The 72089-nt window shown below is 39.9% G+C and overlaps 2 protein-coding genes across 3 annotated transcripts; one reads left to right on the plus strand and one right to left on the minus strand.

The window, feature by feature from the left end:
* Positions 1-6064: 6064 nt before the first annotated feature.
* On the plus strand, positions 6065-37505 carry LOC131299502 (MAP3K epsilon protein kinase 1-like). 2 transcript variants are annotated; one of them, XM_058325084.1, is made up of 24 exons: positions 6065-6386; positions 7736-7870; positions 9986-10006; positions 10447-10520; positions 10627-10717; positions 10835-10918; positions 14019-14120; positions 21391-21522; positions 21784-21855; positions 22410-22513; positions 23278-23383; positions 23542-23949; positions 27091-27420; positions 27506-27550; positions 29429-29608; positions 29723-29806; positions 30619-30710; positions 30803-30886; positions 31402-32264; positions 33630-34018; positions 34156-34290; positions 35404-35810; positions 36786-36900; positions 37069-37505. In XM_058325084.1, the coding sequence occupies exons 1-24, from the start codon at positions 6327-6329 to the stop codon at positions 37243-37245; spliced, it is 4290 nt and encodes a 1429-aa protein (XP_058181067.1). In that variant the 5' UTR covers positions 6065-6326; the 3' UTR covers positions 37246-37505. The 2 variants fall into 2 exon arrangements, with proteins under 2 accessions (XP_058181067.1, XP_058181069.1); XM_058325086.1 differs by having other exon boundaries at positions 23278-23368.
* A 3282-nt stretch (positions 37506-40787) lies between these two features.
* Positions 40788-49208, minus strand: LOC131300776 (eukaryotic initiation factor 4A-3). The gene is made up of 8 exons (XM_058326760.1): positions 48563-49208; positions 46453-46693; positions 46222-46302; positions 45562-45669; positions 45345-45464; positions 43995-44162; positions 42645-42731; positions 40788-41220 (listed from the first exon to the last, which is right to left on the minus strand). Exons 1-8 carry the CDS (start codon positions 48892-48894, stop codon positions 41107-41109), a joined length of 1251 nt encoding a protein of 416 aa, XP_058182743.1. The 5' UTR covers positions 48895-49208; the 3' UTR covers positions 40788-41106.
* Between the last annotated feature and the right edge of the window lie 22881 nt (positions 49209-72089).

A 72089-nucleotide genomic window follows, 5' to 3' on the forward strand; every position in this document is an offset into this window, starting at 1 on the left:
GTAGGTGGCGAATGAGTGATGTGCAGAAATGAAATGACAGTACAACAACAGTCTGTTTCAATCACAAACAACGCCACATGGTGCACCAAGATACCTAGCACGGTTTTTCGGTACACCACACGGTGTACCTTTTCATTGACAACCCACTACTGTTACTCAGAACCTCGCACGGTATACTTGACTACATCGTACGTTGTTCCTCAAAACATCATATGGAGTAGCTTCAAGCATATTTCAGAACAGTTACGTATTTTCAGGATAAAGCAAAACATTGATCCAAATAGATTTCTTATTATTTTTATTGGTTTTTGTTTTTCATAAAACAGTTTGCAAACCCTTTTGATGCACTTGATCAATGAAAATGATCATGAAAATCTCTTTTAGAAAATAAAAGACATGGTTTTTAGACGAAACTTCATTCTGAAACGTACCTGCAACAATCTCTCAGTAACATTAGCGTAGCCACAATGGATATATGTGATCAAGACAAACAACACAAATGAATGATGAACAACATAACACCATATGTCGTATTCCACTACATCGTGCGGTGTATCACAACATTGCATGATGTAGTGTTTCCAGTACAGTCACTGATTTTTGTTTTGTTTTACTTCTGAAAATGGTTTTTAAGTCAACAATTAACACAAACAAGTTAAATGCGACTGCAAAAAGCTTCCCTTAGTGTTAAGACTAGGTTTAGCTCAATGAAAGTTACTTTTATACCTTCGGCTTTGAGCTTGGATGAGGATGGATGAGTATAAGTTTGAAATTCGGAGTGGTGGAGTTCTAAAACCAGTAGTGTGCTGAGATTTGGAGGGGAAGAATAATATAATTTTTGTAGAGATAGAAAGAATGTCAAGAGAATGTCAGAGTAACTTTCTCAAGACTTTGAGAGGTGTCTTTCATATACAATGAGGGGTGTATTTATAGGCAAAAGCCAAGGAATACCAATGCAAATGGGGGAGGTGGCTTCTAGGCCGGCTAGAAGTTATATTTCCTGCTAAACTGTTTTTCAATTATGGCTCCAACAAGCGTAGCTGACAACTTTTTGAGCCAGTCAGAACTTTTCCTAGAAACACTGTGCGGTATAACTCAGGACCACGTGCGGTGTAGTAAAATTTACTACACCGTACGGTTTAGTAAGTATCTCGTGTGGTGTTCCAAGTCCAGTTTTGGGCTTTGGCTGGCTTTTTGGGCTTTTCTGATTTTTTTGGGCTATAGGAGTCCACATTCAAGCTCTCAAAGGTATTGTACATTTATTTCATCATCGGGGAATTTAAAGAACCTTCAGGGTCTGAATTGGGGTGTTTACAATAGGCCCATTTTGGATGATTGAAATCTTCAGTAGGAATAGGAATGTGATTATTATGAATCAAATTCTTTTATTGAGTGGGAATAGGAATATGATTACTTGGAATAAAATTCATAGGATTATAATGCCTAAAGTAATTTCATTCCAGTATTTGGATTAATTTAGTAATCTTATGCACGAATCAATAATTTTGAAATGTAACGACTCTGATTTTCAGTAAATAAAAATTTCGTTAAATATTCGAATTTCATTTTTATTTACTTGGATTGCTTTTAAAATTCTTTTAAAATTCTAATAATCCGTCATAATTAGATTTGAGATGTTTAAAATTTAAAACTCTTACCCTCGGACAATCTAGTCATTTTTCAAGGACAAATATGCTTGAAAAAAGGCACTTGTATATTTTCCTAGTGAGTAACTAATTCTTGAAAATTATATTTCTTGATTAGAAATCCTATTTGGCAAGTAGAATTAGCTTTCAACCAATTAGTTAGAGAAACCTAACTACCACATCACCTAGTTACATTTCTCTAATCTTAGATGAATCTTTTTGACCATTTTTGAGCCTTGTGAACCCCTCTAACCCTTATGGAACCATTAGACCATTAGAAGTAATCACTTTGCTTCCAAAAAAAGCAAACTTAGTCTTACCATGTATGCAAACATAAAACTAATAGTCTTGAACCTAATAAGTCACCCTCCAAGGCTTACTTTCCTAAATTTTCTCTCTCTCTCTCTCTCTCTCTAGTACTATGTATATCTTATACATATATATATATACACATAAATACATACATATATGCACAAAACTTCTTATAAGGGCGCCCTTACCGTATTACGGTAAGGACGTCCCTTTCCCGACCAATTTGCGATGATCTGAGCCGCTCAATGTGTTCAGAACGTGATTTTAAGGGTACCCGCGAGAAATCAACAAAAAAAAAAGACCAGGAAGGGCTTGATCCGAGCAGTTTTTGTTTGTATTTTATCGAACGGTTCAAATAAAAACTGCTCAAATCAAGCCCTTCCCGGTCTTTTTTTTTGTTGATTTCTCGCGGGTACCCTTAAAATCACGTTTTGAACACATTGAGCGGCTCGGATCATCAAAATTTGATTGGGAAAAGGGAGAAAAGGGGAAGCCCTTACCGTAATACGGTAAGGGCGCCCTTATAAGAAGTGGACTGTATATATATGTATGTATAAGATATACATAGTACAGAGAAAGCCGAGAGGGAGAGAGGAGAGAGAGGCCGAGAGAGAATGAGGGGGAGAGAGAGTGAGTGTGTGCATGTGTTTGTACACTCTAGCAAGTTATCTCTTTTAGCCAACCTCACACTCAATCTAAGTACAATTTGACAACCCATTTCTAGGCTTCTTTAAACATAAACCTAGCCAATCATTTTCTTATTCCTTGCAAGTAAACCCTCCTAGGACAAGATAAGGCCAAAACCCTTCATGATAACCTAGATTTTGAACCTAAATTGGATTGACAAGTCATGACATGCTTGAAAGGCTTGATTGGACAAGACCATGGAGCAAAAAAATGAGAGAAAGAGAGGGAGAGGGAGGCCAGCTATGAGAGGGAGAGAGAGAGAGAGAGCGCCAAATTTTGCTATAAATAGGATCCCTCACTTGCCATTCAACTCACACCTTCATCCTTCAACATCTCTCTCTAGAAATCCTTGTGTTTGTTCTTTGTTCTTTTTTGTTCTTGGTGTTCTTGAGTTTCTTCTTAAAGTTCTTCAAGAAACTCATCATAAGCCGCCACTAAACCACCACTTGACCACCCTCTCGATTCAAAAAGTTTAGTAGTTTAGCAAGAACTAGTTTCGAGAAAAACCTTTCTCTTTCGAAGCTTACCGTAGGTAGTCACTCCATCCGATAGTCGACTTACTTTCTGTAGCCGCCCTGCCGCCAAGAAGAACAGTAGAATGCCTCTACTCATTTACTCTAAGTATATATAAAAGTGTGTATATTGTTTGAGTGATTAAAATACATGAGAATTTGAAAAGTGTTTACTAATGTTTTGAAAAGAAAAGAGAGTATGTTGAATATATTGACTTTATTTTTCAGAAAAACATATATTGTTTTGAACTTTCCTAAAAGAAAGAAAGAACGGATTTTCGAAATATAAACTTGATGGCAAAGTATTCGCATTTTGATCTTAGGATGGTTATGAGCGTGTATACGTGTTTACTAGGATTTCTTGTTTTAATGTGCGACAAAGCATAAGTGGTTTCCATTCCAAAGGTGTCCGTTCATGTGACACTATGCTTTAAGAATGTGGTAATTGTTTGAATGTGATTCCGTAAATATGAGCATGATAAAGTAATATAGAGTTAGATGATCTTGCTAGTTTAGTTTCAAGATTACAATGAATGATTTATATTATAGTGTACAAAGGTCCTACCGCGGAGTCTTTGCATGAAAACAAGACACAGAAATCGAGAAAGTAGAAACATGACACTAGGGTGTGGTTAATGCAAAGATGTGATTTGAAAAAGAGAAATGGTTTAAAAACCACAATGTGGCCGGACATGGTAGCCCATTGTGTGGTGTGTGTGCGTGCGCGCCAATGGGAATCTGGGACGGCGGAACCATTGTGAGGATACTCGGAAGAACGAAACGGTAGAATCGAGGTTGGGTGTGTAACTTGGTTATCCGCGGAGATGAGTCAATTCAAAGTTTTGTGTGCCAATGAGAACCCAGGACAGTGGAACCATTGTGAGGATATTCACGAGACCGGAACGGTGGAACCGAGGTTGGGTGTGTTAAAAATGATTTTGAAAATGTTGATTTGGTAAATGAAAGGTGAAACCAGTGACACAGTCTACGAAATATCGAGTAGGAGAAACTCATAAAATCATGGATACCAACGTTAGTTTAGATAGTGAATGTGGATGTGTCATTGTTAACTATTTTGTCAAATATGCATGTATTATGTGGAAATCGTTAGTTTTTTTGTCTATTGTTTGTAAGTTAATGGTTAGTGGGTATAGATTATTCTATTGAGCTTTTGTAACTCATGATGTTACCTTTGGTGACCCCGACATATTATATTGATGGCGAAGCTGGTATAATGAGTCAGACCTTGTAGATGAACAGGGTGAACTCTGCACCTTAGAAGCTTTCGGAGCCGAGGAGCTGGCTAGGATGGAGGAACAGACGAGGCAGTAGATAGAAACCCTAGTTTTCCTTCCGTGTTTTAATAAAAGAACTCTTGTGAGAGTTATGATGTAATAATGAGCCAGACTCTATTTAAGTTTCCAATGAAAATGTTTATTTAACGTTCTCAAAATTAGAGGCGTTACATGAAAATTTATCAAAGTCAATATATATATATATATTTATTGATTGAGCTAGGAATCCAAGATTCTCTAAGGAAGAAATCAGATTCTCACTCAATCTGGTAATGTGATTCCTAGTCGGATGCGTCGTCGGTAATTACAATCATATTCTTGTCTCTCCCATACGAACATGGGAATTTTGAGAATGTGACATCACATTCCTATTCCTTCCAAACGTCAGAATCATGAAAGTATGATGTCACATTCCCATTCTTCCTCAAGAGCATCCCTATTGTAATAAGCAATTGAGTGTGGATAAATAAATTTAACAACAATGTTAAAAAAATACATCATATTGTAATAAGCAAAGTTACAAGTCTTTTAGTAAATAATCAAATTTTACTTATTCATAATAAAACTTAACAATTTTTACCAATAACCAAAACTCAATAACCAAACTCAAAACTCAATAACTCAAAAGCACCTCACATTAGAATCGTCTAAACGAAACGAATAATTTGATGTGGTCGGGTGCATGATTAGAACTCGTTTGCGATTGGACAAATGTACATTGTGTATTGTGTGTTGTGGAGATTTCTTTGGTTAGAAATGTAAAAATAACCAATGTGGAGGTAGAGGTTGTTAATTTTAATAATGAACTAAATGGGTAATCAAATGCTAATGTGACACATTTTGATTATTACCATTGCGAATGCTCTTCGACTATCCACAGTGGTAGAATCAAAAGCCAATTATTTTTAAAGTTGACAATATTAGTGTAAAAGATGACTCATAATGGTATAATCAAATTTAGCAATATTCTTAGAAATAATCAAATTTTGGGTATTGGATAACCAAAATTAGCAACCTTTTTCAATAATCAAAATTTGTGAACTCCACACCATAAAAGTTAACTAGTTCCAAATTTTGTATACACGCGTGTTTCAATTGGTATTTTTTTCTTCTCTTATTCGCCTACTTTATATCTTATTTACTTTACATATAAACTATTTCTCTTTCTTTCTCTCAAAAAGTGAAACTCATATTTTTCCATCATCTACAATTCAACGTATCATTTTCAGATTAAGATATTTCACACTTCTTTCTCGTTTCTATTTTTTTCCCCAAAAAATTCATAACAGGAGGGAAGAAAGTCACCGATTTTTCCTTAAAATTAAGAAAAAGAATCGATATATTTTTGCTAAAAAAATCCCGTAAATGGAGAGAAGTGAATAACAAAAATAGAAGGGGAGAAAGAGTGAAATTGTAATAGACCCCTATTTTGATTATGAACTTGAAGTGACCATCGTAAAATTCAATATTATTGAGTTTAATAACCTCTTAAGTGAATAATTAAAAATTAAAATATCAATTTTTGATCATCTTTTTTAATTATATCCCTGTGGACGGGCTTAGGTGTGTTTTTTTTGTAAATTAACTACTTGCTGAGGTTGGTGTGATTAACCATACTTCTTGTATCTCCTGAAAAAAGGAAAGAACTTTTAGAACTCCACCAATCGGAGTTTCCGTTGCTGCCCGTGTTTCCTCTCTCTTTCTATCAACGTCGGAGGTTCGTCCTCCGATCAACTGAATTCCTCGCCCCCTGCTCTCCCATACGGCAATGGAAAATGGCACTCGCCATTTGTGAAAACCATCCTCCAAAGAAACCTGAGGAGAAAGTTTAGAAGAACAAGAGGAAGAAGAAGAAGGAAATCGAAGGAGGCACAATGTCCCGGCAGCCGGCGACGTCCGCCTTCCACAAATCCAAGACTCTCGACAACAAATACGTAAGATTTGTTCTCTATTCATCTCTAGGGTTTTTGATCTCTCAATTTCCTAGGGTTTTTCTCTCGCACCTTCTGCTTGCTTTCCGAGAGAATTGAGGAGAAAATGGAAAAATCAGGTGGGAATTATGAGAATTGCGTGCTTCTGTGTGCTATATTTTCGGAAATGTGTATTCGATGTTTGTTTAAAGCTTTACACTTGAATCCCCTTACTTAGTGACCAAAACTATCAGCCCAACTCGGCATACTGCATTCATCGATTTCAGTTCATTTTCGTAAAACAGTGAAAAAGAGACAGCTGACCAATAACAACAGGATATTTCTTCTTTTTGCGGGGAACACTGAAATATTGTTTTCTCAAAGGTCATACATTTCGTAGTTTTGGAACCGGAACTTATGTGGAAGAAAAGCAAAAATCGACCAATTTTCGACAAATTGTTCCAAGTCTTATATTCCTTTTCAAGATCCACTTGGTGGTGGATAAGGCTACAAACGAGCCGAGCTTTAGAATGATCAGGTTCATTTGTTAAGTTTTTAAACTAATTTGTTTCGAGCTTGAGCTCAATGAAAATTTGACAAGCCGAGCTTACCTAGGTTTGACTCGAATTTGAACTTGTTCACGAACCTTAAACGAGTCAAACATATTAGATATTTATATTCTTATACAGGTCTAGAACTGCAAATAATTTTTTTTATTTTGTACATAAACAAGCTCATACATATATAAAATTTATAAAAACATATTGAAATTTAAAGTTTATAGTACTTTCAAAAGTTTATATATCTACAAGTTATAAAATTTTCCTTATTTACATGTAAAATGTTTTCAATGTTATATGTGAAATTCGTATGAGATATATACCTATACACTAGGTTCGCGAGCCTAATTGAGTCGAATACTGTCAGGTTCGGCTCATTTATTAAACGAGCCTGAAATTGAGGCTCACGTTTAGTTAGTTTAGCACCCGAATCAAACTCAAACGAACCTTTATGGAGTCGAGCCCCGAACAGTTCACGAATGGCTCGATTCATATGCAGCCCTAGTACTGGTGGAGAAGTATCAAGACTTGGACATGTGGATTTTTGGGTCGAAGTAGAACTTGATTCGATCCTGTAAGAATAATGTAAAGTAATATTTTTTAAGGATATCTCTGCGCATTACTTGAAATACGAACCACTTTAAAGCAGAAAAATGAAGTTATTCTTGCTTGTCTCTCCAGTGATTGCGCAATCTGGTGCCACCTACCGGATATTTTTTAAAATCTCTTGAGATGAACTCACACTTACCTTACACTCACTAGTTACCATTTAATCATGTTGTTTTCGAATTATTGGCATCGTGATTGTTGTAGATGCTTGGAGATGAGATTGGTAAAGGAGCTTATGGTCGAGTTTACAAGGGTTTGGATTTGGAGAATGGAGACTTTGTTGCGATTAAACAGGTGTCTTTGGAAAACATTGCTCAGGAGGATCTCAATGTTATAATGGTATGATCCCTCTCTATATAAGTAGGTGCCAGTGTATTCTCATTTATCTTATTTGCCAATTTTGTTAAGCTGGTAGGTTTTTAAAGCGTAAATCTGAGGTCATTATGATCCCTCAAGCTCTTTTTGTATGATCCCTCAAGCTCTTTTTGTATGGCTAAGTGACATGTTTGAATGTCAGCTTATGACCCCTAGTGCTCAACCTGATGGCTTAAGACCTTCTGTCGATTTCCCCAATAGAGTCATGCTTGTGTCTTCTTACCTATTAGAAATTTGAAAGTCTTAATGTTGTCTTGTGATCTTTTTGGAACTTAGACGTTGTTTGATGACAAACTTAGGCTCTTAGAGAACTCCAGCCTTTACTCGTACTTAACTGAATTTGAGCAAAAGCTTCATTTGATACGTATGATGCGAGTACCTAGGGGTTATCCGTATCTGATACGGAACAATACCGATACAATTCCCTTCTAGAAGCACCCGTGCTTTATACTCGCTTCTGGCAGTGTATTTGGGTTTGCCGTTGGGAGCCTCTTTCAAATCAAAGCCTGTTTGGGATTCTGTTGTGGAAAGATTTCAGAAAAGATTAGCGAGTCGGAAGTGTCAGTACATCCCTAAAGGAGGACGATTGACCTTCATCAAAAGTACGCTTTCTAGTTTGCCTACGTATTTCATGTCCCTGTTTGCTATTCCGGTTTCGGTAGCGAGGAGGCTTGAGAAAATGCAAAGGGACTTTCTATGGGGTGGCGTGGGGGATGAGTTCAAATATCATTGAGTGGACTGGGATACAGTTTGTACTCCTATTAGAAGGGGTGGTTTGGGAGTGAGGAGATTGAAGTTGTTTAATCAAGCTCTATTGGGTAAGTGGTTGTGGAGATTTGCATGTGAAAGGAAAAGATGGTGGAGAAAGGTTGTGGTAGCTAAGTATGGATGTGGATAGGGAGATTGGTTCTCTCGTAATACTAGCGTGCCTTATGGGGTGGGGCTTTGGAAAGGTATTATGAATGGGTGGGATGTTTTGCTAATAATATTCGTTTGGCGGTTGGAGACGGGAGAAGGGTAAAGTTCTGGAAGCATGTGTGTGTGGTGCGGAGATGTGAGCTTTCGGGATGCTTTTCCGAGTATCTATTCGTTGGCTAGTGACAGGGATACTCCCGTTTCTGCGTGTTTTCACCTATATGAAGGAGCGATAGTATGGGATATTCGTCTTCGTAGGGAGGTGCAAGATTGGGAGGAGGAGGAGTTGATGGTCTTGCTTGCTACTGTATATAGTATCCATGGGATAGGAGAAGGGGGTGATGAGCTACGCTGGGCTCTATCTAAATCAGGCTCCTTCTAGGTGAAATCATTTTACCAAGTGCTAAGTGGGGGTGGTGATTCTTCTTTTCCATGGCGGGGGATTTGGAAAACTAAGGCGCCGTTGAAGGTGACTCTTTTTGTGTGGTGTGTGGCCCAAGGAAAAATTCTTACAATTGACAATTTGATTAGAAGGCGGAAAATCATTGTCAATTGGTGTTGTATGTGCAAATGAGATGCGGAGACGGTTGATCATCTGCTCATTCATTGTCCGGTAGCTTGGGAGCTTTGGACTTTGGTGCTTTCTTGGTTTGGGATGCATTGGATTGTGTCGAGAAATGTCATGGAACTTCTTATTGCTTGGAAGGGTGCTAGTTTGGGTAGGAGAAGGAAGAATTTGTGGGCTATGATCCCGCTTTGTTTGATGTGGGTCTTATGGCGCAACAGAAATTCGGGAGTTTTTGTTGGGGTGGAAAAACCTCTAGTTAGGATAAAATCTTTCTTGGTGAATAGCTTGTACAGTTGGGACAAGGGAGATTGTTTTCCATCCCTAGACCAATTTTTAGACTGGTTTGAGCTTTTCCTTTCTGGTAGTAATGTATAGGGCCTTTTTGTTTTGTGGCCTTCTTTTGTATAAGGACGGCATTCCCTTAATGCCTTTTCTCTAATATAATTATTTACTTATCAAAAAAAAAAAAACATTGTTCATGATATGCTTTTATCTATAATGCATGATTTATTGGTTTATTCTATTTCTTTTGTCTAACAAGAATTTGCTTTCATTTTGCATAATATGTCGTTGGTTGGATGCTTTTATTGTCTCAGCAAGAGATTGATTTGCTCAAGGTATTTTTTTCCTTTTTGAATGAACATAAAGTATAGCTCGTTCTGGGTTTTTTGCTAATAAGTTGGTTTGGAGTGGAAACTATGCATGTGTCACTGGTGATGCACATGCTCCATGCTTGTAGTCAACTATTAAACTTGTTGCTTCTTTTAGATATGCTAAAATTTCTTTACATAACGTGTTGATTGTGGCCCTTCCCCTTCTCAGCATTACAAAAGAGTGTGAGTGGTTGATTCTTTTTCCAAAACTAAAGGTATCAGAGACCTTATGCATTGGATTTTTGGAAAATCAAATATTGGTCTCGCAACCTTCCTGTACTCAAGTGTATGTATATGTTGTGATGGCCATTTGTGCAAATGATTATCTACCTCACTTAAGCTAGACCAAAATTGTATTTGAATTGCATTACAACATGGTTCATGGGGAGTTTCTGTTGTGTCAGAATTTGAACCACAAGAATATTGTCAAATATCTTGGATCCTTAAAGACAAAGACTCATCTCCACATAATTCTGGAGTAAGTATAGTCGAATTTTCATCTATTTTAACTGATTGATTGCTGACCTTTTAGGGCTAACTGTGTAAAAAACATTGCAATCATGTGTTGAATTTTGTTTGAATAGGTATGTGGAGAATGGCTCACTGGCAAACATTATTAAGCCAAATAAATTTGGACCATTTCCTGAATCGTTGGTAGCTGTTTATATTGCCCAGGTATGACTGTTATCTCCGAATTTATTTCCTTTGGTCTGGGTTTGATTTGGATGGCTTCATGCTTGTTTTTGTTTAGTTTTTTTTTTTTTTGAAATGGGGTGTCTTGCTCATTACCAGGTATTGGAAGGCTTGGTTTATCTACATGAACAGGGTGTTATTCATCGGGATATCAAGGGTGCCAACATATTGACAACCAAAGAGGTGCAGTCCAATTCCTTTAAATATTAGGTTTATTAGGTTTTGCAAAGCTTGGTCAAATGTTTATGGGTTACACATGCTCTGGCCCAAACTGTACCACCAACCTACCTGTTCCTCCCAAGACGAACGAAGGTGGGATTCAATTCCACGTCATTGTCATTTCCATTAAGCGACTTGTCTGGTTGCTTAGTTGGCACCATTCTTTGGTTGCTATTTTAGACTTAGTCAGGTAAAGGTCATTTCACATTACTTCCTCCTCCTCCCTCTCTCTCTGATATACTATTTTGTGATTCCATCTGACCTTCTCCTCTGTCAAAAGTTATTGTTTTTGTATCAGCTCCAATTTTTTTTTTTTTGTGTGTGTGTTTGCAAAAAGTTGTATGAAAGGTTCGGCCATCAGTTTTACTCATCCTACTTTTATATCCCGATCTTAACTACTTTCTGGCAGGTTTAGTGGGCCAATTGTTTATGAGATGTCTGGTTTAATTTGTGCATAGTGTGATCGAATGCTTTCAGTTGCCAAATGATTGGGTGAGGGAGATATTCTGGGCAATCAGGGCATTGGGTTTATTGATTAGACTTTGGTTTATTGCTGCTGAGTGTAAGTCTAGTATGGAGGTTCATATGTATAAAGGATGTGCGGATTATACCATTCAAACCATTAAGGAAAACTGTCGTCCAACTCTACTGGCTTCATATTTCGCATCTTCCTTGCTGTTGTCCCGTTGCCATGTGACCTTTTCTTGTGGTCTCCATCACACTTCGAGGTTGCGCCATGGAGGGGAAAAAATGATCAAAGAAAAGGATGCCTGTCTATCTATCTGGTGTTAGCATGATGACATGTCGTGCAATGATACTGGGCTGTTGGTTTTGATATCATGACTACTGTAGAACTTGGATCTAGGGATGTGATTGAGCACTTGGTCTTGACAGATGTGGCAATTGACGAGTCTGAAACTTTGCTTTTGATTGATGCACAATTTCAACGTTCTACATAGGCTTTGTTTTTTTGGGGTCTTTTTCACTTCTCAGGTATTGATAACAAACATATGAAAAATAATGGCTTCTTTAGATTGAAAAGGAGATATTACATTGCGAACAAATCAGGCACAACTGAAACAGGTGCACACTTGCTGTGCCTTACAGCTCGGTGCGCCTTGCATGCCTCGGGTGCCTTGCTGCAGTACTTATTTGAGTGACCTGCTGTATGTGCACCTCTCTCAGGGCATTTGTAAAGAGCCTATCATTGGGATTCTTTCCATGGAAAGCTAATACATGGAGTTAATTAGAGAGTTCATAAATGTAAGAAATCCGTCTTATTGGCTATATAAGAATGAAAGAGGTGTGGGAGAGTAATCTTTGAAGGATGTCTCTCCTTTTTTTCCGATTATCCTTGTCTCTTTTATGTAAATTGTTCTTAGTCTTCTTTTTCCTATTTCATTTTTGATTTTCCTTTTTAGACTTTTGGAACTTGGTAGGTTGTGAGTGTAACACTGTAACTCGGTTCTAATCCCCAAAAGGTGCTTTATTTAATTTTTGAGTTTTCAATTTGTGCCAGTCCATTCTCAACGAATTTTTTTGTTTAGCCTATCGATTGGTTTGATTAGGATCTCTAGCATCACAGTTGTTGAGCCTAACCATTGCCTATACTATTTTTGTAGAGTGCTTAAGTACTTGCATATCGCTGCACAAGATTCTGGGTTAAGTTCTGTAAGAGGAAGGAGTTTTGCTTTAGGATTTCGAGTGTATTGGACTGACATTGCTAGCCTTCACAAGTACGGAATAGTTGCTAGTTCTTTAGAGATGATTTCCTTGAGTTCTCTCCTTAGCTACTATTTCAGGTTCTTTCTGTGTGGACCTAAAGGCAAAAGTAAGGGGTGGTTTGGCTTAATAAGTCACTTCGATTATTTGTTTGTCTTTAATCAATTTTTTTCATCTGTGTTAGTTTTGCGACATATTTTTGTGGATTATTGTTTCGTCTTGAGGAGAAGTATCAGAAAAATATAATATTATGGACCGAACTCAAAATTCTTTGAGTAAAGACAAATAATCCAAACTGATCTAACAACTGCAAACAAAAAATGAATAAAGACAAAAGAATAATCCAAGTGGCTATTAAGCTAAACCACCTCTAAGGAGGGGTGGATTGATTAGAGCTTAATGTGGTGGTGTTGAGTTTTTCTTTTTGTGGTGAATGGTATGGAAATCAATCTTTTCACTTTTCCCTATCTTGTGGAGAACAAAGAAGGAGAAGCAAGACTAAGACTTTTGTAAGGTTTTAGCTAGGTCGCCTAAATAATTAAAACTCACTAATCTCCATATGCTAACCTATTAGCATAACTGGATGGATATGTTTCTCGTTAAGCTTACTGACAATGACACTTTTTTTTTGGTAAGTTCTGACAATGACACTTAATTTAACCTAAGTAAGTTAGCCCTAAACTCGATTAGTGGAGGTCCTGTTTACTTGTTCCTCATTGCATGATCTTTTGCCTTCCATTGCTTTTATGATTTCAAATATTTCAATGGGCTGTTTCTTTTCATGCCATATGCTCATATAATCTCTTATTTGATGAGTGTTTTTAGTAAATCAATCTCTTCTTATTGTTCTTGGCTAAAGCCTGAACTTTATCTCCTTCGTTTACGATTTGGTTTCTGTATTTGCTTTACTGACAGGTAATTTGACTTGGATTGAGTTGTTGGAGAGGTTACTGTGATTACTGACCCTAATGTTCCTGTTGGAATTTGTCCACATCGCTTCATTATCACCTTGAAAGCTAGTATATGAGCCTGAGCAGCCTCTCCACTCATTGCCAATTGATTTTGAGTTGATGCTTTAACAGTTCCCATCCCATCTCATGCAGACATTAGATTTCATGAAATAGTTCCTTTCTGTCTATTGGCGTTCCAAGAAGTTTATGAACTAGTTAGTGTATTATATTATTTAGGCAGTGCCAAATGCCAATCATTGTCATTTAACCTACTTCATCTCGTTTGCTCTCTCATTTTGCTGCATTGGATCAGTTAGGGCAGTGTACACTTTTTTTTTTACCTTTTGACTGGATGCTGTTGAGTGGTTGATTGATCTCATTTATGGTTTCAGGGTCTTGTGAAACTTGCAGATTTTGGGGTTGCAACAAAACTAACTGAGGCAGATTTAAATACACATTCAGTTGTTGGAACACCATATTGGATGGCCCCTGAGGTACACCATTGGTTAAGTTGTTATCATTATCTATAACAAATTTTTTTTTTGGTAACTAGATTTTATTTCACCAAACCAAATCAAGGAACAAAGGGCCAAAACCCCAGGAACAAAAACAAATTTAACAAAGGCAACCCAAAGCACCTAAACAAATAAGGGGCTGCCTAAACTACCAAACCAGCAAAAAAAAAAAAAAAACCAGAAATCTCACAAAGACCCTCTCATAAATCTGCCATTCCCTGCAGCAGAGCCTATTTTCATCAGACCTCTTCACATTATGCCAAGAGCTGAGATAAAGTCTGATATCCCTTGTGATTCGAGCAATAACATCCTCCATAGCACTCAAAGCTTGCCTAAAAATCCTCGCATTTCGTTCTAACCAGAGGTGGTTGAGGACAGCAGCGACAGCTAACTTAGGAACAAGATGATTCAACGCACCACCAGACTGAACGGCAAACCAGCTCACCTCTTGATCAAACGGAAGGGGAAGTCTGCTAATCCCAGCTTTCTCGAGAAAATATCTCCAGACTGAGCTAGCAAAGCTACATTGAAAAAATAAATGGCTATGCGATTCATTACCTGAGTGGCAAAGAACACACTCCTCATTCACCTCAATCCCCCAACTCCAAATTCTATCTTTTGTAGCAAGCCTTCCCAGGATAATCAACCACTGGATGATAGCCCACCTTGGAACATGGGCCTTAAACCACACCACTTTGTGCCATGAAACAATAGGTCTATGCTGCCTTAAAGCATCCCATGCTGATTTAACAGAAAACTGACCAGTCCTAGTCAAAGTCCAAGACACAGAATCTTCTTCATTCACCTGAGGAAGGAGAGTAGTAGGGGTATGATCAAGGATCTCTCTAGTCACACCAGATCTGCCCCTAGGCCAACTCCAACCTCCATTCACAATAATGGACGGCACTTTAGCTTGCAATGCTACACCCAGATTATATAAGAGCCGCGCACCAAACCTTAAGAAAAAAGGCCCAAGAGGGTCCCAATTGTCTAACCACAAAAAGGTGGAAGCCCCATTTCCAATCCTGTACTTGATCCAAGGCTGTACAAGAGGCCTAAGTTTAAAAATCTTCTTAGTGGTCCAAGAAGAATTGACAGGAGTAGGCATGAACCGTAAATTCTGTCGCTTGATCACGTACGTATGAACCCATTTAACCCATAGCGTATCGGCCTTTTGAGAAACAGCCCAAAGATGTTTTGACATGGCTGCCCGTTTCCAGTCTTTAAGAACTTTGAAACCAAGCCTGCCCTCCATCTTAGGAGAGCAAACATCACACCACTTAACCTTGGCTCCACTAGACTTCAATTCAGGGCCAGACCAGAAGAAGGCCCTAGGAAGTAAGAACCTTCTCTATATCATTCAGAACTTTTTGAGGGAGCACAAAGGTACACTTCAATAGATTTAAATGCTAAAAAGAACAGAGTTTACCATTTGGGCTCTCTCCCCAAAGAAAGCAGCTTGTTAGACCAAACTTGAACCCTGCTAATAATTTTGTCAATCAGAACCTGGCACTCATTATCTATAACAAGTTCACCTCTTAGAGTATTTCAGGCTGATTTTGTTCTTCATGATGATGTGAGAACTTATATGTTGTGGAAGCTAGATGTTTTTTGGTTTGTATGGCATCTTTTGCTTCGCCATGACAGAAACAGTATTTTCTGATAGCTTGAAGAAGTTTTACTTCTGTAGGAGGATCCGTACGGCTAATAGGAACTCTACTGTGGGGCAGAATTTACACGTGTACTTAGTCACAGTAATTTCTATTTTTGGTATCTTTTTGCTGAAAGTAATCTTTGTAGAGTTTTTTTCGTTTATATTCCTCCAACTATTCACCAATTTTCTACTTAGTCCTCCAACTATCAAAAACATTTACTTGGTCCTCCAACTATTCAATTGCAATCTATGTTGTCCTCCTTGCTAACGTCTGTTAACTTTCTAACGGAAAAACTGAGTCCGCCAGCAATCCAAGTGCAGAAATGTCTTTCCCCTCACTCCTATCCATTTTGGGTTATATATATATATATAGTTATATACATACACTCCATCCTCTCTCTTTTAACGGAAAAACAGAGACCACCACCACCAATGAGGTCTCTCCATCCCTTCTTCGATTCCTCACAATGCCCACTACTTATTTGATCCCTCCCTGATCCCATTTCATACGTCCCATTTCCAAAAACAAACCAAAAAATCCCACAAAAAAAAAAAAAATTGATAGCATCTCCTCTGTATCAACATCTTCTCTAATTCCTCTCCATTATCTTCCTCCTCCCACTCTACTCCCACACCTACTCAGACCTCGAAACCCTCTTGAAGCTCAAGTCCTCAATGATCGGACCAAACGGGTTTGGACTCACCGACTGGGTCGACTCACCCCAATCTTCTCCTCCCTCCCACTGGCCACTGCTCCTCTGGCGTCACATGCGACACTGACTCACAAGCCATCTCCCTCAATGTCCTCCGTCACCTCTCTACAGAGTCATTCCTCCCGACATCGGTTGCCTGGACAAGCTTGTGAACTTCACCCTCACCGCCGACAATCTCACCGGCTTTCTTCCCGCCGAACTGTTGAATCTGACACGATCAGGTTCCTCAACTTGTCCAACAACTGGAATTGTGAACTTACAGTTTGGGGTATGCTCTACTCTTTGCCTTAATCAATCGTCCATTGCAGCCAACTCCTTCCCTTAAGACTCCATCGATCAAGATTCTGGGTTTGCATGCGTAAGAATGGTATGGAGTGATGAAGGAGTCATAACAGAGTATGACAGATATAGAGTTGTTTGTAAGTGGATTTGTGTGGAATAGCATTTTTTCCCTTTGAGTTGTGGGAAAATTGGGCATGTGCTTCCCACGTGGAATTTTCCATGAGAAAAGTTAACAGAAGTTAACTTTTGGACAACATAGACTACAATTGAATAGTTGGAGGACTAAGTAAACGTTTTTGTTAGTTTGAGGACTAAGTAGAAAAACGGTGGATAGTTGGGGGATATAAACAAAAAAAACTCAATCTTTTTATTCAAGTTATTGATAATTGACCAATTTTTTTTTGGAAGTAACTTAAAACGGAGTGTTGTTTTCTTACTCTCTTATTTTTAAATATGCTGTTTGTATTTCTCCAATATCTGGGGCATAATTTAGTTTCTATTGTCTTTGAGACACTATTTTTTAAGGGAAATTTTGGATACTATTTACCAAAATGTACTATTTATCAAGAAAAAAAATGCAGGAGTAACAAGTTGTGGATGCATAACTTTTTTTTTTTTGGGTAAGGTAAAATTTTGATTGAAAACCCACATTACACAGTACAGGGCATACCCCAAAACAACAAAACAAAGGGGCATTCCCCAGGAAGAGACAACATGGCACAAGGCCAACCCCCTATCTCAACAGAAACAAAACAAACAACCGGGAATTAAGAGAAGACCCTGCTTGAAATGTTCCAATCCCTACACAGCAATCTATTGTCATCAGACCGCCTAATGTTCCTCCAAGAGTTTACATATCTACGAATATCCGAATCCACAGCACGTATGATCTGGTTTGGATTAGACCGTATGGCTTGGAAAATGCGCATGTTTCTCTCCCTCCATAAATGGTACACAACTGCAGCACTAGACAGCTTGACCAGAAGGCTTCGCAAATGAGTACCACCCCTATGAACATTGATCCATTGGATCTCTTGATGCAGAAGGAGGCAGGGCTTGTAGATGCCATTTTTTTCCACAAAATGCTGCCACACACAATTCGAAAAAGGACAACTAAAGAACAAGTGCACATGGGATTCATCAGCATTATTACAAAGCACACAAGTAGCACAATCAATAACTCCCCAGCTATGCAAACGATCCCTAGTGGCCAACCTCCCGAAGACACATAGCCACTGAATTATAGCCCACCGAGGAACATGATGCTTGAACCAAACACTATTATGCCATTCAACTTCAGGGGCAGTAAGGCGGAAGGCATTCCAAGCTGTTTTGATAGAGAAAACCCCAGTGGGAGACAAGCACCAACGAACTGAATCTTCACACAACACATTAGGCAAAAAGGAACTGGGAGTATCCCTCTCAATAGCCCTGACAACAGCAGATCTACCATTCGGCCAATTCCAATTGTTCCCAGCAATAACAGAGGAGACTTTAGCAGAGGAGGCTCTACGTAAAATGTTACCTAATCTTTCACCAAATCTTTGAAATAAAGGGCCAACTGGGTGCCAATTATCCCACCAAAGAAATGTGTTAGAGCCATTACCCACAATACATTTAATCCAAGGCTGGACCATGACCCTAAGTTTAAAAATCTTCTTGATTGTCCAAGAAGAAGAGACTGGAACCTTCATAGTCCACATGCATTTAGTTTTAATCACAAACATATGGACCCACTTGATCCAAAGAGTATCAGCTTTTTTTGCAAGAGCCCATATGTATTTAGTCATGGCAGCAACATTCCAATCCTTTAATCTCCTAAATCCAAGGCCTCCTTCAGGTTTTGGAAGGCAAACAGAGTCCCAACTGACTTTAGCTCCAGAAGATTTCATATCAAGCCTTGTCCAAAAGAAAGACCTAAGAATTCTCTTCACATCATTCAGAACTTTTTTAGGAAGGACAAAGATAGAAGTCCAATAGCATTGGATGCTGAATAAAACAGAGGAAACAAGTTCTGCTCGACCACCATAAGAAAGGAGCTTATTGGACCAAGACAAAACTCTGTCCAAAATCTTTGTGACTAAAACCTGGCAATCAGACGCAAGAAGTCTAGAAGTAATAAGAGGAACACCAAGGTACTTGATAGGTAAAGTACCCTCAGAGATAGAGAGAATGCTTTGCAAATGATTCTTCATATCAGTAGATACCCCAGCAAAGAAAACAGTGCTTTTCATAAGGTTAGGCTGGAGCCCATAATATAAATGGAAATCCCTCAACAAATCATGGACTAAATGGAAGGACTGAACATCAGCCCCACATAGAAGAAACAGATCATCCGCAAAAATTAGGTGAGAGATGCCAAGACTCTGGCAATTTGGATGGTAAGAAAAGGAGCCACTAGCAATCCTGTGATCCAACAGAGTTGAAAAAGCTTCCATAACAAGAAGAAATAAGTAGGGAGAGAGGGGATCGCCTTGTCTCAACCCTCTCTTCCCTGGGAAGTAGCCTTCCAAACCCCCATTAAGCACCATTGAGTTACATAGCTGTAGAGACACATTAGCTAATCCAACGAATAAACTGAGAGGGAAACTCCATAATAGTCATGACTTCAAATAGAAAAGCCCAAGAAACTGAGTCATAAGCCTTCATCAAGTCTAGTTTCATGGCACATCTAGGAGTGCTATCATCCTTATGGTAATTATGAACCAATTCTTGCATAAGAAGAATATTGTCAACAATGGATCGTCCTTTTATAAAAGCAGACTGATTAGGATGAATAAGAGAAGGAAGGAGGGCTGCAATCTAGAGACCAAAACTTTGGACACACACTTGTACACAACATTGCAACAAGTTATAGGCCGGAAATCTTTAACAGTGCAAGGGGCACTAACCTTGGGAACAAGGGAGATGGCAGTAGAATTCCATTCTCTCAGCATAAATCCAGTCCTAAAGAATTGCTGAACAGGCAAGACAAGATCAGAGCCAATCACCTCCCAATTAGACTAATAGAATTTAGCATTGTACCCATCCGGCCCAGGGGCCTTGTCACCATTAATAGAAAACAGAGCATTCCTTATCTCTAAAGCAGTAACATCTTGAATAAGAGACCCCAGTATATCAGTTGAGACTTTATTCCGAATAGCACTCCTCAGTTCTGAAGAGAGCTTCCCAGTAGAGGGGAAAGCAGTACCCAACAAGCCCTGGAAATAGCCCAGTATCTCCTGCTTAACTTCTTTAGGGTCCTCAAGTCGCACCCCCCTTGAATCTATAATGCTCAGAATCTTATTTCTAATCCTGTTAGATGCCATTTTCTGTTGAAAAAATCTTGTATTGTGGTCACCCAGAGAGAGCCATTGAACTCTTGACTTTTGCTTCTTAAACTCCTCCTCTGCTAGACTAAGCTCCATAAAGGTCCTTAAAACTTCCTTCTCCTTAGCACAGAGAGCAGCATCAAAAGGATTGGAGAAACACAAAGACTGAACCTGAGACAACTCCTCTCTAGCCTGAGCTACCCTTGAATAGATATTAGAAAAGCATCTTAAATTTAGATCTGTAAGAACAAACTTCAATCTCCTTAACTTGAGACTAAAACGTAGCATCATGGATGACCCTTTAAAATTTAAGCCCAAGATTGAGCAAGCGAGTCTTTGAAAGAAGAATGCTTCATCCAAAAATTAAAGAACTTAAATGGCTTTTTACACCTCAGTTCAGGCATGATGGTAACTATCAAAGAACAATGATCTGACACTCCTGGAGCAAGCAATACGGCCTCTGAGTTAGGGAACTCATCCAGCCAAGAGGGGTTTATCAAAGCCCTATCAAGCTTCCTCTTATTATCCCCCAGATCTCCCCTTTTGTTTGACCAAGAAAACCAAAACCCTTTAGTAGGTAAATCCTCCATTTCCAAATCTTCTAGGCAGTTATTAAAATCACCAACAGCATTACTATCAAAACCTTCTAGTCTTTCAGCCCTAGCCCTGACTATATTATAATCACCAACCATTATCCAGGGAGAATCCCCACAAACAGAATTAAAAACCCTCATTTCTGCCCAAAGCCGCCTTCGCTCAACAAAACTGTTGGAACCATACACAATGGACAAGTAAAAGAATTTTGAAGAAGCAACAATCTGGACTTTAGTACAAACCATTTGATCAGAAGTCTGAAGAACATCAACAATTAAACACTGAGGGTCCCAAGCAACCACAATCCTAGCGACAGAGGAGGAACCCAAATTATGAGAGTAGGACCAATGAGCAGGAAAACACTTACCAAAGGTAGTACTAATATTATTGGCTCTGACTTTGGTTTCAAGAATACCCATCAACTGAAGTTTCTGGGAAGAAATAAAAGAGTACACCTCTTTTTGTTTCAAAGGGTTATTAAGCCCTTGAATATAATAGTGGATGCATAACTTTGATTTTACTGATTGCAATAGTGGGCTCAAGTCACCACATTAAAGGTTGCGAGGACATTTTTTTGGATATCATGGTGTTCAGTTGAGCAATCCAATGGATGATGTCATCTAATAGTAATTAAGTAGCTCATATGTGATGGAATCATGAATATTTGCATCTGATCGAAATTCAAAATGCTTCAGGTCATTGAGATGTCAGGGGTTTGTGCTGCATCTGACATATGGAGTGTTGGCTGCACAGTGATTGAACTTCTTACATGCGTGCCTCCATACTATGATCTCCAGCCCATGCCTGCTCTCTTCCGAATCGTCCAGGTTTCTTTTCTTTGTTTTATACAGTTGTTTGTCCTGCTCTCACGATGAAACAGTCGTGATCCCTAAATGCCTTGTTACTTGATCTTTAATTGTCTTTAGCAAATGGAGTCCATTTTTTTTCATCTGTTCATACTGGTTGGTATAGTCAAGAATATTGCTTATTATCTTTCGGGAGTCAACTGGACTACTTTGATATTTCGTATCAGATTTGGAATCTTTGAAATAGCAACAGCAACTTGATTGTCCTTTTTGATTTCTCAGGATGAGCATCCTCCAATACCGGACGGTCTATCTCCCGACATTACTGATTTTCTGCGTCAATGCTTTAAGAAGGTGAGGTAGAGGAATTATCAAACTCATACTCATTATCTACATGTCATTTCTCGACTCATATAAACTGAATGGTCGTTCATCCCATTGTACGAAAATTCCTCGGACGTACTGTGATATTGTTGCTCTTCTTTTTCAAAACTGAGGGTGGGAATCTATATTAGGAGGGTATAAATGACAATATAAAAACAGTAGACGTCAATTGTGCTAAGTGTGTGCAGTTCTAGTAAGTATACTTAATACCAGCGGGATCTCGATTCCTACTAAGCCTAGTCCGCGAACTAAACCTAAACTTTCTAGTTGATCCAACTGAACTTGACTAGCGGGGAAGCCCTTCCATGTGTGATTATATGTATATTGCCGTTTCTCTGGCCAGTCAGGTTATATCTTGTTTGACTAATTTTATCCTCTGAAGATGGCTGAGTTGGCATATCTGTATTGTTTTACCTACATGTCCAGTGTTGTTTCTGCTTGTTAGTCTCAGTTTTGGTAATTTTCGCATCGAACTTCCAAGTATATTGTCAACTGCATCATTTGACTTTCTGTACATGTTTCAGGATGCTAGGCAGAGGCCTGATGCAAAAACATTGCTTTCACACCCTTGGATACAGAACTCAAGGCGTGTTTTGCAGTCATCTCTCCGTCATAGTGGAACAGTTCGGTAGGTACTTTAGTTTTGAGTTCTACTTATTATCAATGATAGTTAATAGCTATGTGAACATTGAATTGCTTACTGTCACATCCATATCTAATTCAAAGAGTTCTTTCACAAACTGATTGTAACTTCACCCTGCGGACACGTTAACTATATGCTGATGTATCTTGTATGACAACTTTTCTTCGAGTTTACAGGCATATGTCCATGTTTGTTTATCAAAGATGTGTATGGCATCGTAGACATGTATACCCTTGTATCCTCTTATATGCAAGCGAATAAAATACACAAGTACTAGACAAAATAATTGCAGTGATGGTCTTTTTGAAATAAATAGCCATCTTGATAGATGTTCTGTTTTTAAAGGAAATCTTCCTATTTTTAGCCTCCTCAATTTGTGAAAAAATTATGCATTGAATTTCTGTTCGTATATTGTAACTCTTTTCCAAATTGAAGGACAGGTCATATTAACTCTAACATGCTGTTTTGCCGATCAAAAAAAAAAACTTCTTACTTGTTGGCACTCAAATAGCTGTGAAGGAAATGCCATTCTGCAAACCTGGTGTAGAATACCCCATCTTCTATATATTTAGTTGAAAATTTATACATGATATCGGGAATCCTTCCGCTATTTTGAACAAGTTTTCTTTTAAGAAAAATATGAGGGTGTTTACTTATGAATGCGGTCTAGATCAGATTTGTGAATTGCATGCCCCCCTCGGTAACATTATGTGGAATAATGAAAGTAGGTATGGTATGCCTTTTTACAGAAATGTTGAAGGAGATGGTTCATTGGAAGCTGAGATTTCAAATGGAGATGATCAGAGCAGTGGTGAAAGCCCTTCAGCAGAGAAAATAAAAGTAACTTGCTTTGGAGTTTGAAACCTTGCCAATCTTACATTCGGACCATTATGATGTTGCAAGTTCTAGCCCTGTGCTAAAATTGGCAATGGCATAATTAGAGCATGATGGAAAGCAGCTGGAACTGCTAAATTGTTTTGTTCCAGATAGTGAATGTCTGTTTTGCATTTCAGGTCTCAGGACAAGGGTTTTCTCCAAGAGATGGTACTGATGTAGGCAAATCTGGTGAAGATAACGGCTCAAACAGTGGTCCTGTCGAGGAAAGAGCAGATGATGCTGTTGATGATGTTTTGTCGGATCAAGTTCTCACCTTAGCTATCCATGAAAGGTCACCGCTACATGCTACCGCTGTTGGATTATCGACTGGTAGTGATATGGCTCCCTCTCATTCAGAGGAGCTCCATGAACCTCTGCACAAGTGTGAGGATGGGGAGGTTTTGGTCAATGGCAAGATGGAATCTCCTAATTCAAGAAGTAAAAACATCACAGCAAAAAACCTCGAAGGAAACGGAAGTTCTATACATATGGAGCATAGATCATTTGGTTTTGGAACAAAAAATTTGGATTATAGCCCTCGGAAGGTAAACCCATACTTGTTTCTGTTTTCTTCTTTACTGTACTTGCTGGGCAAAGGGTTTTGGTGTTGTTCAATTGATTATTTACTTCATCTTTGCTTGCAAGATGTTCATGCCATCACCCTGTTACACGGTTTTGGGTAGAAATCAACCCCAAAAGCTAGTTGTTGCAGCGAGGGTGCCCCCCTCATGCTTATATATTTCATATTACTTTGGTAGAACCTTAGTTGCAGGCATCGTCCAAATAGGTGACGCACCCGGATGAGAAACGCGATTCCGCGCTTCTCACTCAGAAACGTGATGGGAGCGCATTCCCCTTGAGACGGGATCGCGCTCCAATGGGAGATGGGAGCTTGAGAGAGAGAGAGAGAGAGAGAGAGAGAGAGAGAGAGACAGAGAGAGAGAGAGAGAGAGAGAGAGAGAGAGAGAGAGAGAGAGAGAGAGACGCCGAGGCTGATCTTCGTTGCTGAACTCAAGCATCATCGCTGCTACTGTAGCAGCCGAAGAAATGAAGAACAGAGGAACGAAGAAGAAGAGAGGGCGAGAGAGAGAGAGAGAGAGAGAGAGAGAGAGAGGTGTACCGACTAGTGTCTCCAACGAAGCCGCAGCTGTAGCTTGAGATCTGATTTCATACGATCAAACAGTCCTAGGGTTTTCTTGTTTGTGTTAGCTGCTGACCCTTTAATCTCCTTTTAATGACTTGGGCCAGTTAAGTGGGCTTGGCCCAGCATCTTTATTATGTAGCCTTGGACCAAAACTTACTTGAAGGCTTTGCATTTCTCAATTAATGGGCCATAAAGACATTGATTCAAAACTAATGTTATCTACAAAAAATAAAAAAATACACGGGAGGTATTAAAAAAAAAAAAAATTGTATTATTTAAAAATATATATTAAATAAAATATACATAGGCGCCCCCAAACTTAGGAGCTTTTGGGTACCTCCGCTCCCCCGTCCCTGCTCCCGCTTCGTGCAACTAAGGGTAGAACTCAACCCCAAAAGAACAGTTCTGTCACACTATTCTTTCCTTCTGATGATGGCTAAAATCATCCGATTTGTTGTTTTGTAAATTAGGTGGGATTTTTTCCAGGGTTGGGAATTGAACCCAAATTTCTTGAAATCAAAGCCCGATACAGTGTTAGGTTGCCAATTACCCTAGAGTTTAAGCTTCCAGGAAATGGGCCCAACAAGTTGGCTTTCTTGGTTTACTTGTGTCGACATGCATCTTCACAAGGATTGATCTAGACACACATTTGGTTTGGTGGTGTGGAATTTTCCCCATTATATATGATTTCGGGACCAAGATTACTAGTACATAATGTTATAGAGGCTGAAGGCTAGGGATGATTACTTGTTTCTAGGGCGTGGTTTTCAGAAGCATCACTTATTTAATTTACCTTTATTGCTAAAATCAATCTGTTTCTAATTTGGAGGTTTACTATTCTAATCTGAGTTTCCTTTGGTTCCTCATTAAGTGGTAAATGATCGAGTTCGCCAAGGTGCTATACCGTATCGATACAATTGGATTCACAAATCCCTATTCGGTTGTGCAGTTATATTATTTGGCATAGCTACCTAAGGAGAATGTAGTAGGAAAACAGGCATAACAATGAAGAGGTTGAACCCTTGCACGTACTATCTATATAATAACCAAGCTCAGTTTTTGAATCTTATATACATGTATAAATCTAACGGTCTAAAGTGGTCCCTTGAATCCAACAGCTGAGATCATAGGGCTGGGCATTTTTGGGAAGAATCCAATATTTCTCTCTGAAAAACAAATACCAAAATAGAAATTCCACAGATAATATGAGGTTCTCATAGTTACCTCTATAGATAATTGTTCGGTAGCTGTGATCATTAATTTGTTCGGTAGTGAGAAATATTAAGAATACTAAGGCAATCAGTGTTTTGGTTTAGGTTGTACGATGTCATGTAATTCTTCCAATATAGAATTCTATTACTGCTTACATGTCATAAGGGTGATGCTTATGAAAAACCCCCCCAGCTTTTTGGATGATTCAAGTTTGTTTGTGAGGTTCTTCAATAGTAGGGAGGGCAATTCATTTATTTACGGATGGGCAATGGAAAATCCTTTTCCTGAACGTGATGTTTAATTGCTGAAAATTGTGTTTATTGTGGACAATTGATGGTTAGGATTCGCAATTGCCTTCTAATTGGTGCGTAATTAAGTTGAATGACTTATGCCTTGTTTGGATGGTGTTTTGAAAATTTTTGAGTTTGGTTTTTGGGTAATGAGTGGAAGAGAAATTAGGGTAATAATTAGAGATAGGGGTATTGAATGGAGAGAGATAGGGAGAGAAATGAGAATAATGATTAGAGAGAGGATAGAGAAATGAAAGAAATGATTGAAAGTAGGGGTAATGAGTGTTTTTTGAGTTGGATTTTTGTTTTTTCAAAATTGCATCCAAACAAGGCATTAATTGATGCAAACTTAATATCAAGTTGTGTCAGGTTTTTAGATACAGACTGTTTACTCAAACTTTACTTAGGACACTCGAAGACATATCAAATTCCGAATTCTTTGAGTCGTGCCCGCACGAGCATGCGCTGAGTTCAACACTAAGGGAGATTTGTGGTAATTCCCTGCAAGAAGTCCAATATATCTGTCACTCTGAGGGAAAAATTATTGACGGTTGTTCGTGGAATAGGTTTAATGGAAAATCCGTCTTAGTCTTTTGTAAAAACAAATGTCGGAATTAATAGTGATATGCAAATGAACGAGATGACCACAAACAAAAAAAGTAAAGATGGTATGAATTTGTTCATTCTCCGGACTCCAAATATTCATTTAAATCGTATATTGTGAGCCGATTCTTGATTTCCTTTTTGAGGATCATATTCATACAAGCAGGAAACAGATGCACTCCTTAGGATGTACGGGTGGTTTTTAGAACAAGGAGGGTGTAATTTGTTTGAGTTAAGTTTTTGAGTTATTGAAGTTAAGGTTATTCTACTACTCTGGGACATTTGTTGTGAACTTTAAACACTTAATGGATATGTTTGAGACATGTTTAAGTTTCTATATTAGCTTATGCCTAATCTTGGAGGTATACTTGGATAATTAGGTTGTTGAATTTGCTCTATAGTAAAGCTCATGAAATGTGGAATGGTTGCTTTTGAAGGCTGCGAAGACATTAGTCACTTCTGGGGGAAATGAGCTTAGTAGATTTAGTGACACCCCTGGAGATGCTTCTTTGGATGATTTGTTCCATCCGTTGGAAAGGAGTGTGGAGGACAGGGCGGCTGAAGCTTCAACATCCGCATCCTCGTCACATGTGTATCAGGAAATGTCATACGCGACAGATGCTGGTAAAAATGACCTGGCAACCAAGTTAAGGGCTGCAATTGCTCAAAAGCAATTGGAGAGTGATACGGGGAAGACCAGTGGCGGAGACCTTTTACGCCTAATGAAATTTTTTCGGAAGGAGGATGTAATTGACATGGACGGTTTGGTATGTATAATGTATTTGTTGAATATTGGTGTGGGTTTGCTATTTATTCCTGACTCATTGGCTCGTTGAATGTTTCATTTGTCAGGGTTTTGATGATAAATTGCCTGCAGAGAACCTTTTTCCTATACAGGTAACCAGTGTTCTTCTCATAGTAATAAATTGGGCTTGAGCATTTCCTGTCTTGTGTATTTCTGGTTTGTCATTTTTTGGGTATGGTCAACAAATGTTATTTTTTCCTTTTCCATTTTGAGTGTGGGAGAAGAATGAAATCTTCAATCAGTTCGTTTTGAACTTTGACACAATATCTCATCCAAATTTTATGGGTGGTCTTATACAGAATCTAAATTAGTTAAGTTTATTATTTTTTGGTAACTTGATGTCCTCATTTCCTGCATGAGAAATTTTATTCATGTGATCATAATGTAGTATATCAATTAGAATGTATTGAAAATATACTCACCATCTGTTACGATTGTGGATATCTTCTTGTTCATTATTGCCATAAGAGTTGATATCTCTGCCAAAAGTTGTACCAATTGCTTCTTGTTGATGTTTGCACTGACGGAGGTTTGGTGGGACTCAGGTGATTTTTAAGCACCTTCAAAGTAGAAAATGTATCTCATGTTTGCCCTGTTATAGGCTAGGTGGTCTCCCTTGAGTTAAGAAAATTCTGAAAGTTTCTAATTTGGTTAAAATACCTATCAAAATAAAGAAAATTTGATTAAAAGCACATGCCTCCATATTTCCTCTTAGTATATTTCCAGAAAGCTGTACACATGACATGACCCAGACTGATTGAACCAATGGAAATAGCCTAGTGAACCTTCTCATAATCACAAAGGGAGCAAACTTGATTCTAGTGGAGGATGAATCTAAAATATATCGATATTGTCCAAAGAGCAATGAGCCTAAAGATTAGAAGCACTAATTGAGCAAATTGACATGGTTGCCTCCAATTAGTGCTTGTTATTGCACCAAAGGGAGGAAGATGAAGACATCATACTCCACACCTCCCTAATAACTACGCAATGCAAAAGTTGATTGTTTAGGCTCCTTGCTCCCTCTTGCACTTGCAAAACCAATCCATTAAGTGAGGTTTTAAATAACGGGATCGAGACAAGCAATGGTAACAGTTGCTGTGTAACGGTATTGGGAATATCGAACGATAGGTAACGGGAATCGGCTGCAGTGGCCATGTACTAGTAAAAAATCATTTTTGGCACCCGTAATGGCTGAGAGTAACAGGAGTTAACTGGTCCATGCATCAGAAATGCGCCGATACGTAACGGGAACCAGCTGATAGGCATGTGATTTTCTTTCTCACCGGTCTATCAGGTTGCAATGGAAGGCTCAAAACCCAGTACGTAACAGCTGATATTTAAAACCTTGCCATTAAGTGTTTACTCCCCAGAAAGTTCCCCTGATTGTTGTCCTACCAAAGAAACCCACCTTGTGGGGTCTTGGGTCTTTGACCGCCAAAGAGCCTTCTTGGGAGTGTTTGGAAAGAAAAAACTAATCTCAAATGGAAGAGTCTTTGCCCCATTCGTTGTCCTGTAGATAGTGAAAGGCAGGAAGTCATCCATGTCCCCGCTAATGCTTTCCCAAGAACCCACCCCATGGGTTCCTTGTAGTCATATCCTGCCTCTTTGCCTCAATAAACTACTGGCAAAGCTTGATTGATGTACCCTGTTTACTTATCATTTAGATTGCAAATTCTTGAAATTGCAGAAGCATCATTTTAAACAGATGACGTGGGATCGTAAGTGCTTTTGTTCTGATTCTATCCACTTTTTCAGCTATTAATATATTTATTATCTGCAGTGCCACTGCCACTGCCCATGTTCTAATGGTATCTCTTGGTTTGTAAACGTATTACACCATATCTTTTAACATCTTTTTCCATCAGGGTAATGCTGTTGTAAGCTTCAAGCAAATTTAATGACTATTCCACTAGCTATTTAGGAGAAATTTTCTTTGTACTTTTGACTGTGGTTCATCTGTGTGATAGGCTGTTGAGTTCAGCAAATTGGTTGCGTCATTGAGACCAGATGAATCAGAAGACGTGATTGTATCTGCCTGTCAGAAATTGATAGGTTTCTTTCATCAACGTCCTGAGCAGAAAATTGTTTTTGTCTCACAGTATGGTTTGCTCCCCTTAATGGAATTACTTGAGGTTCCACGAACTCGCGTATGTCAGATTACAAGCTTTCTGGATTGTCTTATTTCTTTGACATTATTCTTACCTTGACAGTTTGACTCTTTTTTGTTTACCACCTTAAGGATAAATTTTTTAAAATTGCAGGTTACATGTTCAGTGCTTCAAGTTCTAAATCAGATAATCAAAGATAACACTGGTTTTCAGGAAAATGCCTGCCTTGTTGGTCTCGTAAGTACTGTATGCTGAGGTTTTTATTTCTAATATTGAACTGTGATTATATGAGTATTGCAGTAACTGCAACACCATATTTTGGTTGCATGCATGCTACAAGAAGGTTTATTGGATAAAAGTGCACCATTGAGATGGAACTAAGAACCTTGGTCACCTCTAAGAACTGCAAAAGTAAAAGATATGTACTTTGCCTATATGAGGCCATACAGGCCCATTTTACCATAAAGAGCAATGAGATCAATATAGATATTTATTCATTGATATGTCCCTACAATGTTTGTGTTTGTATTCCTTTAAAAATTGTATAGTCGGCACGCCCATTTCGTGCCGTTTTGGTGTTGTCCATATCAATGCTTCTTATAACTACTACATTACGTATAGAGTTTTCCAAATCCCTTTAACCTTCCCGAAAAAAAAAAAAGTGCTAGTTCGGGAAGTACATGTATTGTTGTGTTTCTTAGCTATATAAGGGCAGTGTGAGGGTCCTAATATTGGGTACCTAACTTCGTAGTATGATCTCTTTTATGTACATTTCCATCCCTTATTTTTAGTCCTCTTCTCTATTTCAGGACGTCCAAAATATTTTCCACGTTGAAAATTCAAAACAAAAGGTTTGTAAAGTGGAGTGCGTATTAGGAAATAATGCAATTGAATTTGAGTCGTGCACGTTAATTGGACCCTTTAAAAAGTTGGAATTCCCAAACAAGACGTGTATGGGACAAAGGGGCTAGTATTGATTTGCATGTAGTTTATCGTCTTGCGGGTGGCATATGGTTTTGCAGTTTTATTCATGCTAAGTTACCTCTCAGATTCCTGTTGTCATGAGTTTTGCTGTACCTGATCGTCCTCGAGAAGTTCGAATGGAAGCAGCTTGTTTCTTGCAGCAGCTTTGTCAATCCAGGTATAAATTTTGTTTCTCCATGTTTTGTCTTTCTATAAATATGCAACATGCAATTTCAAGATTGTGGGTTGACTCTGGAGGGTATCTTGCAGCTCTTTGACATTGCAAATGTTTATTGCTTGCCGAGGAATACCTATTTTGGTGGGCTTTCTAGAGGCTGATTATGCGAAGTACAGGTTTGGAGCTCTGTTGCTACAAGTGAAAATTTGTGTTTTTATGTACAGGCTATAAATTTCTTGTCACAAGGTTAAGGTGGTTCTAGGAGTGAAAACATGACTTAGGACTCCATGCTACAGACCATCACTTCCAAACAAGGCAGTTTGTGTTATCAACTAAATCGGCAATGGACACGTAACTTAGGAACGGAACATTTGTGGGTTTTGGTGCAGATTTTCAATCTACAGCACTATTTATGAATGTAACCACTATCAAATTAAACATTTGAACAAAAGGTGAAGAATGCAAGAGAAGCTAATCGGAATTCTTCCAAGTTTTATCACTATCTGGAAGTGAATTAAACCGTTGTAACTGTACATCTGTTGCTTCTGTTCCTGTTTGTTCATCTGCTTTCATCTTTGTGAGTCCCCGTTAGCATTCAGATTCCTGAGTGCTTTGCACACTTCTCTTATCTAATTCTCTTGTACTTGAGCTCCCATTTACAGTGCGTACTGACTCACTATCTTTTGTCCAGGGAAATGGTTCATCTTGCTATCGATGGCATGTGGCAGGTTTTTAAGCTTCACGGTTCTACTCCTAGAAATGATTTTTGTCGTATAGCTGCCAAGAATGGGATTTTGCTGCGGCTTATCAACACTCTCTACAGTTTAAATGAGGCAACTCGACTGGCTTCACTATCTGGCGGGAGTGGGTTTCCACTAGACGGGTTGGCTCCAAGGCCACTTTCTGGTCCATTGGATCCTAGCAATTCTTCTTTTCCAAAGAATGAAACACCAGTTCATGGTATCGATTTGCCTGATCTCCTCAAGATTAAGCATGGAGTAACAGATTATAATACGTTGTCAATTGCAACACAAGAACCTTCACGTTCTTCTGCTTCATATTCACCTGATTCCCGATTCTATCCCCCAGATACTGATAGACCTCAAGGAAGCAATGCTACAGTGGAAGCTTCAATTTCTTCAAAATTGCCTGATCCGACATCTCTGGACAAAGTTGCTAATGTAGCAATGAAGGATCCTTCTAAAGAGCGAGAAAATCTTGACCGATGGAGGAATGACCCTGCCCGAGGAGACGTTGACGTTAGACAGCAGCGAGTAACTAATTCTGCCAATAGAACGTCCACAGATAGGGCTCCAAAATTGAGTGAAGGTGCATCAAATGGATCTCCTACGGCAATAGCCAGTCAACAGGAGAATGTTCGACCCCTTCTTAGCTTATTGGAAAAGGAACCACCTTCGCGACATTTCTCGGGTCAACTTGAGTATGTTCGCCACCTCTCTGGGTTGGAGAGACATGAAACTATACTGCCTCTTTTTCATGGATCTAATGACAAGAAAGCAAATGGACTAGATTTTTTGATGGCTGAGTTTGCAGGTAAAGAGATTTTAATTATTTTAGCTCGTACTCCCTAAGTAGACCGCCCCAAACCCAGTTTGATGTTAGATTCTTATTATTAGCTTATGTCTTGTTGTGCGTAGAGCCTCTTAAAAGCTCTACTTACCAGGATTGTTTAATGGATTCCCGTATGGGAAAAGAAAAAAAAAAAACTAACACGTTGTACTGAAAGACAATGAGAAAAAATAAACAAATCAATTCCATGCACAATAGAGACCAGATTAATGTGGTTCGGCCTAAGCCTTAGTCAACACACGACCACAAGAAAGAAGGGTTCGACTAACAAAGAAAACAAGTGCTTCAATGGTTAAAAAGCAAAAAATTTAACCCTTACATAACCAAAAGGAGTCCTTACCAATACAAACTATGAAACTACCTGCCAGTACAGACCAACTCTCATGAGTTTGCCAAACCTTAGTAGCACGAATCAGGGGCGGGGCCAGGGGAGCGGAGGCACCTAAAAGCTCCTAAGGTTGGGAGCGCTTAAGGAGCATAGATAGATTATATATAAATTTGTACATTAAATATCTTTGAATACTTAACCATTGAAGGAAAATGATACTTATTGAGAATTTTTCCGATCTTAAAGGGTAATTATTGGAAGTTAGATATTTGCGATTTGCAAAACTTCTTGACTGATATGATTTTCATATTCTTATTTCGACAATGGCATAACTCCCTTAAAAGTATGAAAATAAGTGCCTTAAAGGCCCAATAAGCTCCCTTCTTAGTAAGGAGCAAGCTCCCGTCAAGCTCCCATCTTGGGAGCGCTGATTCGAGCTCCCATCTTGGGAGCGCACCCATTTTAGAAGGATCCTGCTACTAATGCCAAACCTACAGGGAGAGTTTTTCACAAGACACAGACATTCCAAAACAAGCCTTCCCAAAGTCAAATCAATCCCGATTAGCTTCCGTAGGGATGAAAGTTAAAACTTTGCAGAAACTACTACGAAATGAAAGGAGATTTTAAGAAGTACATGTCTTGTCCAAAGTTGGTCGGACGCATCCAGAATCATGTCCATTGCTGAACCACAGCTGTTGACTGCTGGAATGGTCTGCCAGAGAGAGAAACCAAGAGCATAGACCAAATGTTCATTGACAGCTGGAGCGGTCATTACCAGACTGCAGTAAGCCAAGAAAACTCTTGAATCTCCACCTTGGAGAGATTTCCACCAGCTGTCCGAGAACAACTGTCGTTAGTTTGGCTTGGTATTGTTAATGATTTCTGTCTCGCTGCATCCCTTATTCTGTATTGACCCTAGTTGAACTAGATTTATTTGTTCTGATTGGGACTCGTGGAACCTTTCTATGCTAAAAGATACATTTTTTTGCATGCTTGAACAGAGGTCTCTGGACTTGGAAGAGACAGTGCAAATCTTGACTCTGCGCCAAGAATTTCCCATAAAATTGTAAACAAAAAGGTAGGACCTGTGGCGTCTAACGATGGAGTTGCTTCTACATCTGGACTTGCATCTCAGACGGCATCTGGTGTACTTTCTGGTTCTGGGGTGCTAAATGCTAGACCAGGGAGTACAACATCATCTGGATTACTTTCCCATATGGTATCAACTTTTAATGCTGATGTTGCTAGGGAATATGTAGAAAAGGTGGCAGACCTTCTACTCGAGTTTGCTCGAGCAGACACAGCCGTGAAATCCTACATGTGTAGCCAAAGCTTGCTTAGTCGTCTCTTTCAAATGTTCAACAGGATAGAACCACCTATTCTTCTGAAGGTAAATGAGAAACTACACCGGGTACCATTTGAATTTTGCGTTGCTAATTCTGTTACTAATCTTACATTGGTAGCATTTTACATTTGCCTTGTTAATTCTGACAACATTCTTATCTGGGCTTTTGTTTGTATTTATAGTTGTTGAAGTGTGTTAACCATCTGTCGACCGACCCACATTGCTTAGAGAATCTTCAGCGGGCAGATGCGATTAAATATTTGATCCCAAATCTTGATCTCAAAGAAGGGCCTCTTATATCTCAAATACATCATGAGGTGCACCGTCCTGCCTTTATATTTGGTCCAGATTATCTTAAATAGTCATGCTTCAAGCGTCATTTACCTAGAGGAAGATGTTGCTTACTGTTGATTAATTAACTCTCATTAAGATCTACAAGCCATTGGTTGTATTTTGTTCCCTTTTCCTTTTCTCCTCCTTTCTCTTTATCTAGTTTTCATCCGGGTAACATTAAAAAGTTTCTCTGGGTTTGGGAGTTGATGAAGTAACAAAAGGATTTTAAAATCTTGATCTTTGGAACTATAAGGAAGAAGCTCTAAAGGTTTTTCCAGGCAGTGATCTCAAATCTTTCAAGTTGTTGTTTGATTGGTACAAACAATCCAGTGGTTTTTTTTTCCTTTGGGTAACTCTGACATAAGTAAACATCTTTATTGCGTATGATTCAGAAAATAATAAGAGTTCATTTGCTTGGTGGAATGTGAAACAGAAAAACAAAACTTAGAATATCCATGCTTCAGTGGGTCGAGGTGCTTACAGGACAGTTTTGGTATGATATACAGATATTGTTATACAATGTAGAGGATACATTTCCTCCTTTTAACTATTCCGGTGCTGGATACAACCTTGTCTAGGCATGCCAAACCATTGCTTGAATGCCTAATAAGGTATTGTCCTTTGTTTGCTTTGAGGAATTGAACTGGAAAGACATACTCAATGGGGAACTTGTAAAGTAGTTCTCACTTTGACATCATTTAAGTCTCCCGGTTCTTCTACATTATGTGTGCACAAGCATTGACAGAAAGTTGAAATTTATCTAAATCATGCCCATGCTAAATTGTCCTCGTTTACATGGATCTTAACCGAGACCTTTTCATTTACTGAACAAAATTGTTAAGGTCACTAAACCAAGCTGATGCTAAAATTTTCCTACTATTCTAGACCAAGACATCATAAGAATCTTGTTATTAATTGTTTGTATTCCTATAGCACCTGCCTGCTTTCTTTTGTTGATGTGAGAAAAAATTGTACTCCAGAAAACATGTGCAAATGTAGATTCATACTTCTTCCTTGTATTGGCATGTTGGCTGGTTTCAAGTTGTACGGTTGACGCACTGATGAACGCTTCCTAACTAAATTCTTGTTTGCTTAAGGTCCTCAATGCACTATTCAACCTATGCAAGATAAATAAGAGGAGACAAGAACAAGCAGCAGAGAACGGAATTATTCCACACTTGATGCATTTCATCATGTCAGATTCACCCTTGAAGCAATATGCGCTGCCACTACTATGCGATATGGCCCATGCATCGCGTAATTCAAGGGAGCAATTGAGGGCTCATGGTGGGCTGGATGTGTACCTAAGCCTACTTGAAGACGAGATTTGGTCTGTGACAGCATTGGATTCTATTGCTGTTTGCTTGGCACATGACAATGACAACCGAAAAGTAGAACAAGCTTTACTGAGAAAGGATGCAGTTCAAAAATTGGTCAATTTCTTCCAGTGCTGTCCTGAACAACATTTTGTACACATATTGGACCCCTTCTTGAAGATTATTACGTAAGTAATTTTCAATCTGCAATTTTTTTTATTTTCTTTCGTCTTATGTGATGCATCCTTGTATGATAATTGCTCGTTTCTCCGAAGATTCTTGATGAATAAGGAGTTTGTATAAACAAGGACACATCTGGCCTATGCTCATGTGAGCAAAATTAGTTCTGGATTAAAAAGGTCAGTTTCATACAAGGGCAGAAGGAATGTTTTTCAAAAAAGAATCGCTCTTGTGCCCACTATGTTTCAGCTTTTGCCCCACCCCTAACTTGGTTTGATGATAACAGCCCTGGTAAACACACCTCAGCAGCCTTTTAATTTCTTAGGTTTCATTTCTTTCTCTCTTCGGCCGGGCTATCCTCTTCACAATTTTGATGCTCCTCAACTGAATGGGTGCTCAATGGGATGCATGATAGTTTGGTGTTAAAATTGAGAAAACCATTTTTAATCGTGTCACAAATGAAGCTATCATGTATCGTTAAAAAAGTTGCTGGGGTCAGTTGTTCATTGAAATAACATTTTACCAGGGGATACTTACTTTACGATTAGCACATGAATTTGACAACTTCTTCTGATTATTTTATGAGGAAAACTCTAGATGTGAACTTTGGCTCTGCCCTTGGTCCATGGTTATTTATCTTATTCCATAGATACTTTGGTAACTCCTCATCACAGATTTGTCTGCAAGATGGCCATTCTAATCAAGAAGTTAATCTTTATATCTTGGTTGATGCTGTTAGGGGACCAATTGTCTCCAAATCTTCAAACTGTTAGGGAATTGACCAAACCGTGTACTTGAAAGATGTATCAGATGATTCAGATGTGCTTTTTAAGGGCATTCGTGTTCGAAAAGTTTATTACCTGCTCAAATTTTGGAATCTCACCTCACAAATGGAGTACATTATTTCATCATCTTTAGTGTTCTTTAGAAATTTGTCATTCTCTATCTACCGAACTAAAATGACTAAAATCTTTGCTCTACAGGAAATCATCGCGGATAAATACGACTTTAGCTGTCAATGGCTTGACACCGTTGCTTATTTCGAGACTTGACCACCAGGATGCTATTGCTCGTCTCAATCTTCTCAAACTAATAAAGGTAGGGAACTGAAAATTTTCGTATTTCATGTATGTTGCATCTAATATTTCATGTCATGTGGCATAATGTTGGGTTACCAAGCAGTTATACACGTTAAATTATGCTCTATTTACGTCTTAATATTTTATGTTGCTTCATGAAATTTCCTTCTAACTTTTAATATTTCAGGCTGTGTATGAGCACCATCCACGTCCAAAGCAACTGATTGTGGAGAATGATCTACCTCAGAAACTGCAGAATTTGATTGAGGAGCGCAGAGACGGACAGCGCTCAGGCGGCCAAGTTTTGGTAAAACAGATGGCAACTTCACTGCTTAAAGCACTTCATATCAACACTGTTTTGTAAAAAAGAAAGAGTATTTATTTGTATATTTGATTTGATTGTTTAGGAGGAATTGTATTTATGTCCTCATTTTTCGTTTTCGGTTTTTGCCGTATATGGTTTGTTTTCTTTTGTCTGTTTATTATGGGTTTTATTTGGTTTGACTTTTCCTCTCAATTTGTGGAAGAGAACACCTGAAATATCCTTATTCCAGGATATTTTCATGCCTGAAAAATGATTGTGGCTGTTTGTTTGTTTGTCCAGATAGAATTTAATTTTGTTTACCCTCCTACTCTCCTTCCTATTGGTTGAAATGAGATTCTACTACAAAGTGATGTCATGCTTATCAATAAAAGGGAGGGTAACTTTCACCCTCTTTTAAGGAGGGTGAACAAAATTGCGCTAATCCAAAAAGCTATGGTGCCGATGTGGCTGATTTTTTTCGCTCATTCAGTCTTGAGTTGTTATTAAGTGGCAGGTATGCATATTGTGGCAATGTGGTAACAGTATCTGAGCAAATTCAAACCTTTAATTGTACCAATGAGGTCTAGATTTGGACTGTCCAGTCCGGTCCAAGTTGAATCATTTCTCCATTGTCAATAATCCTCTAAGACTACACCCAGTAACATGCCCACCTCACTCAACGTCCAAGTGCTCGCATCTGAGCAAACCTTTAATTTTACCCTGTTTTGTTAAGATTTTTATTTTTTAATTATTTATTTTTTATTTTGCGAGACATGCCATTCTCTTATAATTATCACCTTTAATTTAAAAAATAAGTATTTATTTGAAAAGTAAGTACTCCTTCCATTTCTAAACAAATGTCCGGCTTGCAAACTTAGGCTTTTTAAAAATATACATTTTTTTGGTTTTCAAAAAAGTAGAAAAAAATTCTGCGGCACCGAAGGTATTTTTTTTTTCCTATTTTTTGAAAAAAAGAATACATCTATTTAAAGGCTTAGGTTTGTGGATCGGACATTTATTTAGGGACGAAGAGAGTACTTATTTTAATTAGTAGAACACACCCTAAACATTGATTTCTAGTTCATGGAGTTCTCACGCGTCAATTGACGCACAAAACTACTGGACGCAAAAATAAGAAAAAGAATGTTTTTTTCAGGGGGAATAAAATCAAGAGTTCCCATTTTCTTCCGGGAAAATTTCAAAATATCTCCCAACTTTTACACCAAAATTCAATTAGACTCCCAACCTTTTAAAAACTTCAATTTTACTCCCAACGTTATCTTCCGTTAATCAAAACGCTCCCTTCCGTCCGAATGACTAACGGATTCCGTTAAAAACTCCGTTAAATAGCATTCCGATCGAATTTCGATGATCTGAGCTGCTCAATGTGTTCAAAACGTGATTTTAAGGGTACCCGTGGAAAATCAGCAAAAAAAAAGGATCGGAAATGGCTTCATCTAAACAGTTTTTTATTAAATAGTTCAATAAAAAATTGTTCAGATGAAGCTATTCCTGATCATTTTTTTTATTGATTTCTTACGGGTACTCTAAAAATCACGTTTGAATCATATTGAGCGGCTTGGATTATCAAAATTCGATTGGGAAAGGGGAGGTGCGGATCGATCCAGATTTTGTTCAAGTCCGGACGTCTGGATTTTGCTTCGGTCTACAACTCCCATTTTCCGATCGAATTTCGATGATCCGAGCCGCTCAATGTGATTAAAACGTGATTTTAAGGGTATTTGCGAGAAATCAGCAAAAAAAAATGACCAGGAAAGGCTTGATGTAAGCTATTTTTATTTAATAAAAAACTGCTGAGATGAAGCTCTTCCCGGTCATTTTTTTTGTTGATTTCTCCCGGGTACCCTTAAAATCACGTTCTAATCACATTGAGCGGTTCGGATCATCGAAATTCGATCGGGACGCTATTTGAGGGAGCTTTTAACGGAATCCGTTAGTCATTTGGACGGAAGGGGGCGTTTTGATTAACGGAAGATAACGTTGGGAGTAAAATTGAAGGTTTTAAAAGGTTGGAAGTCTAATTGAATTTTGGTGTAAAGATTGGGAGGTATTTTGAAATTTTCCCTTTTCTTCCAGAGGGGGAGTATCCGAGAATTCCATTTGAGAGAAGCTTTTCTCATTGCTTCATTGCTTCTGTTAATCCTCCCAATAAAGCAAAAATATATATAAATATATATGGTTGAAACAAAAGACAAAAACTAGTCAATTGTTAAGATTTAATTAGATTCACAGCCCACATCAAACAGTCATAATATATTCACTTTCAGTTTTCAATTTATCAGTACGATTTTGGAGTACACTCAAAATAATAATGGTGCTGCAGGATGAAGAAATTGGTTGTCTAAGTCTAGGAAAATGCAAAAATACTATGAGTACTGCCGGGATGGGTATCGTTTGTACAGAGACTCCTTGTGTGCAGTGGCGACTCTAAAAATTATTATATATGGGGTCATATACAAATATAATAATATATACTCCTACTAATTAACAATTTAGCATCTTTTTTTAGGAAAATAAAGTTCCAAATATCGTGTATACTTGTATAGCTATACATATCGTTGATTTTTGAAGCCAGGATAAAACTAAGAACCATAGGTTTTAATTAAATGGATCCTAAATTAAGAACCTAGCAATACTATGAAGGTTTATATATTATGTCAACTTACAAAGTAAAATACTGTTTCGGGATAGTTATTTGTCAAAATTAAAAACCATAAATTGTTATATTTTAATTAAATGAAATTGATCCCATAAAATAGTCCAACTTGAACCCAAATCAATACATGTTAGAAGTTTACGTGGTGCTTTATTGAGAGAGAAGAGTCAGGGAGAGAGACTAATGTGCTGGGAAAAATCATTTGGTGCTAACGTGTCATAGGTTACCCATTTTTTATGGTGTCAAACCATTATTAGTCCATCACAAAATTAAAGCACCATAGTAGGAGAGAATTTTTCTGCCATGGGTCAAGCGACCCCACAGCTCATACACTGGCGTCGCCACTGCCTGTGTGGGGTCCATTTTGGATGCGCCATACAAATAATCCGTTTATCGGAATGATTTTTTAATGTGCCCTAAAAATTCTAACCAATAATTGAACTAATTGATCTAGCATTTTAACAATAAACGAATAAACTCAATTTTACAATATATATATTTCAAAAATTATTCTGAACATAATAAATGTCTCGGGTCATTCGTGTAAAGCTCAATACCCGAAATGAGCTTCACAAGGAGTTTGTACACTCTCTAGGTCCACCCGGACCTGTATAGCTGGATTCAAGAAAATTTTACATTCACGAATAAACTACAGCCTTTTTTGATCTGGGAATAAACTACAACCTAGCTGCTACATTTCAGGGAGTTTCCTTACGAATATACACCGCTTTTGCACAAAAACAAGACCTTCAAAATGTTGATTTAACAGTTAACTAGAACTTTCACTATTGTACGATAGGCAGAGGGATTCACATTCTGGTGATTGTTGAGGGCAGGTTTGAAAGCAAACACTTTCTACAACCTTTCAAGGTAGTTGAAGATCATCAGCACCGCAATTGAATTTACGAGGAAATTTCTTCCAAACTAACCAAAGCAAAGCAGAGAAGGGCACAATGTATTACACACAACAAAATCCATGCCAAAACAATATTTCACAATATATTACACCACAGCATTCCTCCCCAGCAGTTTTAAGAATATCCGTTAAATACACAATGTCATATCAATGCATAGTCTCAAACAGGTATTTTTGTTATAAAAACCTGGAAAACTCAACGCAATTTAAGAAATCACCACCGAGAAAACAGCCAGCATGCACACCTGTGGCAAGGGTGCTGCACGCAATCTTGTTTTGCCTGAATTTAACATTAAACCTTCTGTGTTCCCCAGGCAAATGAGAGGGACTATATCAGATCAGCCACGTTCATTGGCATTTCATCAATCTGGGTACTGTAGTACTGCTCAATGTCTCTAAGAATCTTGATATCATCGTTTTTGACAAAGTTTATTGCAACACCCTGCAACCGTAAACAAGCCCATTTTCATTACAGCGAAGATGAGTAACACATATAATTGTTGCTAGTTAATCCGCAAAAAAACAACTACAAGAAACACTTGAATGCATGCAGGAATGTTTTATATTCGAGGTTTCAGATTGACGATGATCCCCAACATAAGAAGCAAAATGACAATTAGGTGATGCCAGTAGCAATACAAGTCTTCAGTGAATTTGAGCAATCTACCGACAAAAATGAACTAAAAGAAAAACACAAAGATTGTTGTATTGTTGTTTTCCAAATTACAATTACAGTCCATTGGCTTCGAACTTTTCCCAGTTCTTTGAGCCCGCCTTAAATTAGACATACAGGCATACCATCCTGACCTCCTTATTCATTCAAATACTTCACACAATACAATTCCCAGTCAACAAATTACCAACTTAGCCAACTCAAAATCAGAAGATGTAACATTTTTTTTAATCCTTGAAATTGTTACAAAGGTTAAAAGGACAAGGAATGATGGCATCAAATCTTAAGCAAAGCTAAGAACTATCTTCTGCCCACCTGAGACCCAAACCCTAGGTTAGCAAGAAACCAACCCAAGAAAATACCCATTGGGCCTCAAGCCCAGATCCAAAACAACATACAGCTCAAGAATGGACCAAGCCCAGCCCGAAAACGAGCCAAGCCCAGCCCAACACCCAAACAAAACCCTAACCCTAAGCAGATTGATAGCCGCCGACCACCCAACTGCCGACCCCCAAAATGCTCTTCAGCTAAATGAACTGGAAATTGGTTCAAAGAACAAAACCCATCTTAATCTAAGTCTAAAATGACCTACAAAACAAAGCAGCACACGTGCTTCAATAACGAGTAGAAGAATCCAGTAACACCTCCCTGAGTATGTATTACACATCTACACAAAAGTAGATACAAGTTTAATTCTTAACGACGAACCAGAAAAATTAACGTCCTCTAGATCTAGCCTCTAGGGTGATTAAAACGAACACAAACAGCAGCTCTGACCCCTTGTTTCCGAACAAATGGAATCGCTTACCGAACATGCCCAGTCCTGACTGAGTTAATTGATTAATCACCACTGCAGCAGCTAATTTGACTCTCAACAAGGAATACAAGTACGGGCTACACATCAATCAGAGTCATATCCATTGAATCACAAACAACATAAACATGAAGACTACAAACATAAGAATAAGAATCCTATGTATAGAGGAAGTCTCAAGAAGGTCAACAATCACAAACATCAAATGCAAGATCAAGCATTAATCAGGCACTGTACGGTTTCTTTGCAATATTCTAAAACAAGATTTGGCTTTTCGGTATATTAGAAATTGCGTTCAACTTAGTGGAGGCGAAACACAAATAGGAAAACTAATATGAGATTATTGCCCTATACAAAGTCCAATATCAAAAAGACATACCTTGCGTCCAAAACGACCAGACCGACCAATGCGATGGATATAAAGCTCTCGATTGTTTGGAAGGTCGTAATTAATCACCAGAGAAACCTAAAGAGAGAACAATGAAGGCAGCAAAGCAAATACAAGTGTCAGAATTATTTGCGAGCTTAGATGCTCTGCATACCAAAATAACTCGATAAACATGACATATACTGTTCTGTCATTTCCTATTCGACAAAAATCTTGATTGCTTGGATACCATAACCGAACATAGTGGAAGGAGAGGCGGAGAAGTTGGAAAGAGAAAAAAAAAACACATGAACATACATTGACAGTACTACACCTAAGTACTAAGCACAGACATGGACATGGGACCCAAGTACGGCAGGAAATGGATGAGCAAATATGGCCATCACAAAAAAAACTGGAGACGAACCATTCAATTCTCTAAAATCGTTTGCAACCCATATTGTACTCAATAATTCATAGTTTTGTAACTAAAAATGATAATTTAACACATTTTATTCAAAATAGACTTGGGTACAGGTTAACGTACAATTAAACATCCCATACAGTGTTCGACATGGGTACCTAATAGACTTCAAAAGTCCATCTAACAGAGATCTTGAGCATCTCCCAACATAACCCACTCGAAGGGCCAAACACAAATCCATCTTAATATCTGGTTCTGTGCTTTTCCTTATTTTCTCGTCTTATATAAGGTCAAATTTGGAGGCTAAACACAGTCCAGTTCGGTTTCCACAAGTATATACAACCTGAACCAGCTATTTTCTTGATGAACTGGACCACTTCATTAAGAAAGCCGTTGCTTACTTATTTTCTTGTCCTCCATCATGAATGGTCCGTTACACATGATTTCTATGGCGAGTATCTAAACAGGGCCAAAATACCAGCTACATCCAGGACAACATCTAGAACCCAGCTGACGTCTCAAAAATTCAACCAATATACAGTATTTGAGAGATGTACCAAAGCTTCAATTTCGTGGTTGAGAGAACATACAACTCTTTCATTGTGTTTACTTGAGTTAGGTCCCTAGCCTGCCTCTAATACATACATAGCCGTATAACTCACAGCCCTCTACTCAGTAACTTCTTGGCCTGTTGAACCAAATGGATGGGCCTAGGTATGCTGCTCATTACGTTCTTCAGCCACCAATTTGTGTTTTCAACGGGCCAGTAATTATGCTAAACAGATATAGATTAGCTGAGTACATAAATAGCATCACCAGTTCACAATTGTCGACATAACTGTTAACTGGTCCCTTGGAAAATCGCAACTGAAAAGAAACTTCACAGAATACTACAAAGGACAAAGTGTATGAACAACTAAATGAAAGAGAGTATTTGCCTGTTGAACATCCAGCCCTCGAGCCCAAACATCAGTAGTGATCAGAACGCGGGTGTCACCAGCCCGGAACTCTTGCATTATTGCATCTCTCTCCTTCTGGGGCATATCTCCATGCATAGAAGAGACAGTAAAGTTGTTGCTACGCATCTTCTCAGTTAGCCAATCAACCTGTACATAAAACAAGGCAATTAAATCCAAATGACAGAACTTATTAAAATTAGATTGTTCTATTAATCACAGGAAACTGGCCAAGTACAACTCAAGCACTACAAACGGAAAGAAAATATTTCCTTCTTGACAATCAAAGATAGCCCCCAAACCCTTTCCTTTACAATATACTGGCATAGATAATATTCTACATCCCAAGAGTAATCTTTACAAGTTCAATAGCTAATAAGAAACCAACCAAATACTCTGAAAGTTTCAGTAGCCAATTTGTCCCTTGATCAACTGGATGGAATGAAACATCAGAATGATGGGCATGTAAGTTGAAACTACAAGGGAGTTGACTGCTAAGACAAGGAATGTACTCTTTACCTTCATTAAACAGAAGTTGATTGTAAAAAACACAGGGCGTTATTCTAGTCTTCAAAGTTAAATAAACCCCGTCCTGTTTTCAAATGTAGGAACTGACGGGAACACATTTTTGCCAACTTCAGGACAGGTCCAATTACTTGAATTTCAAATTTGGATTCTTACTATGAAATAGGCCAAAATCATCCAGAGGATACAAACTTAATAGATAGCTGGCTGATTATCTAAAACAAATCCAATCAACTACACTGAATAGATTAAAATTGGTAGCAACAAATCAGAAGTGTATGGCCAACAGTTGAAAACACCAGATTCCGTAATCTTAATTCGCCAATGCAACCATCAAACAATTTCAACTATAAAACTGCATCTGGAGATATATGAAGCATGGTTACGTCAAAAATGATGCCTCTGAATACATATTTGATGCTGGTATGGCCCGGGCTTGACTGATTGTACGGGGTATAAGTTACATGGATTATGTGACCAATTTTTTCCTAAAACTGTTATAGTCGATTATGATTTGGGTATATGTAGGGTGCGTACAGATACTTAAGTGGATATGGAGAGGCTTCAACATAATTTTCTTGAACTACACAGAAAAGAAATATATTGTTAATTTGTTAAGCCCAATAGATGATGCCAGCAGCTGTTCCTGCTGCATACCTGGAAATACCAGAATTCAATACAAAAAATGAATGAACATTTAGATCCCAATTACATTCTGTGTACTTTAATATCCCGTTATTTGCATCGCAGTGAGAAATTAAGTACATCAACACTCAATATCATGAACAAAACCACTGAAAACGATACCTTCCGCTTTGTGTTGCAGAAAATAACAGCCTGGGTGATAGTAAGGGTATCATAAAGATCACACAAAGTATCAAACTTCCACTCCTCCCTTTCTACAGCAACGAAGAACTGCTTGATACCCTGTAATATTTGGAAAATATAGGTAAAAAGCAGAATGAAATTTGAATTTTAGATTCTCAAAACTCAAAAGGAACATAAAGAGCAAAAGATAAGTTACCTCAAGAGTCAACTCATCACGTTTAACAAGAATCCTAACAGGATCAGTCATAAATTTGCTTGTCATCTCCAAAATTTCATTAGGAAGGGTAGCAGATATCAAAACCACCTGTAATAAAGTTCAATTATTATACATTCTAAATATTAAGCCATGCCACTCCCTGCAGGATCTGCACACATCGGCATGTTTGAGCAGTGAACTACCAGTAATGCAAACCCAAATTATGTCTCAGCACAAGCTAGGTGCATGTTTAGATAAGTAACTACAAACAAAATTGTCATAAACCAGCATCAGGAACACATGAACCATGACAGATTTTCATTACTAAACCAAGTCACCCCTAAATTCCCCATCTTTTGGGCATTACAAGGAATTTCCTTCATGCGCGGCAGATCAAAAGTGGAAAAGGTTATCTTGTATACTTCTTTTCCCGGTTCACTCTGGCATTCCATGACAGAGATTTATACTGCAGCAGAAGCGGAATCGAAGGGGAAGTTAAGGATAGCATGATTGGCTGGTGGTTGGTTCATCAGGGGTGCATGATCAACACATAAAAAGCATGAGAATGCCGTTAATGGGCTGCTTCGGCTTACATAAACCCGAATGCAATGCAGCAAAATATCTATCTATCTGTCAACAGAGAGAGAGAGAGAGAGTTACCTGAAGCTCTGGTGGAAGGTATCTGTATACATCATAAATTTGATCCTTAAAACCTCGGCTTAGCATCTCATCAGACTCGTCCTGTTGCAATGTCAATTACATAGAAATGAGTTCCCCAAATGAATATCCTCAACATTTAACAATAAGCTCTACAAAAAGAACTGGACACAGAAAAAAATAGCAGAAATAACTAAAACAGGAAAAAACACAAAAACAGGAAGTTATACTCACAAGAACCAACATTTTGATAGCTCTAGTCCGCAATGTTCTCCGCTTGATCATGTCACAAACTCTCCCAGGAGTTCCAGACACCACATGAACTCCACTTTCTAGTCTTCTGATATCCTCGCCTACACTTTTGCCTCCAACGCATGCATGGGCCTGTATATTAATGAAATTCCCAAGGGCTAATATCGTCTTTTCTGTTTGAGTAGCCAATTCCCGTGTTGGTGACAATATCAATGCTTGGACCCTGTGAGATTGAAATGAAATTTATCAAGCTGCAAGATATTAAAAAGCTAACGAAGAAGTTAACTGAACCTTTGACTATAGTAGAAAGCAGAAATTGTTTGAATATAATAATTGACTATTCCAGTCAATTCCACACTGCTTTTTTCTTTTCCACATCTCTTTTTCATCCGTAAAGCATTACACCCATTTTTTCCGCATAAAGTTGCCCAACCAATCACCATCCTCCAGTTATTCAACCCAGTTCCCCGCATAAAGTTGCCCAACTTTATACTTTATATGTCCATCTTTCATGTCCCTTTGTTTCTAAGATGGGAATCCATGAAGCACCGACACTCCAAAAGGGTGCCGTATCCACGTATTGGACACTGGGACACGTATTGGACACGCCACGTGGTGTGTCCAATAATTTTTATTATTTTTTGATAGGAGACATGCTGGGGACACGGCTAAGGGTCAAAATGTATTTTTTTTTTCAATTTTTAGGGGTTAATATGAAATTATTCAAAACATTTGGGTTAAAATGTAATTATGCCTTTGAAAAAAAAATTATACAATTTGTGAAATTTTTCATATACAATGGTCCATAAAAACTTTCATATTTTATATTTATTTATTTATACACGCGGCGTGTCCTCCGCCAAGTCCGTATCCCCATTTTTTTAGAATTGCCATGTCCCATGTCCGTGTCCGTGCTACATAGATGGGAATTAGATGAATCACACTTTGACAGATACATGCATGATGCACCCAACCCCCATACACAAGTCCATATAAGATGAGTTCTTATCAACAATTGAGATGAGTATTTGGGGCAACACTAGCAAATGGCATGGGTATTTCCCTAATAGTGACCCAAAAAAGCTAGATGTGTCGGTATGATTAAAAAATGCTACCAAACACTAAGCACAAGCTACAATATAAAGAAAACAACATAAAACACAGAAACCCTAAAACGACATAGTTAAGGAAATTAGGGCAAGAAGCCTACAGTACTCTCTAAGCACGCAAGCTATAATATAGGAACAACAAAAAGAAAAAAGACATCATCGGAATTACGGTCCTCTTACAAACAACACACACCAAGCCCTAAAATACAGGATTTCAGAATAAATAACGAAAACAAGACAAACCCGACACGTCCAAAAACAACATAAAACGCAAAAGCCCTAACCACCCATACTAATGTAACTTCAGAGTAATAACTTAAAACATGACCCCCACCCCCCAAAATAAAAGAGGGGCAAGAAATTAAGGTACGGATTGGCAAACGGCGAGGGCAATCATGGAGGAATTATGAATATTGCTACCAAACGCTACGCACATAAGATACAATCTAGTAAAGAAAGAAAACAATTAGTCCATTGAAATTAGGGTTCTACCACAAGCAACATATACCAAGCCGTAAAATACAAGATTTCCTGAACCAAATATGAAAACAAGACAAACCCTATTCCTCCAGAAATAACATAAAACGCTCAAAATAAAAAACGCCATAGTTTTAAGGAAATTAGGGTTTAGTAAGAAGCGAAGCATACTCTCTAGACTGGGTGTCGACGGTCTAGCAAGAGAAAACAAGACATAAATCGAAACTAGGGTTCTGTTACAATTTACAAACAACATACACCAAGCCCTAAAATACAGGATTCCAGTATCAAATACGAAAACAAAACGGCCCAATGTCTCCAGAAACAACACAAAACGCTAAAACCCTAAACGCATACACGACCCAGTAAAAAAACGAGGGCAAGGAAATTAGGGCTTGTAAGAAGCCCTAAAACGAAAATATAGCAAGTAACAAGAGAAAATAACATAAAACGCTGAAACATCAAAACGACATAGTTGGAAGGAAACTAGGGTTTCACAAGCGTACTCTCTGGACTGGGTGTCGACGACCTGGCAGACGGTGAGGGCGATCATGGAGGTCTTGCCAGTGCCGGACTGGGCCTGGGCGATGACATCGCGGCCCCTGATGATGGGGACGACGGCCCGCTGCTGGATGGCGGAGGGCTTCTCGTAGCCGTAGTTGTAGATCCCGCGGAGGAGGTCGTCCTTGATCCCCATATCGTCGAAGCTCATGATGGGCTCCACGCCTTTGCTCGTCTCGAAGACGAGCTTATCGTCCTCGTCCACCACCCCTCCCCTTGCGCCGCCCCGCCCCCTGTTCGCCGGAACCACCACCGACCCTCCCGCCATCATCGCCATCGGAATTAATTGATCTCTGTGCGTTGTAATAGCAAACTCCTCTCTCTCTCTCTCTCTCTCTCTCTCTGTGCGCGCGCCTTTGCTCTCTGTAGCCGTCGCTTGCTCGATTTGAGATAGCACAACCTAATTGGCGCCGATGAGGAAAGAAAACCTAACCGGCTGAAAAGAGACGATAGCTCTTCATAACGTATAAAATTTTCCTTAATAAATCAATCCATGCTATATATACGAGGGAGATTTAAAAATTCGTCCATATTACCTTCTTCATTCATGATTACCCTCTTCATTCATGAATTCGTTCTATCCTTTTCAGCAATTTATGATTTCGTCATTCTCATACTTTTAATACCCGCTATTGCCCTTTGAGTGTCGTTAATTATATATATGTATATATTTTAAACCATATATATAATATAAGCTTTTAGATTTCATGGTAAATTATTTATAGTATTTACCATGAAAATATGTTTGTATGTTCCTATTATTTTATAGTTAATTATTTAGATTGTTTATCATGAAACTAATTCGGCGAAATTTGTTAGGTTGTTGTGCGAACCAATTCATATAAAGATAGTTTGGAGGGACCAATTCATATAAGGATAGTTTGGAATGTGAAAATACAAATACCAATTTATATAGACAAGAATTTTGGGATGTAAACATAAGTATTTGTATATCCCAAACTATCCTTATATGAATTGGTCCGCGCAGCGGCCTAACAGATTTTGCTGGACTAGTTTTATGGTAAACGGTCCAAATAATTAACCATGAAATAGTTTCGTGATAAATGGTTCAAACAATTAACCATGAAATGATAGGAACATACAAACATATTTCATGGTTAATTGTTTTGACCATTTATCACGAAACTATTTCATGGTTAATTATTTAGATCGTTTACCATGAAACTAGTTCGGCGAAATCTGTTGGGCCGCTGCGCGGACCAATTCATATAAAGATAGTTTGGGATGTACAAATACTTATATTTACATTCCAAATTTTTTTGTCTATATAGATCAAGAATTTTAGAATGTAAATATAAGTAATTTACATCCCAAAATTCTTGTCTATATAGGCCAAGAATTTTAGGATGTAAACATAAGTAATTTTCATCCCAAAATTCTTGTTTATATAAGCCAAGAATTTTAGAATGTAAACATAAGTATTTTTACATCCCAAACTATCCTTATATAAATTGGTTCGCACAGCGGCCTAACAGATTTCACCGGACTAGTTTCATGGTAAACGGTCCAAATAATTAACCATAAAATCATAGGAACATACAAACATATTGCATGGTAAATGCTACAAATAATTTACCATAAAATCGGAAAGTTTGTATCTCATTTAATTGAAGAGATTGATATTCATCCTAATCCTTTTAATTTAGAAAATCATAGATGTATATATCTATATAGATATCATAATAAAGAGGTAATAAGAGTAATTCACGTATTGAAAGGATGAAAACATAAACATGCAAAGTGGGTGGGATGAATTCTTACATGGCATAGATAAAGATGATGATTATTTAAATTTTCCTATATACAACTCTATCTATCTATCTATCTATTGGAGTATTATAATAATTATAATAATTATCTATTATATTATAGAAATGTGTGCGAGCCTCTAAAAGCCTCCAAATTTTAAATCCTATTTTTCTAGATTTTTGATTTTAAAAACCTCCAAACCTTAAATCCTAATTTTCTAGATTTTTGAATTTTTATAGTAAAAAATAAAGAGAGAGAGAAATGTGGGGAAGTGGGAGAGGGAGGGATCGAGAGAGACTCTTGGGGGTAGAATAGGGAGAAACAATTATTCTATGCCTTGGAATACCATCACGTGGTACTCCAAAATTATCTTTCACACACATGTGTCTTTCAATGCAATGCTAGCGTGCATCGAACAGGGGACCAGAAAAAATATGAAATTATATTTTTTATCAAATAGCGTGCATCGAACACGGGGCCAGAAAATATATGAAATTATCTTTTTCATCAACTAGTGTTGTGCCCATTCGATACATGAAGACCAAAAACCACCAATGTGATTTTTTTATCCTGTGCATCGAACGGGGTATGTACGTTGGTATAATTAGACACAAAAGTCTCAAAAATCTCCATACTAAATTCTTACAATTTGAAGATAAAAAAAAATCTTACAGTTTATCAACTAGCATTGTGCCCGTTCGATGCACGAGGACCAAAAATCACAAATCGAATTTTGATGATTCGAACCATTCAATTTGTGCAGAACATGATTTAAAGGGTACCCGCAAGAAATCGGTAAAAAATAAGGTCGCCCTTAGTGGAAGGGGACTGTGTGCGTGTGCGTGTGCGTGTATATATATACACACACACGCACACGCACACGCACACACACACAGTCCCCTTCCAATAAGGGATTCCTTATTGAGTTAAGTTAAGGGCCTCCCTTTTTCCAATCGAATTTTGATGATCCGACCCGTTCAATGTGACAAGAATGTGATTTTAAAGGTCCCTACGCGAAATTGGCAAAAAATATGACCGGGAATAAAAATGCATTTATAGCGTTTTTACAAAAAACTATTTGGATCAAACCCTTTCCGGTCATATTTTTTTATCGATTTCTCGCGGGTACACTTAAAATCACGTTTTAAACGCATTGAACGGTTCGGATCATTAAAATTTGATAGGGAATAATGTCAAACTCATGAAGTCCTTAACTTAGAAAGTTAGGAAAGCCCTTAATGGAAGCTCACTATATATAAGTTGTTCCCGCCTAATATGTAAGTACGTACGTGTGTGTGTCAATATATATATATATATATATATATATATATATATATATATATATATATATATATATATTATAGGGGTCCTGTCCCATATGGATAAGGTATAATGGGGTAAGAATGCATTTTGAGGATGAGAATATAAATATTCAAACTAACATGAATGGGTACCTAAAAAAGTCTTACATATTTTCCTATTTAATTTCTTCTATATTTTTTGGAATCTTTAATTATTCTAAGTTATTTTTACTTGCACATCAAAATTTTAATTTGAAATAATAGATCTATGTCTTCCCGTGCATTGAACGGGAAAAATGCCAGTGAGACTATAAGCAAATATGTTTTGCTTTTAAAACCATCCAAACTCTTTTTTCTAATTTTCTAGATTTTTGATTGTTTTTAAGAGAGATAGAGAAGGGAAACATGGGAGAGGGAGGGAGAGAGATGGGGATTTGAATATTGTAGTAGGCCGAACGTAACGGCTTGAACCATGTCAAGGAGTGTGGGCTGAGGCTAATAACGGGAGAAGTGTCCGTATCTAACTCCCAGTTTGGCGACACCCGAGGCGTGACAATGAACGATGGTTCACTCACCCGACAACCAGCTCCAGGAGAAAGCCCTTAGGCTTTCAAGTTCACTCCCTACGAGTCACTTACCCTTAAGTTCGGCCATGTGTGGGGCTCGGCCAACCACGATGTCATGTGCCTCCCCATGTGCCGAAGCGGTTACGCCAAAAGATAATGATGAGTGCACATGGGGGCGTCAGCTCACATCAAAAGCGGTTAACAGATCTTATGGTGACATCACCATGACGTTAACCAATCTGTGCTAGGCGCATACCTGTACTCGGAGAGCAAGTCAAGCGGACTCTATAAATATCAAAAGATAGCAACCCTAAAGAGGTACACAGTACCAATCCCAAAAACCCTAGTCTCTTGCTCTGTTCTCTGCATATTCTCATCCTCTTGCCGGAGGGCCTTGCCAGACAATATCGGCCAGGTCTTAGTCGTGCGTTCCTTGTGTAGGTTAGGGCAAGACTGTTAGGAAACTCTTAAACCAATTGAAGAGAAGCTATACCCAAGGATCAGCAGGCCACACAATTGGTGAACCTGACGTGAATCGCTTCTGATTCAAGGAGCTCGAATTCCCTTCAAACCACTTTCCTCTTCCAAAAAACAACAACAAATTCAACCACAATGGGCGGAGATTTGACGGACGTTACCATTTCGGGTGCCAAAGACGCTAGTGGAAACGTAATCCTGCCACCACCCCTGGAGAGGCACATGTCCATCTCAATACCCGCCAGCTCTGGGCTATCTCTGGCTTTGGACGATGTAACGACGGCCTACATCCGCTTGTTGCAGTGCCGCGACGACGAAAGAGACAACGAACTGGCGGCTCTAAGGCAGAGTTGGCCCAAATGAAGCAACACATGTAGGAAGTCACACCTGCCACATCCAGATCTGATGGTGACAGGAGGTGATGAAGGCAAACCCACCTCCAGCACCTCCTTCAGCACCGCAGAAGCAACCTCACAAATTGGGCTACCGCGGCTCCGTTAAGGACCGCCTTGGCTTCACACCCGAGCAGGGCGACGCAAGAGAGCTAATCCTCTACAAACAGCTAACAACCTCCACAACGCATCGCTCAAAGAGCCACTAGGAGCGAAGCAGGTCTAGGGACACCATTGGGTTCTTCACAAGCACATACTCTACTAGAAGTGCGGAATTTTTTCGCACCACCGTCTCCCACCATAGCCGAGGCTCCCTGGAGACTAGGCAACATGTTTTCGAGCATCTAGGCGAAATTCCACCAGAAAACTTGGAAAATGAGAAGCACGTTTGGCTGAACGGAAAAGGCATATGCATTGAAGGGCAAGCCAACGATCCCAAGAACCGTCATGAACACGAGAAATCAATTGACGGACCATGCCAAAGAGAGACCGATTTAAGGGACATACTCCGTCCTCGAGATAACGAAAAATCATCGGATAAAGACAGAGATCACAAGCATTCTAGGACAGATGGGCACGGCAAACCATCGCGTCCAGGGTTTGAACGACAGTTGAAAGACCTCGGCGTCGCGCCCTTCGCTCCCCATATAATTAACACAACGGCCGAACCCAACTTCCACTTGCCGAAGTTCACCAAGTTCGACCCAGCCACCTGCGAAGCCTACACCCACCTGATTCACTTCCGACAAACCATTGAACTGTAACAGCCCTGATTTTTGGAAGGTAAAACTTTCGTTAAATATTTGAATTTTATTTGAATTACTTATTTTTACTTTCAGTAATCCGTCGTAATTAGATTCTAGTCTTTCGGGGCCAATCGAATTAGATTCCAACCGACTACTTGGAGGAACCGAGCAACCAAACTCACCTAGTTACTAAATGAACCTTTTGCCTTTACCCATTGGTCAATAGAAGTTAGGGTAATCTTTGTCCATTGGACAATAGGCCTCTCATTAAAATATTTTGATAAGTATAAAGATATAGTATTATATATGTTTTAAACACATGTGCAAGTACATATATGCATTGTTTATTGGGTAATCTCCCACCCCTCTATTGTCCTTTGGTTATTAACCACTAGGGAAATTATTACCCATTGGGTAATAGCTCCAATCTTTCAACAAAGTACAAGGCTTTGTTTTAATAATCAAGATTTGGATTCCCATGTACTTTTATGCATTAAAATATTAGGGTATATCTAAACCCTAGATTTCCTAGTACTTTGTTGATTAATTTAGTACTAGTACTTTATTGTTATTTTAATGGAAAAAATCCTAGCCTATTATTTAATTAGGGTACTTGATACCACATCTATATTTAAATATTGGGCATTTGTACATGTGTATCAAAACCCTAGATTTTTAGTACCCTTATTAGATGATTAGTACTAGTACTTTTATTATATTCTAATGGGGAAATCTTAGGCTATTGATTCTTAGTACCTAGGTGTATATAGGCATGTGTACATATATACAATATTATATATAGATATAGATTTCCTAGAGTACAATATTTATTAGTTTAATGGAGACATGTGTTTAATTAGGATTCTTTAATGGTTATTAGATTTGGAAAAAACTAGTACTTGTACTTTTATATTATATAAGTGTACTTGAGAGAGAGAGAGAGAGAGAGAGAGAGAGAGAGAGAGAGAGAGAGGAAGGAAGAAAGAGAGAGATTTGGTTGTACCACCTTTGATCACCATGATCTTCTTACATCTTTCAAATCCGTGGGTGTATCTTCCTTCCTAGCCAAAATCTATCTCCCCATTGTACTTCTATTATTGTTTAATACCAAATCTTGTACAATATATCTTACCCTCCATCAAATCTTCCAAAAATCTTCCAAATCCAATCCTTGGTACAAATCTTAGCCATGCAAGCTTAGGGTTAGGCCTTGATCTTCCAAGATTGCATGACAAGTGTCAAAATTTGAGGTATGGCGAGAGAAGGGGGGGCCGGCCTTGAGAGAGGAGAGAGAGCCAAAGTTTTGGCTATAAATAGAGCCATTCCCATGCCATTTCAACTCACACCTTTCATTCTTTAACTTCTCTCTCTAGAAATCCTTTGTTCTTGCTTTGTTCTTCTTGTTCTTGAGTTCTTCTTGTGTTCTTCAAGAAACTCATCCAAAGCCGCCACTCGACCACCCTCTCGATCCAAAAGTAGTAGTAGTAATAGCCAAGGTCAAGTTTCGAGAGAAACCTTACTCTTTCGAAGCTACCGGAAGCTCCCGTAGGAAGTTACTCCGTCCGACCGCCGATTATCGTCCGTAAACCGTTACTACTGCCTAGAAGAACGGTAAGGAAATCCTTACTTACTTATTTACTTACTTACTCAAGTATAACGTTGTTGTTTTGAATTTCTAAGAAAGAACGGTTTTCGAAAGTTAAAACGTTACCATGTGAATCGAAGTATTCGTATTTTGATATTTCAAGGAGTATGAGTTTGTATACATGAATTGATTGTGTTACTTGTGGTATATTATGGAATTAGATGATCTTGTTAGAATATTTCATGCTTACTTTTGTCCTACTGCGGAGTCTTTGCATGTAAACGAGACACGAGAACCGAGAAAGTAGAAACATGGCACCTAGGGTGTGATTAATGAAAGGAAATGTTTTCCGAGGAAGGAAATATTTTTGAAACTACATTATGACCGGTTTTGGTGGCATAATGTGAGTTGGGTGTGTGTGTTCCAATGGGAATCCGTAGCAGCGGAACCATTGTGAGGATGTGTGTGTTCCAATGGGAATCCGTAGCAGCGGAACCATTGTGAGGATGTGTGTGTTCCAATGGGAATTCGGAATAGCGGAACCATTGTGAGGTTGTGTGCATTCCCATGGGAACCCCGACCGGCGGAACCATGGTGAGGTATGGCTTGGTTATCCGCGGAGAGGAGCCAATGCAAGATTTTGTGTGCCAATGGGAACCCGGTGCGGCGGAACCATTGTGAGGATACTTTGGAACCCGGAACGGCGGAACCGAGGTTGGGTGTGTTAAACAAATGATTTTGAAAAATGGATTGGTATGTGAAAATGTTGACTCGGTCTACGATGAGTCGCGTAAGAGAAACTCAGAAAATCTTGGACACCAACGATAGTTGATTAACGAATATGGATGTGTCGTTGTTAGCTGTGTATACATGTATCATGTGGAAATCGATGATTGTATAACTTGTTGTTTGTAAGTTATGGGTTAGCGGGTATGGGATTGTTTTGCTGAGCTTTTGTAGCTCATGGTGTTACCTTTGGTGACCCTGACATATTTTATCGGTGGCGACGCTGGTATAATGTGTCAGACCTTGTAGATGTTCAAGACAAACAGTTCACCGTGGAAGCTTTTGGAGCAGAGGAGCTTGCTAAGATGGAAGAGCAGGCATAATAGTATTAGGAACCCTAGTTTCCTTCCTTGTTGAATAAAAGTACCCTTTACTTATGAAGTATTTATGATGTAATAATGAGTCAGACTCTCTTTATTATGTAATAAATGCCTCATTAACGTACCCAAAAATCGGGGCGTTACAGCTGTGCACCACAAAGGACGAAATCAAGTGTAAAGCATTCCCATCAAGTCTTGGCTCCCTCGGACTCTAATGGTTCAACAAATTGGCCCCTGGATCCATTCAGAACCTTGCCGACCTTGAACGGGCATTCAATACTCGCTTCATCACTGGCAATAGGATCACCAAGGAGCCTAAATCATTGTCACAAATGAAGAAGTTCCCGACAGAAACACTAGGGCAGTACTTCGAACGTATTGGCAACTTTTCAACGAGATCCCTGGGATTGACGAATATTGGGCTGCGCATTCGTTCAAGAACGACTTGGAATTTGGCAGCAAGATTTTAGATGAACTAGCAATCCGTCCTCCACATGGTATGGGTGAACTAATGCGAATCATAGAATGATTTTGCGCCCTTGAAGAACTCTACGCTGACCGAGCAGCTCAGGGGATTCCTAGCCCAATAGCTCAACTGCCGACGGTCACACCATAGCTGCTGGCGTCGCTCCCCACCCCCCAACCCCAACCAAAGAAGCACGTCCACAACATCAAGGAAGGAAAGAAGCATCCTCCAAAGGAACATGATTATGTGGCTGAATCAACATTCTTCAAAGAACCAATTTGGTCTTTCCTCAAAGAGATCATGAGACAACCTTGGTTTGAATGGCCGACGGGCAAGCTCGGCATAGATAGAGGGCATCCAGATCAAAACCCAAGGAAGAAGTGCTCTTATCACAATGAGCTCAACCGTTATACAACCCCTTGGGCCCCATACAAAGCACTCTTGGAACGCCTGGCGTCCCAAGGGCACCTTGATCAGTATATTGATCGAACAAAAACACCTGCCTGCCAACCCTTCATTAACCCAAACCCCAACGATCCACGTCCGACGATACATGTTAATTCACGGCCCAATGAACAAAGATTCCGAGACTAACCTTCGAGCTGATCTCAAGCGTGCCTCTACCTCCAAGCAGATACTTTCGGTGGGACCTGGATCAAAACGCCCACGGTCGGAGGAAGTGCTAAAATGGACAATCACTTTCACCGAGCGTGACCTCGAGATGGTTCAAACCCCTCACTTTGATGCCCTCGCCGTCATTGTCCAAATTGGAGTCCACAATGTTAAGAGAGTTCTTATCGATCAAGGAAGTTCGGCGGAAGTCATGTACTATGATCTCTTCAAAAAGCTCAACCTGCCAGAGTCGGCATTGCAAACAACCGAAGTTCCCCTCATTGGCTTCAATGGAGCACCCGTCTGGCTGCTCGGCTGCATCTTCCTTCCTGTTGTCGTTGGTTCAAAGACGTTGAGTGTCAAATTCATTGTCATCAATGCCCCGAGCCCATACAACGCCATATTTGGCCGAACCTGGCTTCATAGCATGCAAGCCATCGCTTCCACTTACCATCAGGTCGTCCACTTCATCGGTGCACATGGCTAGCAAGAGGACCTACGGGGTGACCAAGTCGCTTCCAAAAAATGCTACATCTCGGCCGTTCACAATTCAACCAAAGCGAAGCAAGTTCAATGGGTTGAAGTACCAGACTTGGCCGTCATTGAGGACGTTGGCAAAAAGGCCGAAGACAAAGCAATCGAAGACCTCATAACAGTACCAATCAATGAGGATGGCTCCCACTTCTTTTTACTTGGCTCTTCCCTTAGTGATGCCGAACGAGAAGAGTTGGTTCAATTCCTTAAGGATAACATTGAAGTCTTCGCCTGGATGCCGTACGAGATGCTTGGCATAGACCCAAAATTCATTCGACATTCCCTCAACGTCTCAAAATCAACAAAACTAGTATTCCAGAAGCCTCGACATTCGGCAGCCATCCATGCTGAAGTAGTGAATGAAGAAGTCGACAAGCTCCTTGAAGTAGGAGCTATCAAAGAAGTACAATACCCAACATGGCTAGCAAATCTAGTGGTGGTGAAGAAGAAAAATGGGAGGTAGAGAGTTTGTGTCGACTACACCAATCTTAACGACGCTTGTCCAAAGGATTGTCTCCCTCTACCCAAGATTGATCAGTTGGTAGACTCCATAGCTAGCCACGCTCGGCTAAGCTTTATGGACGCCTATAGAGGATACCACCAAATAGCCATGGACCTAGATGACATGGAGATGACAGCATTCATAACTCTTAAAGGCCTCTATTGCTACCTCGTTATGCCATTTGGCCTCAAGAACGCTGGAGCCGCCTTTCAAAGGATGGTCTATCTGCTATTCAGCCTACTAATTGGAGAAATCATGGAAGCTTATATAGACGACATGGTCGTGAAAAGTCTCAAGGTCGAGAATCACTTAGCCCACCTAGCCAAAGTCTTTGCGATATTAAAGAAATTCAAGCTATGACTCAACGCCGAAAAGTGTGCCTTCGGTGTTGGCTCGGGCAAATTTCTTGTATACTTGGTCACATGGAGAGGCATTGAGGCTGACCCAAACCAAATATCTGTCATACAACAATTGAGGGCACCATCAACCCCTTGAGAGATACAAAAGTTAACCACTATGGTTGCAGCTCTTAATAGGTTTATCAGTCGCTCTTCAGACAGATGTTTTCTTTCAAATTTTGAAGTAACAGAGCCAACGGAGCTTCAAATGGACCGAAGAGTGTGATGCCACCCTCATCGAGCTCAAGACGTACCTGGGCTCGGCCCCACTCCTTGTAAATCGAAACCGTTCGAAGATCTCTATCTTTACCTTGTAGTCTCCCCACATGCCGTCAGTTCAGCATTGGTCCGATGCGAATGTTTGGAAGATCAGCCAATTTACTTCACTAGCCGCACACTCTTGGCAGTACAAACAAGATACCTACCCTTGGAGAAACTTCTTCTCGCCTTAGTAACAGCAGCCCGGAAGCTCCTTCCTTACTTTCAAGAACATTCAATCACAGTCCTAATTGAGTTTCCACTCAAGAACATCCTCCGCAAGGTTGATCTTTCAAGTTGAGTGTCATAATGGGCCGTTGAATTGGCTAATTTTGACATTCGTTTCGAGCCTCGGACAGCAATTAAGGCTCAAGTGCTTGCGGACTTCATCGCAGAATTCACTCCTGGGAGTCCCGACGAAGAAGCATTAGTTCGGCTAGATTATAGTATGTTGGAGCAAGATGAGGCTCGGAAGGCATTGAACCTTTTCTGTGGCGACTTTTGGAAACTTCATGTTGCTGGAGCATCAAATAGCAATGGCGCTGGTGCAGGGGTCGTCCTTACAACCCCTTGCGGAGTCCTTCATGAAAGTGCCATCATGATAAACTTCCCAGCCACAAACAATGAGGCCGAGTATGAGGCTCTATTCGTAGGTCTCCGAGCCGCTGCACGTCTACAAGTTGAAGATTTGCATGTTTTTTGTGATTCACAACTTATTGTCAACCAACTGATTGGCGACTATGAGGCTCGAGATCCAAGGATGTTGAAATATCAAGCGACCGCTCTAGAGTTAATCTACTAATTCAAAAGATTCCACATCGAGCAAATCAACAGGGAGCACAACGCACATGCTGATGCTCTTGCTAGCCTAGCCTTGGCCTACTAAGCTTCTGAATATAGAATCATCAGTCTCGGTGAGATCGACGCCCCGAGCTTCAAAGCATCTGAAGAGGTTCTTAGCATCATGCTCGGCCCCAGTCGGATGGACGAAATAGTTGCCATCTTACAGAATGAAACACTTCCTGCAGATAAGAAAGAAGCCCATTTATAGACACCTCCTAGAGCGGGGCATCGCCATACAGATAGATCATCATTTGTTTGATTGATTTCTACTTCATAAACCAAGATCGTGGATATTCCCATGCCTAGGAACGTCGCCACACGATAGCGGTTATCATCAAAATAGAGTCGCCACGTAGTTTATAAAAACTAAGAAAAACAAATAGAGATTCCGGGTACGGGAGCCAAAAGTACAGTAAGGGGAAGGTGTTAGGCACCCATTCTCTGCCCAGTCGTGAGACTAGCCCATAGTTGTTCAACATATGATTAACTCGTGCTTTGTTTAATTCTAACACGTAATCTGTTTAGCCTTTTTAATAGTAAATAAGGTGAGCACGATAAATAAAACATGCATCAAAAAGTAGAATAAAACAAATATGTCCCAGGGAAATGGATCCCGCGGCCGGTGAATAGATGCCACGGCCTAGGGATCCTCTTGGTTTGATGTACTGGCCGATGGATCGATGACCCAACCGATGTTCTTCCTCACACCGGACTATACGATTAGCAGATAATCAAAATCCTACGATTAGCATGTATAAACTGAAAGTAAAACGAACCAAAGGCCCCTGGGCCTCACCACCTTGATCCCTCAGTGGCTTGATTGCTTCGGATTGAGTGTGATTGATTGATTTGCTTCCTCGAAACCCTAGGTTTAGGGTTTGAACTTTGGGGTTTGATTGTCGGATTAACGGCTGCCTTCGAAAGGTTTGGGCTTTTGTAGTGGGGAGTTGAGAGAGTATATTTGTAGAGTTTCATGACTTTTGAGGGTGATTGAATGTATCAATTTCGGAACCCAAATGCTCCTTTATATAGGCATAGGGATGACACACCTCAACCAATCAAAATTGATCGATTGAATTAGAGTTATAAGGCAACACGAACTCTTCATGGTAATTTCCTTACGTAGCCCGAATGCATCGGGCTTTGGCTACTAAGGTTTTGTGATCGGATTAAACGATTGACAGAATATTCTAGAATCTGGAAAATAAATGATCTGGCGGTCGAGTGAACGATTAAGCGACCGAAGGATAGACCTGCTGCTGAAAGATCAATCTCTCAGGGAGATTTTCAAGCAACAAGTTTCACGGGTGAAGAAATGATGTTGAGGTCGTGAGATCGATGTTACGACCGAAAGATAGATTTTCCTAGAATACTGTATTTCTGTTTGAAAGGCTATTTGGCTCTTGATTGGGTCCTCTAAGTGGTTAGAAGTTCTCACCATAAGTCCTAAGGTTCAGGAGAAGTCAATCAGCAATCACTGTATCCATATCATCATCGGGATGGTCCCCAAGGTGGGACTTGAAATAATCGTCAGGCCAAATTGGGGTGTCTACAGATGCCCCTCTTTGACTGAACTTAGACGGATCGGGAGACATGTTTAAGTAAGAATCAAAGCTGTAAAAGCAACTCAATTTGGTCCAACCACTATTCCAAGATTTTTTTGAAAAAGGTTTTAGTTATGGTCGAGCCGAGAGGCTGCCTACGTATTCCTCGAGGGAAATTCAGAACAATCATAGTTCGGAGGGCAATAAAGAAAAATAAAAAGTTCAAAGGGTCAGAAATAGACGACGTACCTTTGGGCTTAAAAAGCCATAGTGCAACGTACCTGGGTAATGCTAGGATTTTGGCAGAGAATAGTTGAAGGAGCGCAGGGCTGCTGGGGAAAATTTATTTTGCGAAGAGCATCTTTAGTATTTTGGGGTAGACCAATACACAGCGGGCAAGTCGTTGGCTTTTCTTGATCATCTTTACTTTGACTGAGGGGAGCTCGGTAGAGTAGCTTATCCTTGCGAATGAGCTGGATGGAATAGATGTAATTGGGGTGGAATCCAAACCATCTGCTGAGGATGAATTGGACGTCAATTTTTTTTGAGATATGGGGTGGAACCCAAGCCATCTTTTGGAGACGAGTTAGATGCCGATTTTGAGATATGGGGGCATGAGGCCAGTAACTGGAGCACGGAGCGTGAGATGAGGGAACTGAGACACGGAGCCAGTTGCAGTCATGAGGCGAGAGCCTGAAAAAACAGAGCTTAGAGCTTAAGGTGATAGAACCGAGGCGTAGAACCAGTGGCATTCTGAAGGTCTGTACACGGAGCTTTCCCATCATAAATTTTTGGCATAGAACGAAAGGATCGAGGCGCTGGACTGATCAATAAAACCGAGGCATATAGCCGATTGACTGCAGGATTGACTTGTTTCATGAGTGAGAGAGAGATGCAAAATATGTATATGTGATGATGATGGTTGTTAGATGTAAGCAGATATAATGATGCTGATGGTTATGCAGACTCGATGTGATTGATGCAATATGTGCACGGGCCTGTGCGTGTGTGTTTGATTTAAGCATAAAGCTTCTTTCAAGTTTTGGACTTGAGCATTCAGAGCGTAGAGCTCGAGCATTCAGAGGGTAGAATCCGAGCATTCAAAGTACAGGCTTTGAGCATCTAGTACACAGTGGTTGGGCATTCAAACGTAGAGCTTGAGCATTCAAGTGTAGAGCTTGAGCATCCAATACACAGTGGTTGGGCATTCGAAGAGATTCGAGCATTCAAAATGTTGGATTTTGAGCATTCAAGCGTAGAGCTTGAGAACAGATGATATCTTGTTGATTGGGGCGGTGTGGAGCCAGTTGAGAATTGTTACGGCGTAGAGCCAGTTGAGATAGTGGGCATAGAGCTGTTGAGGTGATGAAAATGGGTGTAGAGTCGTCAAGATAATGGGCTTGGAGCCACTGAGTGGTAAGCGTAGAGCCATTGAGATAGTAGGCGTAGAGCTAGTTAGGATAGTGGGCTTGGAGCCGTTGAGATAATGGGCTTAGAGCCACTGAGTTGTCAATGAGTACGGGTGTGGAGCCGCTAAGATGGTGAGCACGGACGTAGAGCCGCTGAGGTAGCTGAAGTGTGAGATAGCGAGCTGTTGATTGTGAGCTATTGATAGTGAGTGTAGACACCCTATTCTAGATTGTCCAGATTAGTTTACTTTACGATCTTTGATTCCCCAATGATGATTAAGGTTAAGAACTTTCCGAGATGGTTGGTATGTTTGAGCCTTGAACTTTTCGAGTTTCATTCAAACCCTGTCGAATCCCTTTTCAAATCCTTCAAGCCAGAACCAAATAGCCTCACCAAAACCCTATTGGCTTATGCTGGTATTGTGCTGGCGTGCACTGGTAAACTGCCACGTGTCAGTCATCGACCATTGACTCAATTACCACTGGCGCATGCAGGTATAAGGATGGCATACACCAGTCAAACATCACTATTCAACCACATGCACAAGACTTTTGCGGCCACCTAGTACACCGCACAGTCCCCTGATGATTACAAACAGGCCGGGATGTTCCCCTCCCTCCTATAACACCTCTCAAGCAAGTCCCATGCATTTAATGCATGGGGACTTCTCTCTCAAGGTTAACCAACCCCAACCAACTTGGTTACCAGCCCTCTCCCCTGCACTTCTTGCCTATATCCCTTGGATTTATATGCAAGAGGGTGACACTCATAAAAAGCCTTCCAAGTTTCTTTCCCTTCTCTCTCTAGATTCTTGCTTCTATTTATTTCATTCATTGAAAGAGAAAGTAAGGAGCTTGTTTCTCACACATTATAACACCCTTCCACTCATCATACATTTCTCTAACTCCAAGTTCAAAGTTCAAATCCATCATCAAACTCAAAACCAAAGGTATACCACCTTTTGAAAACTTTATGTTCTAACCTTTGAGGGGAGGGCTGGCAGGGGTCCGGGCTGGTAATCAATACCAGTCCTGACCCTAAAGCTGGCAAAGTTTCAAAGATTGTGTGTGATCATCAATGGCGCACGCCCGTTTCATAGAGCCGTACGCCAGTTATGGCAGTACATGCACACTGGCATGGGGATCATTGATCATCCATTTCTGGCTTATTTTCTCATTTTGACACCTTATTGCATGATAAAAACCAGTTTATTGCTTTTTATGTTCTAGAACTATGTGGTTATTGATTTATTATTCTGTTTCAGAAGGCTCTGGGATCCTTCTGGTCATGTTCCAGAGCTCAGATGATGCAAAGTCAAGCACCGGATGAATGAGATAACTGGCGTACGGTCCTTTGTGACTGGCGTACGACAGTTATGTCAAGATCCAGTGGCTGGCCCTTGCATGGCAATTAAGCCTTGGCCTCCTTTAATTTCCCCACACTGTTTATGGGGTACTCTGATCTTTTTATTTCCTTAGATCTATCTCTTCTACTTGTATCTGTATATATCCTGCTTATAGACTGTATGGGTTGTCCTGGGTGAGCACTGGTCCTTTCCAGAGCCCAGAGGGTTGATGACAAGAATTGTGGGTTTCAGCTCACTGGAGTACGCCAGTGAGGAGGTGGCGTACGCAGGATGTGTTGGCATGCAGTGGCCTGGCCAGTGCATGCTAGTGTGTTTTGTGCATACGTCATTCTAAACCAGCGTATTTCAGTTGGTCTGAAATGTCCAAAGGTGCTTGTTCTCAATCTATATTCATTGGTTCATAAGTCATCCATACCATTCTATCACGCTGCAAACTTGTTATAGTTTTAATCCCCTTTAACTACTCCCCCGTCCTAATTGGCTAAAAAAATGATTAATGAGAGAAAAATGCAAATGCTTTACAAAATGCCCGAGTAGAGACCGATCTCCGGATTGGGCGAGAGGGGTGCAATAAAACCCTTCCCTTCTCGTAATCTGGCTCCTGAACCTCAGATATCGAAGGTGACGACGGTCCAGTCTACAAGCCTTTTCAAATCAAATAACGTAGCAAACGTTTCAAGTTCTGTTCCTTGGGTATTTCACCGCTAAAACCCAAGTGGCGACTCTGAATCGAAGCATTTCGCCGCGCTTTCCAAAAAGGGCGCACCCGATTTTATACGCAAAAATAAGATTTTTCGGGGCGTGTGCCCACAGGGAGCTTGCGAGCTTAGAGCTGCTACGCGATAATGAGCACGGGCTTAGAGCTGCTGAATGATCGAATACAGGCTTGGAGCCGCTGAGGAAAACGGACTTAGAATTCCTGAAGTTGTCATAGTTGCTGAAGGTGCAAGGAGCATGAAGCAATGAGCTTGTGGGCATAGAGCATCTGAAGTAGCGAGCGTAGAGCTACTGAGGTGGTTCACTTGGAGTGAGCTGAGTAGTATGCGTAGAGCTGCTGAGATGGTTATCTTAGAGCTGTGGGGACTGCCGAGCGAGCTTAGAGCTGTTGATGGTGGAGTGTAGGGATGTTTAAGATAATGAGCTCGGGGTGTTGCTACTATTAAGATGGTGATGATAGTAGATGCATGGGGCCGTTTTGAGATGTAGAATGCGAAGCTGCGGGGATGATGTGGAGTAGCTTGATGGTGAATTCACGGGCGTAGAGCCACTGAGTGAGTAAGCATAAAGCTACTAGGTATGATGGCGAGCTTAGAGTTGTTGAGTGGGCTTGAGCACAGGGCTGCTGAGACAATTACAAGCATAGAGCTGTTGAGATAGCTGCTGATGATGATGAGTTCATGGGCCTAGAGCTGCTGAGTTGACAAACTGTCAGGGATGGTAACTTTAAGAGCTTGGGGCTGACAATCCTTGACGGTTACGTGACCGGCAATTGTGAGCTTTGTTGTGATAAAGAGAGGGTCTTGATGGTGCTTGATCTTTCTCATGTTTGGGTATGCCCCCAAGGTTAATCCTGATTGCATTGTATTTGTTCGAGAATACCCCTACGGTTATTTTGTTGGTCGAGGACCCAGAATATTTGAATTTGGTGCATTGAGCAAAATTTGATGTGGCTGAAGGAAATCGATTAAAGGGCCAGGAGATTGATCCATCGGCCGAACGATCGATGTTTCGGCCGAGTAATCGATGAATTGGCCGTGAGAACGCCAACAGTTAGGAAATCGATTTAAGTTTGGTTTAATCAATTTCATGGCTCATTTGATCTTTTCCCTTTCTCTCTTCTCCTCTCGTCTGAGACGTCTCCGTCTCCCCGTTCCTTCGACCACCGTCGCCCGACCACGGTTTGTTGGCCACCGTGATTTTTGGCCACCACTACCGTTGTTTTCCTCATTTCTCTCTTGCTTTTTGGTTGCTATGGCTTCTACCGTCTTGCTACCGTCCTCTTCTACAGACATTGCGGGTTCTTCTTCACACCCTCCATGTAGGCGTGAGTATCCTTCTTCCAACGAGGAAGCAGTTGAGGTGCTTGTCCCGTTCGATGCTTCTACATAAGTGCTTCCTTCTCATAGGTTAGGTTTTGGCGGATTCTTGCAGTACCGTCCTCCTATTGGTGGCCCAGAGGCCGAGGTGGTTCGTAGAGAGCTTGAGCAACACTTGAGTGTCCTCAATGTTCCGGTGAGTTTTCTGAAAAGTAAAAGGTTTACTTTAGTTTGGAGCTTAATTTTGTATGATCAAAAGATGAATTTTATTCTTGGGATGAAATCCCTTTTAGCTAGGGGCGTGAATGAGAAGGACTCGTTGTTTGAGTCGAATTTGTTTTGCTAAAATAATCATGCCCCATTTTTAGGTAATGCATTCTTTTAAACGTTTAATTTGATGCCCCTGGCTTTTTATTTGTTTATGCAATCATGAGATTTGCTTCCTTTTTGTCTTTGGCAGAGAAATAGGAGACTAGAGGCTCGTGGTAGAGGCAAGGAGATGCATAAGTGGTTTGTGACATTGCCGGAGCAGGCTCAGGAGTTAGTACATGTTGCTGGCTTTGAGACATTCATTTTGGGTCTCAATCTTCTGAAGATAGACTGGTCGCTGATGACCTCGCTGGTTGAGAGATGGTGGGATACCACCAACACATTCCATTTTCCTTTTACTGGTGAGATGACAATCACATCAGGCGATTTTTCCCTTTTGACTGGCCTGCGAGTAGGTGGAGCTCCTCTTCGGGTTGATCCCAAGCTTTGGGAGCGGGCAGGGGCTTTAGAGTGGTTTTTGGGCAAGGTGCCTCCTCTTCACTCACGAGGTCACATTGACGTCGCTTGGCTGAGTAAGACTTTCATGAAGGCTGATATTCTGACCCAAGTGAGCGTCGAACAGCTGACACGAGCCTTTCTTCTCTACCTCATTGGGCAAACTTTGTTTGCCAACAAGGATAGTTCGGTGCATACTCAGTTTACAGTATTTAGAAGCTGTTTGGGAATTTGATTGGGGGTTATCTGCTTTGGCCATTTTGTTTGGCAACCTTGGAGCTTGTTCACGAGACAAGAGCTTCATCCTTGGTGGTCACTACCGAGTGCTTGAGGTATGTCCTTCTTTCCTTTTTCTCCTTTCTCACTTTGATTTGTCTTGGTACTGAATTTGTTTCGTTAATCCATTTTTTAGCTCTAGGCTTTCGAGCATCTTCTCCAGTTTTCGACTGACACAAAGCATGAGGAAGCAAACTGTGTACCTCACTATGAGCGATGGTTGATGGGACAACGGAAGCCGCGGTCACCTGTTTTGAGCCTTCCTGAGTGGCGGTGAGTTTTGGACCGAGTGACGGTCAATCAGGTACCCCTTTTCGCCCTTCTTATTCCTTGTTCACATCTTTGTACCATGGCTAATTTGACCTTGTTTGTAGGTGCGGTTTGACCCTTGGAGTAGCATACCTGAAGACGCTCCTCTTGCACGTTCCAAAGTTTTGGACCGTACTCGCAGCTTGCTTGATGGTCCCTTTTGCCGTGCTTGGTACTTAGGTGATCGAGTGGCTAGCCAGTGGCGCCCATGTGCTGAGGTGCTTCAGTTTGTTCCTCCTCCTCCTTCGACATCAATGAGATCTACTTCCTCAATGTTTAAGGAAGATTTGAAGAATGCTCGGATCAGAGATTGGGCGGGCTTGCTTCTCCAGCCAGGTGACTACATGGAGTACTGCCATCTTTTCTTGACTCCAGCTGCTACAGCTCCTCCTATTGCTTCTGTTTGGCCGCAGGCCCCTTCTTTTGTCTCCTTCCACTCTGATGATGGAGAAGAGGAGCGCTTGGTTCTTACTCCTTGTTCGACCCAACTTTACACACTACCAGCTGGAGTTTCCCAGGTATCATTTTATTTTTGACTTTGCTTTGTCATTGTATACTGTATTCCAGTGTTTGAAATACTTGGTTATTTGCACAGGTGCCTGCTGAGATTGTACAGGAATGGTTAGGTGCCAATTAGAGTGCTGAGGCTTTGATTCGGAGACAGCGTCGCCGGATCCTTAAGGTATGATCATCCCATGTGTTCCTTTGCTTTGTATCCCTTCTTGAATCTGAAAATTTGTGTTCTTTTCAGCTTAAGGCCGAGCAGGTTCCAGCTACTAGTGGAGAGGATGTGGGAGCTAGTGAGCAATCCTTGTCCATATCTTGGAGATTGTCTCGGAGACACCATTGTGATTAGCTTTAGGATTTTTTCTTTTCCTATTCATAGCTAGCAAAAAGACAAGCAAAAACATGTATTTTGTATAGTGAAAGCAACCACAAACTTTTATTGAAATGAGAAATGCCCTTCAAATGCTTTGGGTATGCATGTGATAGTCAGAACATGGCTTTTTGAGCAAGTAATTGTTGTTTTCTAGAGTTTGGAGGCATATTGAAATCCTTGTGAATATGAACTATCAGCCGGGGAATTGATCACATGGCTGGAGATTTTATGTTGCGGCCGATGCATCTATACTTCGGCCGTTACTTCAATTTTCCAAAGGGAGCTGGATTTTGTTCTAGCTAAGTAGCATCTTCTTATGCTTATTTTCTGCCTTTTGCTTTTGTCATATTTTATAGCCTCATTGTCAAATTTGGGAATCTTTTGAGATATCTTGTTTATTGTCTAAATGACTCTTAAGTCAAAGGGGATGAACAACAATTCTCATGTCTTTTGTTATTGTCAATTCTTTGAGAAAAGTATACTCATCTTTTACGAGCTCAATACGCAGGGTTAGCTATGCCTATCATTGAGTGCAAACTGCTTTGATATTTTTCTTTCTCTCCAAATGTTTGGGCCGTATCTCAATGTGAGATTGCCTACGTATCCCAATCAGGCCATGGACGTAGTTCCAAAATCACCACCTTTGAGGTTGGGTTTCCACTATTGGTTCTTCTTTTTACATGCTCTAAATTTTGCCTAGGTTACCTAATGGAGGTTGAGTCCCTAGTGAGCTTTCTTTTGAATGCCTTAACTTTTGCCTAGGCTGTGCTTTTGCAGTTTTTTTGTCCTAGCAGGCTCTGCTCTTAGTTTTGCTTGGGCGCTTAGGTTACCCAAGGAGCATTTCTCACAAGAGGTTTTCCGTGCTTTGGGGAGGAATTTGACGGAGATATTTTTTCGAATCTCCTATTGCGTTTGTACTTTCATGATGGGTAAGCTAACCCTAAGTGTTCTCACGGAGATAGCGCCTTCTTTCTAAGTTTTGACAAAACCTAGTTTCTTAAGCACCTAAAGTTCATCTCTTCTTTCCCTTTTGTCGAGGACACAAAGAACTCGATTTCTTGAATTTTTCCTTTGTTTGGCAAAGAGACTATAGCGTATGGCAGTTGCAATTTAGGAATTAAATCATTGAATAAGCATAGTCTAGAGGACAAAGTAGGAGTTCACTTAGCAGAAATAAAATGTCCAAATAGGGGTCCAAATCATGTTCTAGTTTGATTTGAAAAACAAAAGCAATGTTCAATATATATATATATATATATATATATTTTGCCATGTTGTGACTTCTCAGCTATTGTAGCATTTTAGGATCGTTTGCTTTTCCTTTGCCTTTTGCAACTTTATACTCTTTTCCACCCTCTTCCTTTACAAACAGAGACTTTGAACTGGATCCATTTTCACGGCTTGCACGGCGGCTATCTCTTTGAATCATGCGTAGTCTCCAAATGGAAATGTCGGTTTGGGTTTTCATCACCTCTTCTTCCTCCTTGTTGATTGTGCAGTCATTAGTTACTTCCACTTGGTCGAATAGCGATGCCAAAGAGATCCCATCAAGCGGATCGTCATATTCTCCTTCCATTTCGTCAAAGCTATCTTCTTCTATTTTGTATGGATCTGTGCATATGAAGTCTAGATCTTTTTCTTTTTCTACCCATTGACTATAGTTGCACTCTTCGTATGGATTGACCCATGGCCGCATTTGGAACTCCTCCACTTCTTCTATAAGGTTGATTGTTTCCCAAACAACTGGAGGTGTTAGGATTCTCGGGTGATTGATGGGTACCACTATTTGGGCAGGTTCGAAGCGGGCGTGCCTTCTCATCATGATGACCCTCTCCTTTTCCTTCTTGCTGTTTTCAAACCAGATACGCAACCAATCATCATCCTCCACGAACGGAATGTCGGGATCCTCCAAATTGTGTTTTGCCCAGAAATGCTCTTTTCATTTTCTTAGCTTTGCTTCCTTTGCTTGTTCTTCTCCATCACTTTTATCAGACATATCGGGATTGATCACTTCCGATTGATCGAAATCATTATTTTCTTCTTCCTCCATCATAAAACAACCATCCTCCTCTGGGAAGGTCAGGGTTGGCTTGGCTTGGGTGCTTTGGACAATGTATTGGCTGGGATTGCATGTGAGGCTGTGAGAAAAAGTTATGAGATTGATATTTTGAGGTGGTTCGGTATTGTGGGGTGGTTTAGTTTGTGCATCAGGCTGTGGGGGTTTTATGGTTCAACTATCAATGAGATCTTGAATGTCACGGCGAAGACGCATGCAGTTGTCTGTCTAATGCCCAGAGTGTTGATGGTAGGCACACTGCTTGTTAGGGTCATGGTTTGGGCCATAAGGTGACTGAAAAGGTGGTTTGTTCAGAGGTTTGAGATGCCCCTGATGGCTTAGAATGGTTAAGGCTTGGGAGAGAGTCATGTAGAGAGGATTAAAGTTGCGGCAAGGCCGATTTGAATTTCGGGAAGGGCTAGCTTGGAAAGGGTCTTGTGGCAAGGCCGGATCAAGGGTGTTTTCGAAGGCATAAGATGCGCGAGTTGGGAAGGTTTTCTTGGATGGAGAAGCTTCTTCCTCCCCAATGAGTCCTAGTTTGATCCTTTCTTCAATCTGCAGCCCAGTAGCATGTAGGCACTTGAAGTCGGTTATAGCTTGAGTGTAGATATGCTTTAGATACTTAGGCTGCAGATTCTTGACAACTATTCTCACTTGATCTTCCTCGAAGGGACGGTTCTTCATCTTGGCAGCCTTTTCTCTCCATCTAGCCACAAAGGTAACAAAATCTTCGTTCGACTCCTACTTGGTCATCTCCAAATCTCGGGTGGTCAACTCAATTTGGACATTGTATGCGTACTATTTGACAAAAGCATTGGCAATCTCGGGCCAAGTTTGATAATGTACAAATTCCAAAGTGAGGAACCAATCAAGAGCACTTCCAATGAGAGTCCTTTGAAACAATTAAGCAATGAGCTCGTCATTCAAGCCCATTGGCTTCAAGGTGTTGATAACATGGTGGACATGGCTGGTAGGGTTACTTGTTCCATTGAACTTCTTAATGTTTGGCATTTTGAATCTTTCAGGCAATTGTGAATTTGGGAAGAGACAGAGTCCCTCAAAGTCTAGAATCCGGTCCCCCTGTGAACGGGCTAGAGCGTGTTTAATCTCCTTGACTTGTTTGGCCAATTCAGGGTTCTCTATTGTTATTACTTTAAGAGGATTCTCATATTCTATCGATTTTTCTTCGTCCTCAACATCTTTTGCTGCTTTCTCTTCTAGCAAAGTAGCGATTTGAGCTTGTAGATTGGCAATAGTGGTGTCATTGTCTGCCA

This window comes from Rhododendron vialii, chromosome 9a (genome assembly GCF_030253575.1).
Source record: "Rhododendron vialii isolate Sample 1 chromosome 9a, ASM3025357v1".
Classification (NCBI taxonomy): Eukaryota; Viridiplantae; Streptophyta; class Magnoliopsida; order Ericales; family Ericaceae; genus Rhododendron; species Rhododendron vialii.

Coding starts and splice junctions, on each gene's coding strand:
- LOC131299502 (XM_058325084.1), top strand. CDS start 6,327: ATGTCCCGGCAGCCGGCGACGTCCGCCTTCCACAAATCCAAGACTCTC. Junction 14,121..21,390: donor CATATTGGATGGCCCCTGAG/GTACACCATTGG, acceptor AAAATGCTTCAG/GTCATTGAGATGTCAGGGGT. Junction 21,856..22,409: donor TGCGTCAATGCTTTAAGAAG/GTGAGGTAGAGG, acceptor TACATGTTTCAG/GATGCTAGGCAGAGGCCTGA.
- LOC131300776 (XM_058326760.1), bottom strand. CDS start 48,894: ATGGCGATGATGGCGGGAGGGTCGGTGGTGGTTCCGGCGAACAGGGGG. Junction 44,163..45,344: donor TCTGCAACACAAAGCGGAAG/GTATCGTTTTCA, acceptor TTTTATGTACAG/GTTGATTGGCTAACTGAGAA. Junction 41,221..42,644: donor CTGGTCGTTTTGGACGCAAG/GTATGTCTTTTT, acceptor TTACGGTTGCAG/GGTGTTGCAATAAACTTTGT.